This window comes from Danio rerio, chromosome 21 (genome assembly GCF_049306965.1).
Source record: "Danio rerio strain Tuebingen ecotype United States chromosome 21, GRCz12tu, whole genome shotgun sequence".
In the NCBI taxonomy this organism is placed as follows: Eukaryota; Metazoa; Chordata; class Actinopteri; order Cypriniformes; family Danionidae; genus Danio; species Danio rerio.
In genome coordinates this window covers 8,926,619-8,998,707 of record NC_133196.1, presented here as the reverse complement: position 1 = coordinate 8,998,707, position 72,089 = coordinate 8,926,619, and the positions used below count along the sequence as shown (strand labels likewise).

The following is a 72,089-nucleotide window of genomic DNA, read 5'->3' as shown; positions in this document are numbered from 1 at the left end:
AAAATTATTAAAAATTATTATTTTAAATGATATTAATGATATGACCTACAGTACTTCAGGAAACTTTCCACTTCTCTGTTTATCCGTCTGATTTTACCGTCTGTTTCTTTTGACCGCCCCCTGTCATTTAAAAGAACATCTCATTGGTGAATGTGTCAAGCCTCAAAGCCTCGTCAGTTTCTTGAGGTGCCTGATGCGCTGCCAGGCGAAAGTATAAATCAGCCTTAAGATGTTTGTTTGTTTTTTTGTTTTTGTACTATTTGTAGTTCAATGGTGCATCTAACCTGTATTTAGTACTGTTCAATTTGAATACATTTATCTTACCTCAAATTTTGTGATTTTTTTTTATTTTTTGCATTTTCTCTTTGTGCATGCATGTTTTTGATATTGCGATATAGATATTTATGTGGTCTTAAATTAAATTCTTAATGGTCTTAAAAAGTCTTAAATTTGACATTATGATATCTGCAGAAACCCAGGCTAAAGAGACTCTTAAACATTATAAATAAAATATTACAATGTGTGTGCAATGGTAAAGGCTAAAAACATGAATAATCAAAGTGTGATTAATAACGATAGTGTTAACCTCAAACTCTGTTACCAAAACAAATTATTATAATCAAATCTGAGCTTTCCATTAAAGGAACTGACCATCAAAATTCAAATACATACTGCAACATTAAAAATTGTGAATTTGAATGACCATTTCACCCCCTATGCTAAACAATCTTTCAGGGGTGCGATTCCAAAAACCATCGTTAGTCAATTAAGGTCGCAAGTTCCGTCGTTACAAACATAGTTTGTTGACTTGGTGTTTCCCAAAGCCATTGTTTCCAAAAATTCCTTGCTCTGTTAAACACCAAAAAAAATAAATAAATAAAAAAATCACAGGAGGGTGAATCATTTTGACATCAACTGTACATGCTGTATATCAAGTTTATTTTTTAGATTAATTTCTCTCTGTTTCTCTTTCTCAGCCTTTGCCAGTTTGCCAGGTCTGATGGAGCATTTGGCAGAGAACTACAAATACTGGAAGAACTTGGATGAGATGAAATGTAAAAGCCTTCGGCCTCCACCTCCTCCATGACCCTTTCGACGCCCTTACCCCTGAGGTCAAAGGTCAGAGGTTACGCCGTGAATGTAGCATCTCTGTCAGGCCTCCAGGTTTCCGTCCACTGAACACAGATCAGCAGCCCTGTTTCCACATCTAGCGACAATCGCCCGGTAACAAGGGTAAAACACAAACAAATGACAAAACGAATGCACTTTATCAGCATACAGTCCTCTTCCAGCATCTTTCACTTACGTCTCTTCTCTTTTAAAAAAATACTCAGCTGTTTTTAATGATTTATGGACAATTATTTTTGTAATGTCTGACATGAGAAGATAAAGACTGATCTTTGACCGGTAGAGGACTGTATATGTTTTACACGCTCAACTATGGGATTTAGAGTGGGACTGACATGTGAGCTATACATGTGTATACATTAACAGATACGTGGATCACAGATCCAAATGCCAAAGGGCTTTATTTGGACTTTGAAGCAGATATAAGGAGGACAAAAAACTTTGGAAACCACAAAGGAGCCAATAGTGAGCCCTGAGGCACTCCCTTCAGTCTCGCCTTTATTCATTTGATAAGATTCAAATTTTGTGGACAGACTCAAATGTCAAGTTGCCAAACTGAAAGAACTGAAGATGCATTTGCATTCGGATGATGAATCGGTGTTGACCAGCACCGAGCGCAATTCAGTGTGCGAGAATGTAAAAACGACGGATCAGCCTGCTGCGGGCCGTCATTATTCCGGCACTTTCTGTATCAGAACGACTCAAGCCTTTCTCAGACTCCAAGGACTGGTAAATAATGATCAATAATTTTGATATAAATAGCCAATAATAACAAAGAATATATTTCTCTGAAACACTGTATATCCCGACACATACTGTAATAACGTGAATCGTGATAATGCGTGTCTGTGTAAGGGTAGAGCGGGTGTGTGTGTGTGCTTAGTGATGAATGTATACACATTTTACACATTAACATTCCTACTTCACGCAAAAGTCCGTATGGATGCAACATTCCCTTAAAAAAGAAACAAAGATAAGAGTTATCCTCTGTGTGAAACCAAACTCCAGCACAGCCTCATGAAGAGACCACTGAAACTGATGGTGGACTCGCACGTATTACAAGTGTTACATAGGTTTTTTTTTAAGTATTATTTATTTACAAATGAAATCGGCTGTATATCTCGGGTCTAGACACACATCGCAGACAACCTTCGGATGTTTCTGCAAGCCAAAAGCTATCAGGCTCCAAAGGTGCGTTTATAATCAAGCACAATGATGAGTTTTAAACAGATGTTTGGCTGAAGCTATTTCGACTGGAAACTAGTTTAGTATTCTTGAAATCTGTCACTCTGACCGATTGGTGAGACAAAAGATGTTTTTGTTAGGCAAAACTGCAGGAGTCATTTGTTATTTGTGCACCTCATTACAGTTGGACACGCAGCTGAACTGCACTGGCTCGCAGACAGGCTTAGTGGGAATTTATGAAATGTTTGTATTCAGTTGACATTCAGCCTCTTACTCTTTATGTTGTATAGACGCGATCGGAAAGAAGCTCTTGAGGACTTTTAAGATGACGGTTCTAGAACACACCAGCACAATAAAGCAGAGGGTTTTAGCATGTTATACACTGTTCCAAACATTGATATGTATACATAGATGCCACATTCAGCTACTCGTGTTAGACCTTGAGTGTCCACAGACGGATGGGTTACACTTGACAGCATACTGTATGCATATATATGCATACAGTTGAAGTCAGAATTATTAGCCCCCCTGTTTATTTTTCCCCAATTTCTGTTTAACGGAGAGCAGATATTTATTCAACACATTTCTAAACATAATAGTTTTAATAACTCATCTCTAATAACTGATTTATTTTATCTTTGTCATGATGACAGTAAATAATATTTGACAAGACACAGCAAAACTTTTCAAGACACTTCTATACAGCTTATAGTGACATTTAAAGGCTTAACTAGGTTAATTAGGTTAACTAGGCAAGTTATGGTAGTTAGGCAAGTCATTGTATAACGATGGTTTGTTCTGTAGACTATCGAAAAAAATATATAGCTTAAAGGGGCTAATAATTTTAAACTAAAATGGTTCATAAAAAATTTAAAACTGCTTTTATTCTAGCCAAATTAAAACAAATAAGACTTTTTCCAGAAGAAAAAAATATTAACAGACACACTGTGAACATTTTCTTGCTCTGTTAAACATCATTTCAGAAACATTTAAAAAAGAAAAAAAAAATTAAAAGAAGGGCTAATAATTCTGACTTCAACAATATATATATATATAAGAGTGATAAATAAATATTTATTAAAGAAATATTTAACAGTTTAAGTTTTTTTTTTTACATTTATTAAATATCTCCTTGATAAACAGAAGAAAAAAAAAGACAAAAAAAACGACCCCAATCTTTTGACCGGTAATATATATATATATATATTACCGGTCAAAAGATTGGGGTCGTTTTTTTTGTCATGGTTTTTTTTTTTTTCTTAATTATTCTGTTTATCAAGGAGATATTTATTAAATGTAAAAAAAAAAAAATTAACTGTTAAATATTTCTTTAATAAATATTTATTTATTACTCTTTTTATATGTAGTTTTAAATGAAATTATTACTCCAGTCATTATTCCTTTTATTACTATTACCATTAATAATAATAATTGATATTAGAGTGATTTCTGAAGGATCATGTGATTCTGAAGACTGGAGTAATGAAGCTGAAAATTCATCTTTAAAATCACTGGAATAAATGATTAAATTAATTGATAAACTACTTTTGAACAGTTATTTTATAGTGCAATAAATTTTCACAATTTTACAAATTGTACTGTATTTTTGATGAAATAAATGCAGCTTTGGCGAGCAGGAGAAGCTTATTTTAAAACTTTTTAAAAATCCTACGGAACCCAAAATTTTGACTGGTAATGTATAATATACACATATATACTTTCAGTTGCAATGACATCATGACATAGATGGGCTTTTCACATTTGTTATTTTTAGGTTATTCTAAATAGAATCCTGGTTTAGTTTTATAGTTTTCTTACATTTCACATAGTTAGTAATTTACACTGTAATTACAATTAATCATGGAAAATATGAACATGTCACATTATGCATTTCAATGTAAACAAAAACAATGTTTTACAGTTTTAATTTCTATAGCTTCTGAGAATCCAAAAAGAGCCATATATTGATAAAAAATGTCATGAGAGCTTTTTACATGGTTTTAACATAAAGATATGATTGAATTGCCTCTTGTTGCAGTTATAAAATAGAATAATAAAAAGCAGGAAATGTTCATGGGTCTATCACATCACCACATTGAAATGGTGCATAAAAGATAGCGTTTCTCATATTATGCTTATACAGTGCTCATTTGCTGTTAATCTTTGCCTAAATGGATCTTTTGCACTGTAAACAGTCACTGTAATTGATGTCCCACCGATATGTTCAATTTTACCAATAACTGGTATCTGGAATCTGATAACCTTCACTTATACATATTTATTTTCTGAGCCTGATTGCAAAAACAAAAACCAGGAATGATATGATTGCTAATATAGCATGAAGCATAACCACGATGGTTGCTCAGTGGTTAGCACTGTCGCCTAGGCCAGTTGTCATTTCTGTGTGGAGTTTGTATGCTCTTCCTGTGTTGGTGTGGGTTTCCTTCGGGTGCTCCGGTTTACCCCACAGTCCAGAGACATGCGATACAGGTGAATTGGATGAACTAAATTGCCCGTAGTGTATGAGTGTGTGTGTGTGATGGTGTTTCCCAGAACTGGGTTGCAGCTGGGAGAGCATCCGCTGCGTAAAATAGTTGGTAGTTTATTCCGCTGTGGCAAGTCCTGTTTTATTTTTTTCCTTCTCCGCTGTCGCCTCTAACTTGCATGGTTTGGCATCGGTAGAGCTACACATCGATGGAAGTGCTCTTCAGTGTTTGAACCACACTGAACTGAGCTAAACTGAACTGAACTTAAACACTTAAAAAAACTGACTGACACTGTTCCAATCTACTATGACCTTTTATGTGAAGCTACTTTGACACAATCTACATTGTAAAAGTGCTGTACAAATAAAGCTGAATTGAATTGAATAAGGGACTAAGCTGAAGGAAAATGAATGAATGAATGAATGAATGCAATTATGTTTGTCATAAGCACATTATTAGACCCCCCCCCCCCCCCCCCCCACGAAATGATGCAATTTTTTTACTGAGGTCAGAAAATTTAGCCCCCTTTGATTTTTTTTCTTCTTTTTAAAATATTTTCCAAATAATGTTCAGCAGAGCAAGGGAATTTTCCCAGTAATGTCTGACAATATTTTTTTCTTCTGGAGAAAGTCTTTTTTGTTTTATTTCGTCTAGAATAAAAGCAGTTTTTAATTTTTTTTAATCACCATTTTAGGGACAAAATTATTAGCCCCTTTACGCTAATTTTTTCTTCGATAGTCTTCAGAACAAACCATCATTATACATCATACATAACTTGCCTAATTACCCTAACCTGCCTAGTTGACCTAATATACCTAGTTAAGCCTTTAAAAGTCACTAAAAGCTGTAGAAGTGTCTTGAAAAATATCTAGTCAAATATTATTTACTGTTATCATGGCAAAGATAAAATAAATCAAGTTATTAGAAATGAGTTATTAAAACTATTTTGTTCAGAAATGTGTTAAACAAATCTGCTCTACGTTAAACAGTAATTTGGGAAAAAAATAAAATGAAATTGTGAATAAGGAAGATCGGCGATTCATAGAAAGATTACAAATATGGGAAAAATAGCGGGATAGAATGGTAATATATGGTAGAACCTCTGGAAAAAAATGGTTGGTGTGATGTATATACACACCTACAAATATTTAAAGCGATAGTTCCCCCCCAAAAATCGAAATTTACATTCATTTACTTTACTCTCCATCAAGTGCTTCCAAGCATGTTTGAGTTTTTATTTCGTTGAACACAAAGGAAGATATTTAATACATTCTCATATAAGAGAAAGCTTGTAACCATTGACTTCAATAGAAAAAACTAATACTATGGAAGTCAATGGTTACAGCCTTTTCTGCATTCTTCAAAATATCTACTTTAGTGCTCAACAGAAAAAAGAAAATCTAACAGGTTTGGAAGAAGTAAAGTGTGAGTAAACGATGTCAGAATTTTCATTTCTAGGTGAACTGTCCCCTTTAAGTAACACAAAAAATATGCACCTAAACACGGTCATACACATTTCGACACGATTAGACTCCACACATTTCTTTTTAAATCTTTTGGGCCTTTTGGCATTCCATATACAACACACTTCAGTCAATATTTAGAATATGTCTAACATTTTAACACCGTATTGCAATGGTGTACTATGTATACCAAACCTGTCAACATTGAGATGTATGAATAGAAAGAGGGTGGAATCGCAAATAGGGAATATTAGAGTTTCATAGAAAGATAAAAAATATGGGAAAATTCTTTAGCGTTATAAAATGGTAAAATATGGCAGAATCTCTGGGAAAAAAAAGCTTGTAACCATTGACTTTGATAGTAGAAAAATACAAATACTATGGAAGTCAATGGTTACAGCTTTTCAGCATTCTTCAAAATATCTACTCAGAAAAAGAAACTCAAACTGATTTGGAACAAGTAAATGGGAAGTAAACGATGACAGAATTTTCATTTTTGGGTGAACTGTCAGCCAAAAATTAACATACAAAAGTCGCACCTTAACACGGTCATACATTTTAACATGATTAGACTCCACTTGTATCTTATAAAACCTTTTGGCCTTCCATATTCTTATTCAACACTGTATTGTTTTTGAATTAAAATCGTGAAACGATCCTCTACGAGAGTGTTTGGACCGAGGATATAGCCTTGAGATGGAACAGTGTGAAAGTCCTGCAGTTGTGTTGAAGGCAGTGCCCTTGTAGGCTGGCAGTGTGTGTGTGTGTGTGTGTGTGTGTGTGTGTTTTTCTGTTGTTTTGACTGTGTTTTGAAGCGCTCCAGACGGCATTGTGCAGGCGAAAGGCATGCGGTGCACATTCAGCAGCTTGCAGAGTTGAGATTTTTTTTTTCCTCTTTCCTGTTCTCTCATCCTTCCTGATTCTATCTGTTTCCCTCCCTTTTTTCTTTAATGTGGTCACAAGGGTAAAACAGTGGTATTTGGTAGCACTTCTAAAGCCTGTATATGTTGTGTATTTTATAAAGCATTCCTGAATCTGCAGCTTTTGGAGAATATGAACACTTTTGATCATCTATAGTTTTAAATCAGACTATATTTAAAGCAGGGACTATAAGACACACTGATATACACTATGATTGGATACAAATGATGTATTTTTAAAGGCATTATACCTCTGGTATAATGTTAATGTTTTGTATTGTAACACATTAATAATGATTACATGCATGCATTAAAGCGATAGTTCACCCAAACATTTTAATTGTCTTCGTTTACTCGTGCATGTTTTAAATCTTTAAGATTTTCATTTGCTTCTTGAACAGAACAGAAAAGAAGATATTTCGAAAAATGTTGAGTAAATTGAAAAACCTCCACAGTATTTGTTTTTCCTTCTCCACAAGTCAATGGTTACATGTTTCAAACATTCTTCAAAATATCTTCTTTTGTGTTCAACAGAATAAAGTAGGCTTAAAACCTCTTGAGAGCGAGTAAATTGTGAATAAATGTTCATTTTTAGGTGAACTATCCCTTTAAGAATATCTTCATAGTACATAACGTCTACATGCTTTTATTTTCGCCCCTTTCTTTCGAGCAGATAGAAATGCTTCAGGATAAATTGTATTAGATTATGCTTTTGTCTCCCTCTAGTGTTAAATCAGAGAACTGCACATTATCAAACTGCACTGATGCTGTTATGTGCTGAAGCTGCGTTTTACACAAGTATGAACAGGTATCACAGAGCTAATGGTTGTTTGTTTGATGTGGAAAGTGTGTTCATTCTTTATTTCCAAAGCAAAATAATGATGTTACCTTAGCTTCTTGTGACACTTAGGCATGATCTTAAACACACATACAGATCTACAGCTTTATGCTTTTAATGGGACTTCATTTACATCGATTACAATGTAATTCAATTTTTACAAAATTTGTTCAGGTCTTGTAATATCTCCAGTGCACTCCAGTTTTATAGAGTCCAATAATTATTAACCCATTCACTCCCACTCTTTTCGATTCAATTCACTTTATTTATTTATTTTTTTATGTAGACAGCATCATATTAATTTTAATAAAAAAACGTTGTATTTACATTCCCAAATCTACTTTATACCTGCTACACAAATAGTTACAGTCAGAAATGTTTGATCCCAGTGTGATTCATGCATAAAACCCTTTATGCATCATACTTTAATATACTGAACTTCTTTAATATTAATATGCTATCTTTAATAGAAAACAAAATAATTTCAAATGATGTCATAATAATTATTATACAGGTGTGTTTTGATGTAGATATTTATATACTGGGACGTTTGTGATATCTAGTTTTTAATCGGACCCTGCAGAAAAATAAGAAAACACTCAAAACGAATGTTGCATTTGGTTTCTTGCTGCATTTTTTCTTGTTAATACATTTCGGAAAACACTATTGGGGTCAGAGACGAAATGCATTTATAAAAAGTGAACTTGTTTTTTTTTACATTCCTGTGCAATAGTTATGTTGTTGTTGTTTTTGTCACGTTTGTCACTCCATAACTTCCATTTGCTTTATTTGATAGTTTTGATAACGTCACTACTATTATACAATATAAAACTAATCCATATCTACTAAGAGAAGCCATAAGCCAGCGCGTTTACTGTAAAACTCTTCATATTTGTGGTGAAAAGTGGACCCTGCACGAAAATAACCAAATTCATTCATTCATTTTCCTTGGGCTTAGTCCCTTTATTCATCAGGGGCCCGCACAGCAGAATGAGAATGTATTTTGGTTTGTTGCAGCATTTTTTCTCGTTAATACATTTGGGAAAACACTATTGGGGTCAGAGACGAAATGCATTTTAAAAATTACAACTTCTTTTATTTCTACATTTTGGTGCAATAGTTTTGGCACCTTTGTCTCTCCATAACTTCCATTCGTCTTGTTTTATAGTTTTGATAACATCATTACTATTCTAAAATATGAAAACTAGTCATAATCAACAACAAGTCTGAGTGTTTGACGGGTAGATTTTTCTCTGTGATCTGTTGTGTAAATATTTTTTCTGTACGTCACTGCCAGCTTTGTCTTTCTCCACTGCTAAAATCATCACTTTTTTCATTCTGTAATAATTTATACCTCCATACAGACTGAGAGAAGACAAGTCAGCGCGTTTACTGTAAAACTCTTAATTTTTGTGGTCAAATGATGCACAAAAATAATAAAATTCAGTCATTCATTTTCCTTCGGCTTAGTCCTTTTATTCATCAGGGGCCGCCACAGCAGAATGAGCAGCCAAAAAAACATTATTACACAAAATTAATGTTTCTAAATGTATTTGGTTTCTTACAGATTTTTTAACAGCATTTTTTACACCCCAAACACTATTGGGGTCTGAGAACAAATCCAATAATCCATTATTTTTATATTTCAGTGCAATAATTAAGTTTTTTTTTAGTCACATTTGTCACTCCATAACTTTCTTTTGTGTTATTTTATAGTATGTGATAACGTCACTACTATTCTTATCCATTAAATCTAGTCATAATTACCAACAAGTCAGAATGTCTGGGTGCTTGACGGGTAGATTTTCCTTAAGTGTGTAAATATTAGTGGTTTTCTCTACGTCGCTGCCAGCTTTGTCTTTCTTCACTGCTAAAATGATCACTTTCTGCATTGTGTAACATTTATACATCATATAGACTGAGAGAAGCCATACGCCAGCGCGTTTACTGTAAAACTTGGGATTTGTTACTGTAGATTTAAAACACAAAACCCTTTTTTTTTTTTCTTTTTTTTTTTAAGCTGACTGAATTTCTAGGAACTCTTTTTGCAGATCTTCATATAAATGTTTTAAAAGCGAGTGTTTATTCAGGTTCATGCCTTAAATCTCTACTGTAGACTCACTGCTGTAAACCTTCATTTACCACTCAATGAAATGCTGAGCGATTCAGTGAGGATTTTGTTTTTTATTCATTCCAAAGATGTAATATTGAGATGCTATTTTGTTTTTTTTCTGCTGATGGTGCTTTAGTTACTGCTGGTTTTTGTCTGTTGTTGATGGTTTACTGCTTAAAGGAAATGCCTGGCTTTATATATACATACATAAATACAAATAAATATTTATTTTGTTTTATAAAGTATTATCAGAAGTATTTGGTGAATGGTAAATTTGCATACTGTTTGATTATTTATATACAGTTGAAGTCAGAATTATTACAACCCCCCCCCCTCCCTTCTGTTTAACGGAGAGCAGATTTATTTCAACACATTTCTAATCATAATAGTTTTAATAACTCATTTCTAATAACTGATTTATTTTTATCTTTGCCATGATGACAGTAAATAATATTTGACTAGATATTTTTCAAGACATTTCTATACAGCTTAAAGTGACATTTAAAGGCTTAACTAGGTTAATTAGATTAACTAGGCAGGTTAGGGTAATTAGGCAAGTTATTGTATAATGATGGTTTGTTCTGTAGACTATCAAGAAAAAAAATATAGCTTAAAGGGGCTAATAATAATGACCCTGAATGGCATTTTAAAAAATTAAAAACTGCTTTTATTCTAGCCAAAATAAAACAAATAAGACTTTCTCCAAAAGAAAAAATATTATCAGACACTGTGAAAATTTCTTTGCTCTGTTAAACATCATTTAGGAAATTTAAAAAAAAAATAAATAAATAATCAAACGGGGGCTAATAATTCTGACTATATATATATATATATATATATATATATATATATATATATATATATATATATATATATATATATATATATATATATATATAGTGTATGTGTGTGCATGTATAAATTTAGTTTTAAAAATGTGGGTTATTCCCAACAGTATTCGATGCATTATTTTCATTACCATAGATTATAATTTTGACTTTTATTTATTTTTATTTTAAAACAAAAGTTAGAAATATTTAATTTCAAAAACAAATTTCACTTTAAATTCAGACAGTGTAAATTCAGAAAAATCGTATTTACCATGATTTTAAACTGTTAATACATGTACTATAATTTGTAAAAAAAAAATGTTAAGCTTTTTTAGCAGGAACTGCCATTTAGCTGAATAAACTTCTTTAATCTTTATAGTTTTAAAACAGGAAGTCACAATTCTTTTCGATTGAATTCCTCTGATGATCATAGCCACCCATAAGCTTTAGCATCTTCAGGATTGACACTGATTTTCAGAAGCGAATCTGTGTATACTCAGGCTCATAACAAGCACTCGTCCTGTCTATCATCACTGTCAGTTCACTATCAGCTCTGCGACTACCTAAAGAAGTGTTAAACATGTCATCAGTGTAATAATTCACCTGTTATTGTGAAGCTTCAAAAGCCTCATCATGTGTCACGATCAAAGGGCTCCTCATTGGCTCACCATCATGACCTCACTATGACATCACAGCCCGATCGACCAATGGGTGCAGAGTGTGTGCCAATTACTGTATTTCTGAAGTGCAGATGTATATAAACGGTTTTTTAATGAACAAATGGCATCACTGAAAGTACAACTGGTCACATGCCGTTCAGCGGGTTTGTTTGTTTGTTTGTTGAAGGATTTTATGTTATTGTATTGTTCAAAATGAATAGATGTACGTTGCATTAAAATGTCTGTTGGCTTTGTTTACTTCTGTCTTTACATCTGCTGTTTCAGAGATTAAACCCAGACTCTGAAAGCGTTGTGTTTGTGCCACACACACGCACGCACCCACGCACGCGCACACACACACACACACACAAATAAATATTTGCAATGAAGTGTGTTTGATCTGAATGTCCACAAATATAAAGGTTTAATCAAGAGTTCAGAATTACGGAAACATAAGCTGAAGAATCACATCGATAACATGTCACTATTATGGTTTCATTTGTTAGCATTAGCTGTTTATTAGCATTAACATTTGCAAAAAAAAATTAAATGATAAAAAAATACCCACTTACGCAGTTGATTGCAAAAATTTGATTTAAGATGGTAAAAAAAAAAAAATCACAGTTTTAATATGCAAATGATTCATCTGTATGTGAATTTGCATACTATAGCACAATTATCTGAGCATCACATACATTTTTGACATTGAATGTTTTTGATTTTGGGAAATGTAAAAAGAATATGTATGTATATATATATTTATATATATATATATATATATATATATATATATATATATATATATATATATATATATATATATATATATATATATATTACCACACAACAGTTCTGTCTGGTTTTTAAATCTGATTGGCTGATAGCTATGTGATATGCTGCCAGTAACAGCACTCGTCCAGCCTCTACCCCTCACATCAGCTGCAGATGTGAATGAATGGCGGAAGAAAGTAGTTTCTAATACAAAATGGTTTTGAGACTCTCTGTGTTTTATTTTCTTTTTTATATACATGATTGTGCTGTTGAATTTTTGTATAAACGCAAAAGCACATCATCACTGGTGAGACACTATAGCACTTGGTCTGTGGCCTTGTATGCCTCTCACCAGTGCTGATATGAAGCCATATCGCATTACTACTCGTTTGATATATATATATATATATATATATATATATATATATATATATATATATATATATATATATATATATATATATATATATATATATATATATATATAAATGCATATATAAATATATATGATTTTATATGTACACAAATCGTCACCCTAGAATTATAATAATTATATATAGAGTTATATAATTATCTGACATTTTTGTCTAAATTGAGTTATTGACATATTCTTATTAAATTACAACTTATTTACAATATGGGATGTTTTTTTATAAGTTGATTACATTTTAGGACTTTGTATTTAAAAACAATTGTTGCACACACTGTTTGAAATGCAAAAACTTTGAAGCTCAATATCTCAAAATCATTCAGAACGCAGATAGAACCTTATAATTTTAAGGTGACGATATATATATACATTATTAATATCTCTATAACTGTTATGGAAAGAAAATAAAACTCTTGTTCATAATTGTTTGGCTGTAAGATGAGACATAATTTTTTGTTTTGTTTTTTTGTATTCATATTAAGAGCATATTGATGCGTGTCTAATATTTCAAATACATCTTGCAAAGCTATGGCAAAATGTAGATGAAATAATGTTCTGATATATTGAACTAATTGTAAGTGGTATATTTTTTTTTGTAAAATAAAAGCTTTTAATAAAAACTTGCCGACAAAGGGGTAAAACAAAGTTTTGAAGGACATTATGCAAGGATTTAAAATAGTAATTATTGTGTATTTTAGCACTGCACTGTGATTCCTAAATAGAGTATATTAATAAATCATCAAATGATTCAAATAGACCTGACAAGATAAAAGCTGTTACACCAGATGACATGTTATGCCTGTTTTCTGTGATTCAGCATGTATTATAGGCTCAAAATAAAGCAGACAGGAAAAAATGATTAAAATGCTTTACACTTTTTAATGTCTTTACCCAACAAATGAACTTATAATAACAAACGAGACTTTAAACGTGAAGTGTTACCATTAAAAACGTCATCGATCACACAATATATACACATATCAAATATAAAACAGTCATAAAAGCATCACATTAAAACCACACAACTAAAAATCACAGTGAATGATGTGACGTTAAAAACACTGCTGCTGCTGTGCAGGCTTTGCAGATGTTAGTAAGGCAGATTTACCACATGAGCTGAGTCCACGCATGAAGATGAAGATGATGAAGGTTTGCTCAGAGCTGCTGGTTTTCCTCCAGTTTCTGGAAGACGGCGAGGCTGCGCAGCTGAGACTGAAGCTCTCCATCCTTCCAGACGATCAGCAGATGATCAGTGGAGCAGGTGACCAGAGCCTTCTGCTCAAAACTCACAAACATCTCAAACACAAAAACACACACACAGTTTTCATTAGATTAAGGTAAATTTGGTTTTTGAGTCTTTCCTGAATAATATAATTTCTGAAAAGTATATTCATTGTAAATTCCAAACAGTGAAATCATATTGGACATCAGTGTTCAAAACACTGACGGCATTCTGTCAGTAATAGTCAAGTTTGCTTTCATTTTCATGAGTGGATGAGTGGTAAATGTGCATGCATGACCATTTAGCCACACCTGTTATCACCTCTGTTAATTTTAGAACTGTGAAATACTTGAGGATGTAAAGTGCCACATTCTAAAGAGATAAAACATTAATAATCATCATCTGTCATCATCTTCTTGCTGGGGTTCCATAGTGGACTAGCACTCCACCCAGATAAAAAGAGTATTACAATCCCTTACACACTAACACAATGTAGTTGAAATGAAACAAACAACAAAGATGTGCTTTAACTGCAGACTGTTGTCTTTAATTTGAGGGTATTTACATCCAAATCAGGTGAACAGTGTAGGAATTACAGCAGTTTGCATTTGTGCCTCCCACTTGTTAAGGGTCCAAAAGTAATAAGACAATTGGGTGGGACGAGAAGAGTATGGAGAAGGAACGGAACTGCTCATGATCCTAAGCAGTGAAGCATAGTGGTTGTAGTGACATGGCGTGGTTGTATTTATGGATGATGTGACTGCTGACAGAAGCTGGATGAATTCTGAAGTGTTATATATTATCTGCTCAATATTCAGCCAAATACTTCAGAACTCATTAGACGGTGCTTTCCAGTCCAGATGGAGAATGACCCAAAGCATACAGCAGAAGCAACCAAGGAGTTTTTGAAGAGAAAGAAGTGGAATGTTATGCAATGGCCAAGTCAATCTCCTAACCTAAATCCGATTGAGCACTGAAGGGAAAGTTCCCCAAGAACAAACAGGAACTGAAGACAGCAGCTGTAGAGGCCTGGCAGAGCACCACCAGGAATGAAACCCAGCGTCTGGTGATGTCTAAACGTTCCAGACTTCAGTCTGTAATTGACTGCAAAGGATTTGCAACCAAGTATTAAAAACGTGAAAATTTAAATTATGATTATTATTCTGGCGAAGCAGTGGCACAGTAGGTAGTGCTGTCACCTCACAGCAAGAAGGTCGCTGGTTTGAGCCTCGGCTCAGTTGGCGTTTCTGAGTTTGCATGTTCTCTCTGCATTCGCGTGGGTTTGCTCCGGGTGCTCCGGTTTCCCCCACAGTCCAAAGACATGCGGTACAGGCAAGGCAAGGCAAACTTTATTTATAGAGCACAATTTAACAAAACCGTAGTTGATCCAAAGTGCTTTACAATAAAATAAACTAGACAATAAAACTAAAAATAACTGGTATTAAAATACAATGAAATATATTTAAAAGTAATACTAAAATATAAATAATAAAAAATAACATGCATGCATCAGTCAAAGGCAAGAGAGTAAAAATATGTCTTATACAGGTGAATTGGGTAGGCTAAATTGTCCGTAGTGTATGAGTGTGTGTATGAATGAGTGTGTGGATGGGTTGCGGCTGGAAGGGCATAAGCGGCGTAAAAACTTGCTGGATAAGTTGGCGGTTTATTCCGCTGTGGCGACCCCGGATTAATAAAGGGACTAAGCCAACAAGAAAATGAATGAATGAATGATTATTATTCTGTTCAATTACTTTTGGACCCTTAACAAGTGGGAGGCACATTTGCAAACTGCTATAATTCCTACGCTGTTCACCTGATTTGAATGAAAATACCCTCAAATTAAAGCTGAGAGTCTGCAGTTACAGCACATCTTTGTTTCATTTCACATGCATTGTGTTGGTGTATAAAGCCAAAAATGTTAGAATTGTGTAGCCCCTTTCACACATACAGACCTTTCCGGAAAATTACCGGCAATTTTCCGGAAAGGTTGTATGTGTGAACAGGCCCTTTTTGAAAATACCGGTAAATTCGTTCTGGCTATTTTCCGGAAAGAGAAGTTGTAACATTACCGGTAATTTGCCGGAATGCTGAGCTGTGTGAATGCAGAAGGAAGATTGCCGTAAAGACCGCGTCCACGTCTAGAACGTGCTGACGTGAAACACCTGCTTTAAATAAAAGCCTTTGAATATTTTCCACACACCTTTAACTGCTAGATGTTAGTCAGATAATGTTTCTATGTTCCTTCTTAATGCTAACTGTGTAAATAATCATCGATAAAATGTTTATGATAATCCGTTGTTTGTTTACCTTCAAGCTTTGCGTGTGCCCGCGAGCACCCATAGCGCCAGCACACACACATATCATGAACATCTCGACATGCGAAAGTGTTCCTCTATATGTTTTCATTGGAGTTGTACTCAATACTGATCCATCCGAAGAGTTTGTAATGCAGTCAAATGTTTACAAACACAAGCACAGCCGTTTAAAGCTCATTTCTGGTTAATGATGTCAGAATTTACCGGCATTTTGCGATGGATGTGTGAATGCTCTTTTCCGGAAAATTTCCGTAACGTCCTCGCCTGTGTGAACAGCGCTTTTTTGAATTTACCGGGAAAGTCGTTCCGGAAATTTTCCGGATATTTACCGGTATCACTGTGTGAAAGGGCCTATAATGTCCAAATATTTATGGACCTAACTGTATATATTTACAAAATACAGAAATCTACCAAATACTACACTGAACACTTATTTTTTTACCTAAACTTCTAATGAGGTATTGAATAAAAGAAACCAATGTTTTTACTCCTCGGTGTATTGTTTGGTTATTCCTTCAAGTGCAACAGAAGGAAGGTGTTGTGGTCCAGGGTCACATTTCTAAGACAGACAGGCCGAGCCCTTGGTTGGGACTTCCAGTAGTGTTTTTAACCCTGAACGTCAGAAGCGCAGGAAGAGAGAGGCTGAGCGGGTGGAGGACAGGAAAACATCTCTGAATGAGCTGCTCTTCTATTATTAGCTGTGTGTGTGTACAGTTGAAGAATGCTGGAGTTCCTGGAGCTGCTAAAGACCACTCTTCAATACAGCAGAGAAATGATCATGTGTTTGCCTTCAGCATATCACTGCGCCGTCATATGAATGCAGACACTTTGAGTTACACTATATATACAGCAGAAGTCAGAATTATCAGCCCTCCTGTGAATTTCTTTTTCAAATATTTCACAAATGATGTTTGATAGAGCAAGGAATTTTTCACAGTGATTCCTATATTATTTTTTTCTTCTAGAGAAAGTCCTATTTGTTATTTTTTCGGCTAGAATAAAAGTAGTTTTTAATTTTTTTTTTAAGTATTTTAAAATGTCATGAAACACCAAAACACAAAGTGTGAGATGTTTACAGACATATATATGTCCCATGTTGCTAAAAACACTATTTGGACATGTATATTTCATTTAAAAAAAAAATGAAAATGGATTGTTTTTGCGTTATTTTGAGCAAATTCGTTCTTTGGGTTTGAAAAGACATTTTGAAGCTGTGTCTTTTCGCATCTGCAAATGCTGAAATCCGGATTTACCACTCATCTTCTTTTAAAAAAAAGACACAACTCCAGTGGGTGTTTTTTGTTCTGTCTGTACAGTTTTGCTAAGTGTGTGATCAATGTTCTTTCTTTAATATTTATTTTATGTTTATCGTCAGCAGTACTCTTTCAGTGTTCAAAGACATACCTTAGTAAAACTGATTTAGTTACTATGTTTACAGTCCATTAATATCGCTACAACATTATGGACTGAAAGATCTGCTGTAAATGCTGCTCTCCCAATATAAACATGTAAACACCTTAATCAAACTATTAATGTCGTGTAAGATTTTCACTGCATTTTGTGACAAATTAGTCTATACGCAAACAGCTGTTTGACATTTTTTCTCTGCACCTACCAGGTGCATCCAAGTTACAGAGAAATATGGAGGGTATTTTTCTCCCATATGGCATGCGGTATCAAACATTCCATTAAAACAACACTCTTCCAGCAGTTCCTCCATTATCTCGTTCCTGAATGATAGTGCCAAACTGCAGTTAAAGTCGGCTAATTAAAAATGAAAGACCCAAAATCACATGAAACTGGAGGAAATGTGGATAGCGCGGTGACGCAATGACGTTAATCCAATTATGTGCTATAACATGTAAAACGGAATCGTGAAAGAAACATTCAAAAAGCAACTCATGTAAACACCCAAATCATATTATTGTTTTATTCAGATTAAGGCAAATAATTTAACTACTGATGTCCGCAGTCACTGTCTATCTCCCCTACGTCTGTGTTATTGTTGCCTCTGTGAAAATCAGCACATACACATATGGAAACTCCCTTTTCATGCAAACCCTTCCCTCTTTCGCCACTCAACACCTAAACAAAGCTGGACTCACCCACTTTCCTGACTTTTTTTTAAATTAGAGGTGTTAAAACACCCTGCGGAGACAGGGGGGGGGGAGGGGGGGGGGGTTTCATGGCCCTTAAAGGGCACCTAGGTTACCCCTTTTTTCAGATTTAATATAAGTCTTTTGCGTCTCTAGAATGTGTATATAAAGTTTCAGATAAAAATACCCATCAGATTTTTCATTATACCTTTTACAAGATGCTGTTTTATACTGATTTCCAGCAGGGGGTGGTTTTGTCGTACTGCGCCTTTAAGACGAGTCTTTCCCGCCTACTGTTTCTACATGCCTCCTCCCTCAGCTGCGTCAGACAACAGACAGACTTAAAGGAAGAAGGTCTCACGTAGCGTTTGTGAGATACTACACTAAGAACTAACCTTTACTAATCAGTATTGTGAAGTTGCATTGATGAGTCACACACAATATCGTTACAAAGTAAACGCGCGCGCGCACACACACACACACGCACGCACGCACGCACGCACACCGCAGATGACACACACACACACACACACACACACACAGGCAGGCAGGCAGGCAGACAGACAGACAGACAGACAGAGCGCGCTTAGCTTAGTTAAGGCTAACCTCAAGTACTGTGTGGATATCTGTTATGCTAATGTACAAAATAAACCTGATTTAACTTCCACAAACCGGGATTGAAGCGTCTTCTTTTATAATTGTTCTGACACGCGGCTGTGCTGATGAAGTAAAGCTGAAGTAAAACGCTGTAATTAATTACACACATACTCTGTTTTAAAACACTTTAAACATGTGAAACTCACTCTTAATCACATTTGATGATGATTGCTGATCCTAGCGAACAGAACAGACCTTTTATTCCCGGTTGCTTTGCGTATGTCTGTCTGGTCTCGTTGACATATACACGCGACTACCGGAACATGTTAATGCGCGCAGCTGTCAATCAATTCGGTGGGCGGGGGGATCGCACACCTACGTAATGGTGCGATCGATTTGAAAACAGCTCCAATTGGCCGACCCTTTTTTTGTAGTTAAATTGAAAAAAAAGGACTGGGTGTGTTCATATCCCCCCAGTATGACGGTCTATACACTATACCAACACACAGATCTGTCCAAACAGCTTGAAAAGTAGATTTTTTACCATAGGTGCCCTTTAAAGGTCAATATTATTTGCCCTCTACAGAACAAACCATCGTTATACAATGACCTAATAAACCTAGTTAAGCCTTTAAATGTCACTTTAAACTGAATATTAGTATCTTATCTAGTCAAGTATAATTTACTGTCATCATGGCAAAGATTTATTAATGAGTTATTAAAACTATTATGTTTAGAAATTTGTTGAAAAAATCTTCGTTAAACAGAAATTTACGATAAAATATGCAGGGAGGGCTAATAACTATGACCTGAAATGAAAATAACATTCTTCACCCCGTCACATACTTTAATTAAACTGCAGGTTAAAACCATGCAAGATCACTGACTTCTAACAAGAAAAAAATGATGGACCCTTTTCACAAGACTGTTATGACACGTTAAACAGTCATCAAAATATTAAATCCTTTAAGCTTTTAATATTTAGATTTTTTTTTAAGTATGAGCATTTATATGCATTTATGTATGTATCATCTTTGCATCAAATTACAAAAAACAACAAATAACCGCATATGCACCGTGTTTCTAAAGCAGCATTATTTAGGGCTGAGAGTAAAGTTGACGTAGTTCTCTCTTCTGACTGCCGTTATGAGTCTCACACTATTTCTTCCCCTTTTCTGAAAGTCTTAATAACACCTTTGTGGCATTTTTCTTTTATTACTTCAGAAAACAGGATTGTAAAATAAAACAGACTTCCACTGCTGAGAAACCCGGATATGTGAAAAGGGTCTATAAGTGAAAGCTTTCATCATAAAGCAGTTGCTGAAAACATGTCTGTAATCCACATGACTCTTATCATCATACCTGCACGGCTCCAGAGTGGCCAATCAGATCTCCGATGAGCTCCAATGAACGCAGATCTGGGACTTCTGGGAGTTTCTTGGCTGGGGGTCCTGCGTGCTTGCTGGACCTGCCGAAAGTGCCGAACATCCCGAAAAACCCTGACAGAGAAAGACTCAATTACTCACACACACCTTTAAAACACTGTGCAAGTTTACAAGCATCACACCAAGTGTAATACAGACTTTTTTGCACTCTTTTTGATTTATTTTTGTCAAACATATGTATCTTATTTTTTACAGTTATTTAAAATGTCATAAAATGCTTTTTATGCTTAACTTTATCGACACTTAAAGGAATAGTTCACCCCAAAATTACAAATCTGTCATCATTTACTCACGCTTTACTTTATGAGTTTGTTTCTTCTGTTGAACACAAGAGAAGATATTTAGAAGAATGTTGGAAACCTGTAACCATTGACTTCCATAGTATTTGTTTTTTTTTTTCTACTATGGAAGTCAATGGTTACAGGTTTTCGGCTTTCTTCAAGATATTTTCTTTTGTGCTCAGCAGAAGAAAGAAACTCATAAAGGCTTGGAAGCACTTACAAAGTTTTTTTTACTTACAAAGTAAAAAGTGAGTAGATTTAGATTCTTGGGTGAACTATCCTGTTACGTTTCACGTATGTTTTGTGGTGTTGTTTGTTTTGCCTTCTCTTCTCTCTCTCTCGTTGTGTATCCTGTCCTGTTTCAGGTGTGCAACCATTGGTCGAGTAGGCTGTCAATCACCATCGTCACTCAATCGGCGCGTCAATAAAGATTGGGTCCGCGCAGTATAAAAGCCGTGCGCTTGCACTGTTCTTGAGGAGCGCTTGGCTCACAGCCAGTCTCCTCACATTTGTCGGCCTGTTCACTTGTGTTTATTCGCTTAGTTTTATTGCGATGGCTGTGTTCTAGTTTTCTCTTTATTAAGGGATTGATCTTTTAGATAAACCTGTGCAGCTCAGTTTAATGTCTAGTGAGTAGTCGAATGATCTTCATGAGAATTAGACTATATGAGATCTTGTTTTGCTAACGGCTACCAGTGTGTATTTTACGAGAACTCTATTAATGCAGACTCACTGATTGTTCCGTTTCATCCATTTAATATTTTAACAACTTAAACGCGTAACAATCCCTTTAGCATTCCATGATGAAACAAAGACAGCTAATGCGAGTCTGCATAGCAATGCACAAAAACAGCAGGCAGAAAAAACGTGGACTTGTTATTATTTTTGGTTTGATGCATTGTGCTAAAAACACTAGTCAACCAATGAGATTGATGCTTTTATCCGGATGCCATGAGCTGCAGAAGTAACAGTAAAAGTCCACTTGGTGGCGCTCAAGCACAAAATGGTCTAGATTAGCACGCAGGAATCGCAAATCAAATAGGACTTCATTTTTATTTCCCTTCTTTTTTATAGCATAGAACTTTTTCCCACAAAAGTTTGACCGGCTGTAGGTGTGCTGTAGTGGAGGAGGTTAAACTTTATGCTAGTATCTACTGACTGGATTATTTTGCAGGATCTTTATTCTCCTACTCTTTCCTTCGGCTTAGTCTCTGATTTATCAGAGGTCGCCACAGTGGAATGAACCGCCAACTATTCCAGCATATGTTTTACGCAGCGGATGTAATGTGTATTTAAATAGCGCATTTATCGTGTATGGCCATACACCCAAAGCTCTTCACAATCATGAGGAGGGTCTCTCCACACCACCACCAGTGTGCAGCACCCACTTGGATGATGCGACTTGCAGCAAAAGGACAACGGCGCCAGTGCGCTCACCACACATCAGCTATTGGTAGAGTGAAGGGACAGTGGATGGGGATGATTGGGAGGCCATGATCGTAAGGGCTGATTGAGGGACTTTGGCCAGGACACCGGGGTTACGAGAAGTGCCATGGGATTTTAAACAACCACAGAGAGTCAGGACCTCGGTTTAACGTCTCATCCGAAAGGCCGCGCACACAGACAGTATAGTGTCCCCTTAGCTATACTGGGGCATTAGGACTCACACAGACTACAGGTTAAGCGCCCCCTTCTGGCCTCTCTAACACCACTTCCAACAGCAACCTAGCTTTCCCTTGTGGTCTCCCATCCAGGTACTGACCAGGCTCAGCCCTGCTTAGCTTCAGTGAGGAACCGGTCTTGGGCTGCAGGGTGATATGACTGTGGCTTAGCTGTTGGGGATGCACTTCCAGCCGCAATCCAGCACTGGGAAACACCCATACACTCTGACATTTACACACACACACTCAGAGACTATGGGGAATTTTTGTTTACCCATTTCCCCTATAGCGCATGTATTTGAATTGTGGGGGGAAACAGGAGCACTCGGAGGAAAACCTCTGCACTTTTTGTCCTTGAATTATTTCTGTAATTCGGGCTTGTGTGTTGCTATTGAATTCAATTTGTAATTTTTCTTTCTGGTTACCAGACATCCTGTACAGTACTGTACAATCTTTTGTTGTAATCTTTGCAAAATAAAATAAGTAAATAAAAAAGGTGGAAAAAGCTAACCCAGATTACACGTGGAATAATCGTGAGTTTGACTTCTGTGCGACAATCAAGTGTCAGAAGAGCAAAATTGCGCAGCGACACCTTGTGTACTGAGGTTTTTCAGTTTTTCATGAAATGCCATCTAACATGTGGAGTGATTTTGCACGGCTCCACTGCAGTGAAAATGGCTTGAAATGCCAAAAAAACATCTCGAAAAACGTTGGTGTGCACAAACCTTTACAGAAAACTTTCCCATTTTTGAATGAGTGTGCTTTCCTAAAAGCTGCAGGGCCAGACAGAATCTGCGGACATTTTTTGCTATAAAAAATTCTGCAGGTTTAAGCAGAAGTATTTTAAGAGAATAGGAACTGAATACTTTACACATAAAGTAAAACATTTATTTAGATCCATAATCCAACACAGACAGGATTGTACATAAACGATCTCATTATTTGCATATCATTCAATAATAATGCTGAAATTAATATTAAACTGCATCAATTTCTATTTGGACACTTAAATAAATACATAAATAACTGGAAAATTGGGCGGCATGGTGGCTCAGTGGTTAGTTGGCATTTCTGTGTGTAGTTTGCATGTTCTCCCCATGTTGGCTTGGGTTTCCTCCGGGTGCTCCCGTTTTCCCCACAGTCCAAACACATGCGCTATAGGTGAATTAAATAAGCTAATTTGGCTGTGGATTGTGTGTGAATGTGAGTGTTTATGGGTGTTTCCCAGTGCTGGGTTGCGGCTGGAAGGACATCCGCTGTGTAAAACATATGCCGGAATAGTTGGTGGTTCATTCCACTGTGGTGACCCCTGATAAATAAGGGACCAGATCAAAGGAAAATGAATAAATGAACATAGAAAATCTGGATAAATTTACACAATTAATTTACATGAATTGATTAGATTCAGTGTCTATATATATATATATATATATATATATATATATATATATATATATATATATATATATATATATATATATTTACACACATTTGCATAAGTAAATAAATAGATGAAATGATGGGCTGAAAACGCAAAGAAAGAGCAAAGAAAAAAACAGATGAGTGGAAGGTAGACATCAGAGGAGGCGTGCCCTGCTCACCTGAGGAGGCGGGCTCAGCAGGAAGGGGGAGGTCCTGTAATTCCCACATCCTCACGCTGCCGTCCTCAGAACACGACATCAGCCTGAAACAAACACACACACTTCTCAAAACCTCATTTGGACCAGTGCTGGTGTATAACACATGATAGGTAAAGCGAGGGTGGCAACAGGGTGGCGCGGTGGGTAGCACATTTGCCTCAAAGCAAGAAGGTCACTGGTTCGAGCCTCGGCTGGGTCAATTGGCATTCCCGTGTTAGTGTGGGTTTCCTCCGGGTGCTCCGGTTTCCCCCACAGTCCAAACACATGTGGTTCAGGTGAATTGGATATGCTAAAATTGACCGTAGTGTATATGAGTGTGTGTGTGTGTGTGTGAATGAGTGAGTGTGTGGGTATTTCTCGGTGATGGGTTGCGGCTGGAAGGGCATCCGCTGCGTAAAACACATGCCGGATAAGTTGGCGGTTCATTCTGCTGTGGCGACCCCAGATTAATAAAGGGACTAAGCCCCCTTCCCCCACAGTCCAAAGACATGCACTATTGAACTTATTGAAGAAGTGAAGAAGTGCGCTCATTTTTGTAACGTCTTTAAAAGAATGGAAGTAAATGAGACCGGAAGTCTCGAGCGAAAAAGATTCAAATGGCTGTGCCCACTTGTACGCAGAGACTAAGCTGAACAGGTGAATTGGATAAAATGAATTATCTGTAGCGTATGAATGTGTGTGAATGAGTGTGTATGGGCGCTTCCCAGTACTGGGTTACAACTGGAAGAGCATCTGCTGTATAAAACCTATGCTGGATAAGTTGACAGTTCATTATGCTGTGGCAAATGAATAATTAGCTCTTTTTGTTAAAAAAAAAAAAGGCTGAATTAAAATGAACGTGGGGCATCACGGTGGCGCAGCACAATCGCTTCACAGCAAGAAGGTTGCTGGTTCGAGTCTTGGCAGGGTCAGTTGGCGTTTCTGTGTGGAGTTTGCATGTTCTCCACGTGTTTCCTCCGGGTGCTCCGGTTTCCCCTACAAGTCCAAAGACATGCGCTATAGGTGAATTGGGTAAGCTAAATTGTCCATGGTGTATGTGTGTGAATGAGTGTGTATGGATGTTTCCCAGTAATGGGTTGCAGCTGAAAGGGCATCCGCTGCGTAAAACATATGCTGGATAAGTTGGCGGTTCATTCCGCTGTAGCGACCCCAGATTAATAAAGGGACTAAGAAAATGAAAAGAAAATTAATTTATATATATATATATATATATATATATATATATATATATATATATATATATATATATATATATATATATATATAAATTAATTCTCTTTATATATATATATATATATATATATATATATATATATATATATATATATATATATATATATATATATAGTTGAAGTCTAGATATTTTTCAAGTACAGCTTAAAGTGACATTTAAAGGCTTAACTAGGTTAATTAGGGTAACTATGCAGGTTAGGGTAATTAGGCAAGTTATAGCATAACTATGGTTTGTTTTGTAGACTATCAAAACATAATAAAGCTTAAAGGGGCTAATAATAATGACCTTAAATTGGTTTTAGAAAAATGTAAAAACTGCTTTTATTCTAGCCTAAATAAAACAAATAAGACAGAAGAAAAAATATTATCAGACATACTGTGAAAATTCCCTTGCTCTGTTAAACATCATTTGGGAAATTTAAAAAAAAGAAATAAAATCAAAGGGGCTAATAATTTTTGACTTCAACTGTATGTATATTTGTATGTATGTTTTTTTTATTGTTATTTATTTAGTAATTATTAGTAGTAATAGTTGCAGTAGTAGAATTTTATTACTATTAGGTATTTATTTCTGCATGTGTATATATTTTTATGCTCAGTCAGTATGGGGTGGGTGTTCTTTGGTTGGTATTTGGTTAATAATACAGTATGTATCACTTTTTCTTTTGAAACAATAAAATTATTTATAAAAATGTCAGAAAAGGTAGCTTAACAGTAACATAATGCATTGCTTTCCATAAAAAGTAACTAAGCAATACAACTAGTTACTTTTTTAAGAGGAGTAACTCAATATTGCATTGCACTACTTTAAAAACTATCTTTCCACAACACTGTTGACATATTTCTTCAAATATAAAAACGCTCATGCATGTTCATACCCGTCCGTCTGGATCATGGTGTGCAGGACGTTGGAGTCGTGGGCCATTTTTCTGTAGGCCACCACAGTCTTCGTCAGCACATTATAAACATACAGACCACTGCCCACCGCTGCCACTAAAAGCTGAGAGAGATTTGACCACGTAAGGAAACATACAGTGCCTATAGAAAATCCAATATTGCGTTGGTGAACATATTAAAGACTTTTGAAACGTTAAAAAAGGTTCAAACATTTGGCTGATAGAAAAAAGGCCTAATATTTTCTCTTGTAATGTATTATCACTGTGTGATTTCTCATTTACCTCTCCGTCTGAGCTCATGTGTTGAATGGACCTCTCGATTTGCTTCTGCTGAGTCACCTTGACCTCTGAATGGCCGTCTCCCTTTGACTCCTCCCACAATATGAGCTCATAACCCTGGATCGTCCAATCAACTGAATCCCAAATGATGAGCTCACCGATATGAGAGCCACTCGCAAACAAGCCATCTGAAACCAAGAACAGCCGACAACAATACACAATAACATCCAGAAATGAGCATTTTTACATATTTTGTGATTCTTGTTTTTATTTTTACCCCCCCCCCTCATTTATTTACGCTCCTTAATTTCATTATGAAAATTTTATGTCAGTAAAAATCACTTTGTTCAATTGTATTTTCAACATCAAAAGTAAACAGCAGAGATCCCATAATGCAATTCACAACTGTAAATAAACAGAAAACACTTGTGAATCACAAAATATGGAAACTTAATAAGCAGATATTTTTGTCAGTGTAGCTGCTGTAAGATATCCAAACATGAGTGTGGATACACAGGTCTGACCGTTGATGCTGATGAGAGAATGAATGGTGTCCTGATGGTCTGCTAGATGACGGATGGCCATCACTGCAACATCTGAGCCAGACACGTTCAACTTGAAGATCACTGAAACATCAGACAAACACAAATAAATGTTTAAAAAAGTATTTGTTTAAAGTGTTTATATGTGTATATATATACAATCGCCGGCCACTTTATTAGGCACACCTGTCCAACTGCTTGTTAACGCAAATTTCTAATCAGCCAATTACAGGGCAGCAACTCAATGCATTTAGCCATGTAGACATGGTCAAGACAGTCTGCTGCAGTTCGTACCAAGCATCAAAATGGGGGAAGAAAGGTGATTTAGGTGACTTTAAACGTGGCATGGTTGTTGGTGCCAGACGGGCTTATCTGAGTATTTCAGAAACTGATGATCTACAGTGATTTTCACACACAACCATCTTTAGGGTTTACAGAAAATGGTCCAAAAAAGAGAAAATATCCAGTGAGTGGCAGTTCTGTGGGTGCAAATGCTTTGTTGATGCCAGAGGTCAGAGGAGAATGGCCAGACTGGTTTGAGCTGATAGAAAGGCAACAGTAACTCAAATAAGCACTCGTTACAACCGAGGTATACAGAAGAGCATCTCTGAACACACAACACGTCCAACCTTGAGACGGATAGGCTACAGCAGCAGAAGACCACACCGGGTGCCACTCCTATCAGCTATGAACAGGAAACAGAGAATACAATTCACACAGGCTCACCAAAATTGGACAATAGAAGATTGAAGAAACATTCCCTCGTCTGATGAGTCTTGATTTCTGCTGCGACATTCAGATGGTGGGGTCAGAATTTGGCGTCAACATCATGAAAACATGGATCCATCCTGCCTTGCATTGACAGTTCAGGCTGGTGGTGGTGGTGTTATGGTGGTGGGGATATGTTCTTGGCACACGTTTGGCCCATTAGTACCAATTGAGCATTGTGTCAATGCTACATCATGTCAACTGACCACACTGTACCCATTTTCTAATGGCTACTTCCAGCAGGATAACACATTATGTCATGAAGCGTGAATCTCAGACTGGTTTTTTTGAACATGACAATGAGTTCACTTTACTCAAATGGCCTCATCAGTCACCAGAACTCAATCCAAGAGAGCACCTTTGGGATGTGGTGGAATGAGAGACTCGCATCATGCATGTGCAGCCGACAAATCTGCAGCAACTGCGTGATGCTATCATGTCAATATGAAGCAAAATCTCTGAGGAATATTTCCAGTACCTTGTTGAATCTATGCCACAAATGATTAAGGCAGTTCTGATGGCAAAAGGGGGTCAAACCTGGTACTAGTAAGATGTACCTAATAAAATGGCCACTGAGTACACACTTGTGTACACACACACACATTTGTTTTTTTGAAAAGTGGGCACATTACATAGGCTTCCATTGTTTTTATACTGTACAAACTGTTTTGTGTATTGCCCTAATCCCACCCTAAAACAAGACAATAAACTTTGCTTGACTAGAAAAATGCTTCAAGATTTAAGATATTTTAGATTGTGGATTAGAAACAAGACAAAAATATCTAAGTATTTATGAAAAAATCTTTGCGGTGTATGTATTTATGCATGTATGTACAGTATGTGTGTCTGTGTTACCAATCTCTTTATCCATGGCAGCTGCGATGAAGTTCTTCGGTAGCTCCACCATTGCAGAAATTCCTTCCAAATAAATTGACAAAATAAAATACATTACATTATCAGTAAAGATATCAGATACTAGATACAAGTTATTAAAAACTGTAATAACATTTCACAATATTACTGTTTTCACTGTATTTTCACCAAATAAATTCATGCTTGGTGAGCTTCAGAAACCTTCTTATTATAGTTAGAAAATTACTTTGCCAATTTAGTTTAATGAACATAAAAGGCAACAGCAGATTTAAGTTGCACTTTAAGGAACTCCATACTGATGTGTGTATTTGTTTCTGTGTGTTTTGGATTGTGTACCTGTGTCACTGTGATGAACTGTTTTACACTGCAGCTCAAAGTCTTGGTTCCAAACACACAGTTCATTTCCTCCTGAGAGCCACATGTCCAGTAGATTCAACACCAGCAAACACTGAAACACACACACACACATCAGTCTAAACACACTCTAAAAGAGGAACAGACACACACCCCAAACCATCGGCACAATGAAACAGGAACACAACACACACCTTTACAGAGGACTGCAGATCTGATATATTCTGCACTCGGTTTCCTGAATCTGGATCCCACAACTGCTGCTGAGTTAAGGAGGTAAACAGTAACACAAAACACAAACACCTTTGATCAGATGTTTGTTCAGGATACACTGAGTGTTCGATCTGAAGAGGCCGTGATGAGAGCTGTGTGTGTGTTTCCTCCTCTGATGAAGGTGTATGATGTCATCGCTGTGATCTGCTGTGTGTGGCCGCGCAACTCCAACAAACAATCACCAGTCTGAAACACACAAAATAAAAGGCTAAAAAAGGCTGAGAAAACAACAACAGCTAAAACATATTCTTAATCACGACCCGGCCCTGGCCCAAAAGATAGTGGCAGGAAATATCAGCCCAGCCCAGCCCGGTCAGGTCAGGTTGGGTCAAGTCTAGGCTCAGGCAGAGAATCTAAACTCTAACATATTCTTATCAAAAACAAATTAAAGTGTTTATATTTAAAGATGTATGCAAGTTTGACACCCAGTGGTTGAACTAGGTATTGCACTCCTGAATGAAAACACATTTTCACTCGACCCCTTTATCAGACAGCCTTTCTGACTGAATGAATGAAATATGCGGTTTTCTATCAAGGCAACTTGGGGTGCGTGGGCAGGTTAAAAGAACCAAAACAAAGACAGCCGTTCCGACACAGAAAACACATTTTCAGCACTGTTTTTCAGATAAACAAGAATGTTCACCTAGCATGTTTCTTAAATATCTGCAAACATAGGGTATTTTTATGCTTTACAGGAGTCAAAAACGTACATACAGCACCTTTAATACACACAAAACTGTGTTTCCACACTAAAAAAATCTCCTAAAAATAGTCATCAAAGTAATATTAAATATAATTGCTAATACTATTTATTATTCTGTTTGTGCTAAAACACTATTAGTCTGGACCAGGCTGACTTCTGACCCACTTTAAGTACCATGTCATTAAAGGTGCAGTATGTAAATTTGACACCCAGTGGCTGAACTAGATATTGCATTCCTGGACCAAAACAAACGCAAGCACAAGTTGCCAGAAAAGTGACCGACAGCGAGACTGTCGAGCCTAAAGGCTGATTTAAATCGTGTTCTAAATAAAAGCAAAGGCATACGATATAAGGAATATTTTCCATATTAAAAGAAGTTTTTGTTCTAACAAACACCTGAAATTAATATTTTAGAAACAGCGACTCTTTCTCACAGGTGAACAACAGGATAGACTGATCACCTCAGGTACATACTTTATTCAGTGTTAAATGCTAATAATGTGAGTTTGAATGCCATTTTACATGACATTTATTGCCATAATACTGAAAGCAGCAGCAGATGGTTTTCCTCAGATCATGACGACAAAATAAGCCGTGTGAAGCAGAATTTAGAACTCTGAAATAATGCAAACCAACACATATCAGAGATTCAGCATCTACATTTAATAGTGTTTAAGAGGTTTAATAAGTATCAATTAAAATTTAAACCTTACCATCTCGTGAGTGGGTGCATATTCTGTGCTTCTGAATGGCTGTATTTAAATTTCTTTCGTGTTTCGTCTGGTGCAAACAGCCAAATTGCTTATTACTGCAAATCTCATAATGTAGCGTATTGGTAGGACACGGGGTTACAGTGTAACCTATTCACCTAATGTTTACGCTCGTAATATTTTTATTATTTGCTAATTAAAAACCTCATGTGGAACTCTGAATCTGCCTCTCATTTCTGAGTCTGCTACTGTACACCATAGATCGCATTTTGGTCACTGACACATGTTTTGGGAGTCTTTCTGAATGAATGAAATGCACTGTTTTCTACCAAGGCAACCCGGGGTGCTGAAATATAATTGGCTAAAGTGGCAGTGGGCGGGTTAAAGAGGCAAAAACAAAGACAGACGTTCCGTTTTTTCAGACAAAGAATAATGTTTCCTTGCCATGTTTCTTAAATATCTGCAAACATATTGTGGTATGTTTATGCTTTAGAAGAGTCAAAAACGTACATACAGCACCTTTAATACACACAGAACTGTGCTTTCACAATCAAAAGTGTGCCATAAAAACAATAAAAGTAATATTAAATATAGTTCCTAACACTATCTATTATATTATTTGTGCTTAAACCCTACCAGGTTGACCTATTTCAAGTACCATGTCATTAACATGTGATTAGAATATTCATAAACTTTATTCTGCTCACCTCAACATTCCAAATCAGCACGAGGCCGTCATCGCCTGCAGACGCAAACCTGCCGTCACAAACACACTAAATCACACAGAAGAAGCCTGAGGCATTAAATATGAAGCACGCACTCTGACAGCTGGAGTTTAACGTGACGCTCGGGTCACCTTTGACCTCCGGAGCTCAGAAATGAATCATGTGCAGGAAGAACAGCAGAATGAAAGTGTGATAAAGGGATGAAATACAGGATGTTTGAAAGGGATGGAAGAAGAGAAACAGGACTCTGGACTCTAAAAGCAATCAGTGATTTTCTGCACAGTGAGCTCAGCTCAAACTCTCCTACTGCACTGAGATCATCACGAGCAGCCAACCAGAACACACACTCACACACAGTCTCTCTCTCTGTCACACACACACACACACACACACACACACACACACACACACACACACACACACACACACACACACACACACACACACACACACACACACACACACACACACACACACACACACACACACACACACACACACACACACACACACACACACACACACACACACACACACACACACACACACACACACACATGTTTGTTTTTGTGAAAAGTGGGTACCTTACATAGGCTTTCATTGTTTTTATACTGTACAAACTGTTTAGTGTATTGCCCTAACCCCACCCTACCCCTAAACCCAACCATCACACACACACGCACATACTCTTATACACAGACACATTCTTAAAAACACACAGAAAGTGAAGTATGCAAAATATATACACATCACACACACACACACTGTAAAAATACAAATATGTTTACAATACAAACACATGCAAAATACACAAGCAGTCATATAGACATATATTATACACACACAAACACATCACATAATACACACATCACTTACACAAATATTAAAACACACATTCACATGCACACACACTGTCAAACATACACACACATACACATTTTAATACACACACATTACACATCCATAGACACACATACGCACACACAAATATAAACACACTTTATACACACACACTTTGTCAAACACACACACACTAGACATACATGCAAACACACGAACACATGTGCACGTACACACATGCACAAACAGAAATGAACGCACATTCACACAAGTTAATACACACGCGCACGCACGCTTACACATGCACACATACTGTATGCACAAACAAATATAAACACACACACACGCACGCACGTACGCGCACACACGCACACGCACACACACACACACACACACACACACAGTCAAATACACACACAAACATTAACACACACAAACATTTGCCCAAACAGATATAAGCACATACACACACGTTGTCAAATACACACACATATACATTTCACACATTTGAAAGTAACACACACACATATATTACACATATATGTGCTCACACGGATAGATATAAACACACACACACACACACACACATATTATATATATATATATATATATATATATATATATATATATATATATATATATATATATATATATATATATATATATATATATATATATATATATATATATATATATAAGCACAGACAGATATAAACATACATATATACACACACACCACACAATTTAATACACACACACACAGATATAAACACATATACACAATATACACACACTCATTGTAAAATACGCACACATACAAATTTCACACAATTTAATACACCCACATTAGACACACACACACACACACACACACACACACACACATATTAATTTAAATACGACACACTAGTCGGCTGTCATGATGTTTTGGTAGAGGAGTGATCAAAACTGGCCCAAGCAAGTATATCTTAACCATAACACGCACACATACACAGACGAAAATAAATCCCTCTACTCTTTAATGTGTGTTTGTACAGACATGAGTTTTTCAGAAGCATCCATGCCGTCTCTGTTCATGCGGATGAGTGAGGTAAAGCTGCTTTATACTCGCACATTCACAGTTTCTCCTTAACAATGTTATTTCAGAGAAGAATTCTTTGTTAATTCATACATTTTCCTTCAGCTTAGTCCCTTTATTTTTCAGGAGTCGCCAAAGCAGAACGAACCAAAAACTTATTCAGCACGTTTTACACAGGGGATGCAACCCAGCTGCAACTCATCACTGGGAAACATCCATACACTCCCATTCACACACATACACTACGGACAATTTAGCTTTAACAATCCAACTATAGGGGCGATGCAGTGGCGCAGTAGGTAGTGCTGTTGCCTCAGAGCAAGAAGTTTGCTGGTTCAAGCCTCGGCTGGGTCAGTTGGCATTTCTGTGCGGAGTTTGCATGTTCTCCCCGTGTTGGCTCTGGTTTCCCCCACAGTCCAAAGACATGCGTAATTGGATAAGCTAATATTATCCATAGTGTATGAGTGTGAATGAGTGTGTATGGATGTTTCCCAGAGATGGGTTGCAGCTGGAAGGGCATCCGCTGGGTGAAACATATGCTGGATAAGTTGGCGGTTCATTCCGCTGTGGCGACCCCAGATTAATAAAGGGAACATGCTAAAAAGAAAATGAATGAATTAATCCACCTATAGCTCATGTGTTTGGACTGTGGGGGAAACCGGAGCATCCAGAGGAAACCCACGCGAACACAGGGAGAACATGCAAACTCCACACAGAAATCCAACTGGCTCAGCCGGGACTCGAACCAGCGACCTTCTCTTTGCAAATTCTAAATAGTTAAAACATATTGGTAGCCAATGACTGTCAAAGTAAAACACTTTTCACAGTCAGTTAAATAGTGCTAATGTTGTTTTGAAGTCACACTTGCATGCGATTTCAGACCAAATATTCAAAGTAGCATGGGTAAAAATATAGAGAGTGTGTCACATGTGACCAATGTGCGAATATAAAACCAACTTTACCTCAATATGCGGACGAGTCCAGATCAGATGGACACTATCAAGAGAGCACACACACACACTCACACACACACACCCTCCAGCTGTGATGATTAAGCTCTTGTCACGCTCTGTAAGTCTGCTTTTGGAGAGGATCTGGCTCGGTCGGAGCTGTCAATCACTGGTCAGAGGAGAAGAGGATTGCTTACCTTAAGTCATCAATCTGCACCAGAAATCGAACAATGTCAAAGTGTCCTTTCAGCACCTGCATCTCCGTGAAGCAGTTTTTGGGCTGTTCCTCCCCAATGAACAGCGCCGCGCTCTTCTGCCCACGGAGGGAATATAATAGACAAACGAATCATTGCTTCAATCTAGCTCCGAATGTGCTGAAATGACTGCTGTTTGCTGGACTGCGTCGGCCTGTCTCTCTGATACATGTACTCCAAGATTCGTCTTTAAGACAACTGGACACTCAAACTCGTTTCTCGTCTGCTGCTTATTGGTAAATAATGGCAGTAAAATGGATGCGGGTCATGCTACAAAACTCTGGAGTTTCGGGAAGTTGGAGAATGCATGGCTCAAACGTATGGCTGATAGCAGCTTTTCTGTAGAATAATAGGTTCCTTCATTTTCCTTCAGATTAGTCCCTTATTTTTTAGGGGTCGCCACAGCGGAATGAACCGCCAACTATTGTGGCATATGTTTTACATAGTGGACTCCCTTCCAGTCACAACCCAGTACTGGGAAACACTCATACACACTTTCACAGACCAATTTTGTTAAACCAATTTATTTATAGCGCATGTCTTGACTGTGGGAAAACCAGAGCACCCGGAGGAAACCCACGTCAACACAAGGAGAACATGCAAACTCCACACAGAAATACCAGAATTATAAGCTTTTATCTGAAATTGTTAATAAAAATATTCAGCTATTTATTTATTTTAAAGCCTGTGCTTTTTTCTGTTTATAAAAATGCCTTTTTATTGGTTGTGTTTAGTTTAAGGTTGATTTGTTAACTAAAGCTAGACTGTAAAAAGCCATTAGTTATTTTTAAAAAAAGTGAGCAAAGCTGTTGGCCTTAAAATTAAGTATCTAAACTGTGCATAATTATAAAAATTAAGTTAAAGGTGCAGTATGTAAGTTTGAGACCCAGTGGTTGAACAAGATAATCCTGGATTAAAACAAGCGCATGTTGCCAGATTGAGGAGCGACAGGAGAGAGTTCGACCATTCAGCCTAAAGCCGAATTGTGTTCTAACTAAAAGCAGCAGCATGTGATAGAGGGAATATTTTCCATATTAAAAGAAGTTTTTGTCTTAACCAATGCCTGCAATTTAGATTTTAGAAACGTCTATTTCTCACAGGTGAACAACTGGATAGACTGATCACCTCAGGTGCTTTATTCAGTGTTAAATGCTAATAATGTGAGTTTGAATGCCATTTTACATGACACTTATTGTCATAACACTGAAAACAGCAGCAGATAGTTCACCTCAGACCTTGACAATAAAATAAACAGTATGAAACTGAATTTTAGAACTGTGAAATAATACACACCAACACATATCAGAGATTCAGCATCTACATTTAATAGTGTTTAAGAGGTTTAATAAGTATCAATTAAATTTTAAACCTTACTATTTTGTGAGTGAGTGCATATTCTGTGCTTCTGAATGGCTGTATTTAAATTTCTGTTGCGTTTCGTCTGGTGCAAACAGCCCAAATTGCTTATCACCACAAATCTTGTCACGCAGAGTGTTGTGAGGACACTGGGTTAAAATATAACCTGCTCAACAAATGTTTATGCTTGTAATATTTGAGAGTTTAGAGAGCCTTTCTGAATGAATGAATGAATGAATGAATGAATGAAATGTACTGTTTTCCAACAAGGCAACCCGGGGTGCTGAAATATAATTGGCTAAACTATCATTGGGTGGGTTAAAGGGACCAAAACAAAGACAGACGTTCCAGCACGTAACTCATATTTTCATAGCGGAATATCTGACTTCAGCATTATTTTTCAGACAAACAAGAAGGTTTCCTTGGCCTGTTTCTTATATATCTGCAAATATATTATGGTATCTTTAAGCTTTGGAAGAGTTAAAAACGTTCATACAGCACCTTTAAATCAATTTAACAGTTCCAAGATACAACAAATTTACTCACTTTTTTAAGTTAAGTAAATTATCGCTGTTACAGTATACTGAAATATATTATCACTTGTTACATAACAAAATGAATTATCATTAATGTTTTGCTCAAATAAATATGAAAAATAAATATATTCTAGCTAGCTGCCATAAGCCACATTCCTGATTTTCATTTAGTTTAAAATTTAAATATTTTTTTAAATAATTATAAACTATACAGAAAGAACATATTTTATTAAATTAAATTTACCATAAACAAAATATAACATTACAAAAACTTTTATTAAAATTATACACACAACTGAAAATGTATATTTTAAATTTTATAAAAATTTATATATTTATCAATAACAAAATAAACTGCAACTGAAATTTCAATATCCACTTTTTTTGCTTTACTTGTTCAAACTACTACCCTTAAAATGAGCTGAATCTAAACAATTCTTGAGTTTTTTTTTACACTACTTAATTGTTTATGATCAACCCATTTAAATTTGTAAAATCAAGTTACCTTAATCGATTTGTGTTTAGAAAACTTGAAGGAATTTTTACAGTGCATTTAAATTTATATTTCTAGTTTTAATGAAGAAATTTGATATAAAAAATTTAAAATAAAACATATATAATAAAATAATAATAAAACATATTTTGTTATTAATAAATGTGTATTTTAGATCATTTAAAACAATTCTGTTGTATAGTGTTTGTTATATTGCATTTTTAATGTATAGTAAATGATATATAATTATATATATATATATATATATATATATATATATATATATATATATATATATATATATATATATATATATATATCTTATGTTTAATAAATGCAATATTAACAAAATTATTAGATATTTATTCATAATTCATTACATAAAGATAAATAAATAAATAAATAAATAAATAAATAAATAAATAAATAAATAAATAAATAAACAAACAAACAGTCAGTCCTCTGGCCTGCCAGTTTTGAAATTAAATGATAGGGTACAGTATAATTTGAGAAAATATTTTCTGTTATATCCCATAATGTTTCATATGATCTATGTTTTTAAAATAAAGACAGCAGTTTGATACACTATAATGACCCATATGAGCTCCAGCTTTGGTTTACAGTGGTTTTACTCACCTCCACTGCTCCCTGCGCCTCTCGACCGCCCAGAATCCATCGCAGCATGTTGGTATTTTAAAAAGGCAGCAGATTTACATGCAAATCAACAGCAAGATAAATCAGTGTATCTGCATGTTGCAAAACCGGTGCCTTCTGCTGATGTTCCAGTTTAGGAGCCTTTATTAAAACTCTATATCAGTCTCGTCAGTTGAATATCTATATTTACATCTGTGACACATCGAAACATTGTAGCGCGGTTTGACTGACAGGACGCGTCACGCGCGCGTCTGATACAATGTATCAGTTTAGAGCCGGCGTTCTAAATTCCATCCAAAACGCTACAAAGTTATCAGCAGAATGACTTCCGCTTTAGGGAAGCCTTAATATAAAATCATCTTTTATCACTCGGGGTGTTTTATCAGACAAATTTGACAGCGTTTGACATTTCAGCTGCTGACTACAAACAATCCGCGAGCTCATGTGACCAGCTACGGAAGCTGCAAGAGGACACTCATGACCAACAGTGTTTTCGAAGTGAATAACAAAACAAAAATAAAGGTTCAACAGTTAATGTATTCACTCTGGGCAGTCAATAATACATTTATTACAGTTATAATATTTTTAAAAAAGAGAGTCTCCATAAGCTGCAGGTTGCAAAAAATGACTGTATGAATATTCTTCCGCAAAAAAACATAGATGATGTAGTGCAAGTGAATTATTCTGTGAGGTAAGAGGTCGATCATGTTTTGCTTTGATGAGAAATTTGATCTATAAGTTTATCTGTCGATTGGAGAATTCTCAGAATAGCATTTTAATGTTGTTGATAAACTCTAGGCTTACTTAGGTGCGTCATCAGTCACCTTTGATGAAATACTGGCATAACTCATTCATTTTCATAAAATATTCATTCATTTTATTTCGGCTTAGTACCTTTATTCATTAGGGGTCATCACAGCTGAATGAACCGCCAACTTGTTCAGCAAATGTTTTACACAGCGGATGCCCTTACAGCTACAACCTAGTACTGCGAAATATACACACACTCATAAAACACTACAGTCAATTTACTTCATCCAATTCACCTATAGGCTATAGCACGTCTTTGGACTGGGGGAAACCAGAGAAACCAGTCCAGAGAAACCTCTTGCTGTGAGGTGACAGTGCTAACCACTGGGCCACCTTGTTGCCCCTATGTCGACATAGCTGTTTTTTATGTATATTGTGTGCTTTGAATTGTTTTGTCTGTCTTTTGTACTATTGGACCTTGTGTCTGGAATAATATTACAGTATTTGTTTATCTTCTTAATGTTAGATAATGAGATTTAAGTTGTTCATTGTTAGTTCATGTTACTCACAGTGATTTTACTCATGCATTAGTAAATGCTGAACGATGATTAATAAATGCAGTACATTGTTGATAATACTCAGTTAAATACATAGGCCTAACTACATTAAGGTTTGGACCATAATTATAAGGCCTTTCCAAAAAATCTTTCTATATATATATATATAGAAAGATGAAAGATTTTTTGGAAACCAAGTCTGACATATTTATACACATTTGAAGTTTAATTAAATTAATAAAATGAAAGATTAATAAAATTATTAGCCCCCTTTGAAGTTTTTTTCTTTTTTAAAATATTTTTAACAGAGCAAGGAAATTTTCACAGTATGTCTGACAATATTTTTTCTTCTGGAGAAAGTCTTTTTTTTTATTTCGGCTTGAATAAAAGCAGTTTTAAAATTTAAAAAAACATTTTAAGGTCAAAAATTATTACCCTCCTTAAGCTATATATTTTTTTCAATAGTCTACAAAACAAACTATCGATATACAATGACTTGCCCTAACCTGCCTAGTTAACCTAATTAACCTAGTTAAGCCTTTAAATGTCACTTTAAGCTGTATAGAAGTGTTTTGAAAAATATCTAGTAAAATATTATTTACTGTCATCATGGCAAAGATAAAATAAATCAGTTATTAGAAATGAGTTATTAAAATAATTAGGTTGAGAAATGTGTTGACAAAAACCTCTCCGTTAAACAGTAATTGGGGGAAAATATAAACAGGGGAGACTAATAATTCTGACTTCAAATGTATATATATATATATATATATATATATATATATATATATATATATATATATATATATATATATATATATATATATATATATATATATATATAATTTATTATTTATTTATTGATTATTATTTCATATGATTATACAAGCAGATTATTTTTCTTAGTTTCTTATTTGTATTATTATATTTATAATGATAAAAAGTATAATTATTAATAAAATAATTAATAAAAAATATAACAATAATTATTTTTTGTATTAATATTATCATCGTGATTATTATTACTATTATTAGACATTGTTTTGGCTTGTTATCATGAAGCAATGACCTTTTTATGTTGTTTTTTTTAATTTCTTAGTATTTTGGTCCATTATAAATATATATATATATATATATATATATATATATATATATATATATATATATATATATATATATATATATATATACACACACACACACACACACACACACACACATAAACTAATCCGTGTCACCAAATGATTTATTTATTTTATTTAGTTTTTTGCATAAATATCCTTTTAACTACCTGCTCTACCAAATGGTTGACCATATTTTGACTGTGTCAAATGATGACTGTTAAAGTAGATAATGGTTTACACACAGCATTGCTAGTTTACAAAAAATTAAACAAACATAATCCTGTTGCACTACTATGATGTTGGTTTTATTGTAAAAAATAATAATAATAATAATAATAATAATAATAAAAAGGAAAACATGTTAAATGAGAATCTGAAATATTTTATGACATACTTCAAAAAATAAAGATGATTTGTTATTCAAAAATGTTTTATTTTGATTTTATTTTTTTAAATAAATTGGTCTTACACTTCATATTTTCAGATTTTTCATTTCGGTACTTTTACCATTAACCAACATATTAACCATTGTGTTAACTAGCAACATTAGGAGTTAAGAAATGCTGTCCAAAATGTTTTTCTTGGTGGGGCAGTTAAAGGGACATACCAAAACAAACCATAATCTGTAACACTATGTATTTTTATAAAAATAAATCTGTAAGCACATTTTGTAGCTTATATGCCTAACGATGTTATTTTAAATTCAATTATATTATTATTTATATAAATATCATTTTGTTTGATTGTATTGTTTGTAATTGTATCACGTTACCACCAGATGGCAGTATGCACCAATTGAAAAACCCAACTGAGGCCCTGAACAGAGGCTCAACACGAGTTTCTCCACAGCTTCATGGATTAACTTCAGTATATTCAATCCCAAATGTCTGTGATCTGCTCCAGAATGTATTATTCACACATATAAAGGCAACAGTGTGGCGTTTGGCTACAGTATGGTCTATAATGAACAATCAAGTAAACAGATTAAAGGATTACTTTGAGGCTTTTCTCTTTGCCTTCATTGTCCCTCAGGTCTTCAAGAGTGAGAGTGATGGTCTCTGTGTGTAAACTGAGTAATTATTGGAGGATTACCATCACCTCACCTTACAGAGATGCGGCCCTTCTCACAATCCCACAGGGCCCTTGTGACCCTCACACACACACACACACACACACACACAGAGATGATGGCGTGTGTTCTCAGATAGAGACGAGTGTGTGAGCGAGTGTGACCTTCATGCTGAGCTCTAGCGTTGATTTCTGATTTAGTGTCAATCCGCTGCGCTTGTCATGCCAGGCGAGGTGCTTTCCACAAGGTAATAGAAAAACTCAAGGGCAGAGAGAGAGAAAGAGAGAGAGAGATAGGGAGGGCAGGAGAGATGGAGGGAGATGTAACTGTGTTGGTTTTCAGAACAAACAGCAAAGAAACAGCACAAATGTACAAATGCATTAAATTGGGGGACCAGAAACATGTTGGCAATTAAAAGTTAATTCCCATTGGCTGGATTAAAGGAAGAATTTACAAATTAACTACAATATTTAGCAATATGCAGCTGTACTGATTAATAAAAAGATCACTAATTATTTAGTATGCACAAATATTAACTCACTTAATTAGTTTAGCGGCCGATTAATTAGACACACCTTACTAGTACTTGGACCCCCCTTTGCCTTCAGAACTGCCTCAATCCTTCATAGATAGCAATCCGTGGCATAGATAAAACAAGGTACTGAAAATATTCCTGAGATTTTGCTCCATATTGAAATGATAGCGTCACACAGTTGCTGCAGATATGTCGGCTGCACATCCATGATGCGAGTCTCCCATTCCACCACATCCCAAAAGTGCTCTATTGGATTGAGCTATGGTGACTGTGGAGGCCATTTGAGTACAGTGAACTCATTGTCATGTTCAAGAAACCAGTCTGAGATGATTCACGCTTTATGAAATGGTGTGTTATCCTGCTGGAAGCAGCCATCAAAAGATGGATAAACAGTGGTTGTGAAGGGATGGACATGATCAGCAACAATACTCAGGTGGGCTGTTGTAATACCTGCCAACACTCCCGGGAGTCTCCCGTATTTCAGACCCATCTCTTGTATTGTTCTGTCTCATACACTATTACACCACCATCAGCAGCCTGAGCTGTTGATACAAGGCAGGATATGGATTCATGCTTACATGTTGTTTACGCCAAGTTCTGACCCTACCATCCAAATGTTGCAGCAGAAATTGAGATTCATCAGACCAGGCAACGTTTTTCAAATCTTCTATTGTCCAGTTTTGGTGAGCCTGTGCTGTGCGAATTGTAGCCTCCTCTTCCTAGCTGACAGGAGTGGCACCGGTGTGATCTTCTGCTGCTGTAGCCCATCCGCCTCAAGATTGCAAACTCCACACAGAAATGCCCACTGACCCAGCCGAGGCTCGAACCACCAACCATCTTGCAGTGAGGCAATCGTGCTACCCACTGCGTCACCGTACAGCCACAAATGAAGATATTTTGAACAAAATAACAACAATAAAGCTGTAAACATGTAGTCATTGACTTTCATAGTATTTATTTTTCGTACTACGGAAGAGGTTACAGCTTTCTACATCGTCTTTAAGAGAATAAAGAAATTCATAAAGGTGTGAAACCACTCGAGGATGAGTAAATTGGGAGCTAACTTTCATGTTTGGATACACTATCATTTAAAAAAAAAACCTTTGTTATTAGCGACACCGGTGGCCGTTAAGTGAACTGCAGCTGTTACGCAATTAAGATTTTACTTCATTGGATGCGGTGAAGTCTATAACAGGGATGCCCAAACTCGGTCCTGGAGGGCTGGTGTCCTGCAAAGTTCAGGTCCAACCCGTAGCCATATCAGCCTGCAGCCTGAGACCGGTTACTCACTGAAGCTAAGCAGGGCGGAGCCTGGTCAGTACCTAGATGGGAGACCACTTAGGAAAACTAGGTTGCTGTTGGAATTGGTGTTAGTGAGGCCAGCAGGGAGCGCTCAACCTGTGGTCTGCGTTAGTCCAAATGCCCCAGTAATAGTGAAGGGGACACTATACTGTCAGTGGGCGTCGTCTTTCGGATAAGAGGTTAAACCGAGGTCCTGACTCTCTGTGGTCATTAAAAGACCAGGGATGTAGGGGTGTATCCCCGGTGTCCTGGCCTTTATCGGCCCTTATGATCATGGCCTCCCAATCATCCCCATCCACTGAATTGGCTCTATCACTGTCTCTCCACTCCACTGTCAGCCAATCAAGCTCTTACTAGGCTTGAAACATGCTTGCGCATGTGTTGAGGCAAGTTGGAGCTAAAATCTACAGAACCGGCCCTCCAGGACCAAGTTTGGGCACCCCTGGTCTAGAAGGTATACAGCTGCAGATACTCATGTCAGTATACTGTAGCATAATGTTTGTGACGCTGTACAGCAAAAATTATTTTTGTATTACCGCCAGGGTAGGGGTAGACCTTAATAAAATACTATTTGTTGGGTAACTTAATAAATAATATAAACATTTCACATTAGTTACTGTTTTTACATGACTTTGAGTGTTGCGGTGGGGTAGACGTTAATAGAATAGTATTTATTGTGTAACTTAATAAATGTAAACAATAGTCGTTAGAGTTACTGTTTTTACATGACATTTGAGTGTTGGGTTTGGGCTTAGGGTAGGGGTAGACGTTAATAAAATACAATAAATGAGTAATTTAATGAATAATTTAAATAATTCTCGTTAACTTTAAGCCGCAGCTGTATACCTTCTAACAACAACAGAGGCTCTTTCATCAGCGACGTGGAAGTTTGCACAAAAACTGCTATTGACAAGTATCACGTGAAAAGATGGGGTAGGACAACTAAAATTCCACCCTTATGATAGGTCTAGTTACACTCCAAAATAATGGTAGCCTACTAAATGTTTCCCTACCACTTTTAGTGCTACATAGCTATGTTTTTATAGATGGTGATACTGTATGTAGCACCTTAACCACCCCCAACGAACCACTGGTGTTATGTTATCGGTTCTCTTATGAACAAAGAACAACTTAGCAGAGTTCAGTAGCAGCTCCACTACCACAAATACCTGCTGAAGAACATTTGTGTTTGTGTTATAAATAGTTACAGCTGAAGACTAGACATGTAAGGTTTGCATTAATGCAGTATCTCTGCATGAATCTACGTCATTGATGTTACAGTACAAAATGTCTCTTTTTGGCGTTGTGTTGAACATTGTGAGCGTTCCTATTGTGATATGGCACAAAGCGTGACCTGTCAGGTTTGTGGATTTCTTTCTACACCCTTCATGTTTAATAGAACAGAACAAAAGTTCTGAAAGCGCACAAATGTCACTTTCTTTTGATTTTCTGGATAAAAAAAAAGTCTTCTGGGTAAAAAAAAAAAGTTCCAGGCATTCATACACAAATAGGTCACAAAAACGTCTGGAGATTTTTTCACCAGTTTCATTACACGCAATTGACTTTTAAAAGGCATCCTAACACTGCACACTGTTAGAATCACTTCTGGGATGAATGTTTAGAATCCATTTTTAGCATTTAAAGTGACAGACCACAAAATCTGGCATGGTTTGGATGTTAATGCAGTTCATCATTATCTTTATCTTGGTGTGAGATTTAATTCAGTATGGAAATGTAACAATTCATGACCGCCCATTAGATTCATTTATTCATTTTCTTTTCAGCCTAGTCCCTTAATTAATCTGTGTTTGCCGCAGCGGAATGAACCAACAACTTATCCAGCATATGTTTTACTCAGTGGACGCCCTTCCAGCTACAACCCATCACTGGGAAACACCCATACACACTCATTCACACACATACACTATCCGGAGGAAACACACATGAACACGAGTAGAACATGCAAACAACACACAGAAATGTTAACTGGCCCAGCCGAGGCTTGAACTAGTGACCTTGTTGTGAGGCGACAGCGCTACCCACTGTGCCAGCCTAAAGCTATATATATATATATATATATATATATATATATATATATATATATATATTACAAACGCACAATATGGTTATAAAGGTTGTTTATTTGCCTTGATTGTGTCATAAAGAGCCTTTAACCTTCTTATAACCCATTTTCTTATGAAGGGCAATAAACAAACTTGATTGAGGCTAGTGGGCTGAATGTAAATATAACATGGATAATTTCTTAATTTATTTAATAATATTTAAAAATGATCTGTATTAAAAATCTTTTTATTATCTAATAAAGTATTTTAACCATTTTATTTTATTCATTTTATTTTAATCAAGTTAGTTTTGTTTTTTCTGTAAAAAGTTCATTATACAAACTCATTTATAACAGAATTACAGTATTTTTGCCTTGATTTGCTTGCCGATGTCATGTCATAATTTCAGTTTGCTTTTTTGTAGCTCAGCAATGAAACAAAAGAGATTATGTAAAAAAAAAAAAAAGTTTACATTAAATTAGAAATGACGATCACTGTGTTAAAGGCATTCGCCCCAACACTCTCCATCATTCTAACTCTCCTCTTAGGTGGGATGGTCAGCCAAATCAAAGCTTACAATGAGCCAACTTTGGCCCATGGGCCATACTTTGTGCATCTCTGCTCTAAAGAACTCTGGGTTGTCGTAAACCAGGGGTGTCCAAATTTGCTCATGGAGGGCCCATGTCCTGCATATTTTAGTTCCAACCCCAATTAAGCTTACCTGAACCAGCTAATCAAGCTCTTTCTAGGTTTAATAGAAACTTCCAGGCAGGTGTTGTTGTAGGAAGTTTAAGCTAAACTATGCTGGACACTGGCCCTCCAGGACCGAGTTTGAACTAGGCATGAGCTGGTATACGATTTTGACGATATGATAACCTTGGATAAAAATATCACTGTTTCACGGTATTGTGATTACTGCTCTAAAATATATTCTTTTTAAGTGTCTGGGCAACAAACAACTATTTTCCCTATTGAACACAATATATTTTATTTTGAGAAACATTTAAAATATTTTGGAGCAGTAAACATGTCAGGCTAAATAATTCAAATAAATCATTGCCTTCTGCTGTCCTCATCAGTTTAAAAACCTTTTTTTTACCACTTGAAAAGGGATGTTTGGAGATCTGTCTTTTCTTTGGATATAAATGAAGCCACTGCACTGCTCAGGTCTACAGCATGCTTGGATGTTGGTTTAAAAGCGATTTGTTTTTCAGATGTTTGCTGAATTGTAGGCTGACCAGTTGCTTTTGATGTGTATTTCCTCATGCTGTAATTAACTGTAAAATTAACTGTATTTTATACAGTATAGTACTGTAGTTTAAACTTGCATTGTGGGAAATATCCTCCTGACGCCATTAAAATACAGTATTTTTTTATTTGCTGTAAATGGAAATACAGTAAAACAAATGAGCGAACGCATGACCAATCGCAGAAAGGGATTTTTTTTTCTGCCTGGAGAAAGAAGAATATGCAAGAAGCAGACAGCTACAAGATGTGTGCAAATGCTCTTATCTTTCTAAAAATTGTTTATATTTTTAGTTTAATTAATAAAAATAAATACAAAAAAGTAAATAAAACTACTAAAACTGTGTCTGTGCATCACTTAATGATGTGCGGTTAAAAGATTACAAAAATAAATGAAGTACTAGTTAAAAAAACAAAAAGCTTACATATAGCGTAGAGAAAACACATATATTACATATATTACATATATTACATATATTCTGTCAAAAAGTATGACAGAAAATTTTATTAGCTTTAAAACCTTGACTTTTCCAAACTGCTGTAGACCTTAAAACCGGTTATCATCCCATGTCTAGTTTGGACACCCATGTCATAAACCAGGGATGTCCAGACTCGGTCCTGGAGGGTCGGTGTCCTGCAAAGTTTAGTTCCAACTCCAATCAGACACACCTGGCCTAGCTAATCAAGCTCTTAGGCAGTCTAGAAACATCCTTGCAGGTGTATTGAAGCGAGTTGGTGCTAAAATCTGCAGGACACTCGCCCTCCAGGAGTTTGAACACCCCTGTCGTAAACCAGTGTTGGTCAAATATGGACTAACCAGTAGTGGAAAGAGTACTGAAAATCATACTTAGGTAAAAGTACCATTACTTGCCCAAAAAATTTGCACAAGTAGAGTAAAATAGTCTGTTGTAAATATTACTCAAAGTACCTTTCAAAAGTACTCAAGAGAAGCTAGTGAGTATTACGCTGTGAAAGCTGATGCATTTACATGTAATTTGTGGATATGTGTAAATGTAACATTCTGTAGAGCATTTCGTTATTGCCTAGCTGGCACACAACCTGATAGGATTAATAAGATAAAATTAGGTTAGATTTAGGTTGTGATGTCAGGTGACCAAAATTCAATGTCTAGTCAGCGCCTAAGGACAACATTATTTTGATGTATAATAACAAATGATGTTAATATTTGGTTGATTTTAGGTTGTGTTGGAAAGTGACCAAAATACAACGTCGAGCCAACAACTTAAGCCAACATCATATTGACCATTGACTACAAATACTGACATTAATTCCTCAGGTATGACAACCAAAATCCAACATCTGATAGACGTTATAGTGGTAACGTTCACAAAACGTCAAGCTGTTACATCATTAAATGTTGATATTTGGTTGATTTTAGGTTAGGTTAGGACGTTGGACTTCTGACATCAACCCGATTTTCATTTCCAAACAAAATGCAACGTCCCCACAATGTCGGGGTCCAACATCAATTTGATGTCATGTTGACGTCTTCTGCCTGCTGAGTGTTTAAGGCCATTTCAGCCATCATACAGTAAACATCTGTCATCTTCTCATCAGTGACATGCATGTATCCAGTCTCTGGGTGATTGCGTGTAAAGATTTTGGACATCTTCCTGAAAACTTTTAATACTTCCTAACAGTTTGCTGCAATTATAAAGCGCATATGTCTTGAGGTAGTTCATTATAATGGGATTTACCTTCTATGTGTGATTTGATTGGACAGGGCTTATTTTTCTAATCCCCAAAGACAAGAAAAATTAAGTATTGACTGCAGGTTGAAGGAAAGTTGCGGAGTAAAATTACCAATACAGCACTAAAAATGTACTCAAGGAAGAGTAAAAGTTCAAATTTTAAAACGACTTATTAAAGTAGAATTCCTGAGAAAAACTACTCAATTACAGTAATTTGAGTATTTGTAACCTGCTTCTTTACACCACTGGGACTAACCCAACTATTTTGTCAAAAAGTGTGGGTTTGTCCACCTTGATCCATACAACAACCCAGCATTTTTAGAATGTAGTCAACAATGAATCCTAAGATTATTAAAATGTTGTTAAGCAAAAAAAATTAAAAAAAATAAATAAATAAATAAATAAAATAAAAATTAACAAACAAACAAACAAACAAATAAACAAATAAATAAACAAATAAATAAATAAACAAATAAATAAATAAATAAAAGAGCTTTTCACTGACAGTTTTTTTGTAGGGAATCAAAAATGTTTCCTCAATGGCAATGGTCACCAAACTTGTTCCTGGACCTGCAGATTTTAGCTCCAACCCTAATCAAACACACCTGAACAAGCTAATCAAGGTCTTGTATACTAGAAACACCCAGGCAGGTATGTTGAGGAAAGTTGGAGCTAAACCCTGCAGGGACACCGGCCCTCCAGGACCGAGATTGGTGACCCCTGCGCTATGGCATCACTGCAAAGTCTACCATTTGGAGCTTTTATTTTAAAGAGCATAGTGGAATCGTGTGGACATGCTCTCTATTCACAGACTCAAAGAAATCCAATCACTGTTCTCAATTCAGAGAGAGAGAAGTGAATACAATAAGATCCTCCAGCTCTCTCCCTCATTCTCCTCTCATCTCTCTGGGTCTGTCCATCCGGCGAGAGCAGAATAGATGGTTATTCTAAAAGGTGCTGATTTCAGCTATAAACTGTAGGGGGAATGCGTGTGATGTTCAATAAGGCTTTCCCATACAGAGACAGAGTAGAGAAGACAAACTCGTTTATGAGCAACACACAACCCTGTCCTCCTGTATTACCCGCACACTAAATTCTGCTCCATACACACTCACACACACACAGCAACACTACTGGAGATTTGAGTGTAGTATGTTTTCGCCAAGCAAGCAAATACTGGTGCAAATGCAGCCACTGAATCACAGCTGCACAGGGGTGAAAATAGCCACAAGCGATGCCCTAGCAACAAGGAATACAATAGCAGATGCATAGCAACGCCCTGGCAATCATCTACGTTCTGGCATCATGAAGTTGAATCATTTATAATATTCTGCAATCATAATTCGCATGAATAACAAATCTTCAGGAAGCAGATGACACAAGAAATGGAGGTAAAGTCTAGAAGGGATACAGCTGAGGATGCTCACATTTATATAGCATCATTTTTGTGACACTGTACAACAATAGGCTTATTAAAATTACTTGTGAGACTTGGGTTTAGAGTTGAGGTAGGAGTAGACATTAATAAAATACAGTTAATGGGTCATTTATTAAATAATATGAATAATACTTGGTATGATTGGTGTTTTTACATTACTGTGAGTGTTGGGTTTAGGGTTGGACTAGAGGTAGACATTAATAAAATACAATTAATGGGTAATTTAATAAATAATATGAATAATACTGGATATAACTGGTGTTTTTACTTCAATTGTTGGGTTTAGAATATTTCCTCATTAGAGGCAGCAATAGGACACTGTTATGATAAAGGTTTGATCTCCGCTTTGTACGGATTGTTCGTATCTGGCTCTAACGAATCCTCAGAATCAAAACTAAAGTTATGGAAAGAAGATAAAGAAGATGAGATATCTCTAGAGGATTGGAATGAGGCATGTAAGAAAGCTCAGATACAAACAATTAATAATAGCCTGAAACTGGTACAGTACAAATGGTTTACAGCAAAGAAAACTCAGTGTACATTTAACTCAATTTGAGTTTAACTTAACACTCCTTGGGTGTACATATAACTCCCTCCATTTTGGAGTTAAAATAACAATGAAATTTGTAACATTTGTGTGAATTTGTACATTACTCTTAGAGTTCATTTTAACACAGTAAGAGTTTAATCTTACATCGAACTGAAGTGTGTTACCCTTCAAAGTGTTAATATATTACCTTCTTTCCTGTATTATCAATTGGTGTGCGTGTGTGTGTGTGTGTGACGAATAACAGTGATCAAATATGTTGAAAATTGTTTTAATTTATTAAATGGTCATTAATATTTTCAGAAATAGTTTCAATAGATTTGAATTTTAACATCCAACAGGACATATTTCAAGTTTATGTAAAACATACTGGTTTGATCTCTGTTTGTCTGAAAGGACTGGTTCGAGTAAAAAAAAACTGGACTTCCCATCACTAGTGGGAAATACACTGCATATTGGGTTAAAAGTTTAACACTGAAAAAAAACCTCTTAAATATATGCTCTTTCACACTCATGGATTGAAATGTACTTCAGATTTAACACTGAACAACACCAAAAAAATCACACTGTATATTTAACTCTGGAATTACATTAATTCCACAAGTTTAACGATAATATTCCAGATACCTGCATAAGGAGTAATGAGGTAAGATTTACACTTTATCACTGTATATGGGGAAAGTGTGAAAGTGAAACTCTTTTGGCAAGGTGTTATTGAAATAATTAACCAAATTTTAACAAAGAAATTACCATTAGATCCTAAGATTTTTATCCTGGGTATGTATGTCAGCCCTCTCTTACAAAGCAAAGAGGTCAGATTCATAAACGTGTATTTTACAAGCTAAACCTATTATTGCTCTTAATTGGAAAAATAGAAATGAACCTAGAATAGGAAAGTGGATAAAAAGAAATGGCATCACATATGTCAATGGAAATGATCACATACATTTTCAAAAAGAAACAAAATGTGTTTGAAGATGTCTGGAGAACTTTTAATAACTTCCTGATGTAAATGTTGGCAGTCTACTACAACAAGAACAAGCTTAGGAGTGTGGGAAGTATCATGGTCTAAACATAGACTCAGGAAACACTCTCTACCTGATTTAAACATATCATTGGGTTGATTGGAGAAGAATGGGAGGTAAAAAGTTTGCTGTGTCTTCATGATTATTATTCTGTAACAGTGTAATCTGTTTTGATATGCAAACTGAAAAAAGTAATAAATATATTGTACAAAAAAGTGTTGGGTTTAGGGTAGGGGTAGACATTATTATTACAATTGGGTATTAAATAATATGACGATTTTTGGTATAATAACTGTTTTTACATTAATGTGAGGGTTGAATTTAGAGTTTAGGTAAGGGGAAATGTTAATAAAATACAATTAATGGGTAATTTAATAAATAATATGAGTAATACTGGGTATAATTATGGTTTTTGCATTACTGTGAGTGTTGGGTTAGGGGTTTGAGGTAGCGGTAGACATTAATGAAATACAGCTAATAGGTAATTTAATAAATAATATGAATAATACTTGGTATTACTGTTTTCACATTAAGTGTTGGGTTTAGGGTAGGGGCAGACGTTAATAAAATACAATTTAATGGTTGATTTAATAAATAATATGAATAACACTGGGTATAATTGGTGTTTTTACATTACTGTTAGTGTTGGGTTTAGGATTGAGGTAGGGGTAGACATTAATGAAATGCAATTAATGGGTAATTTAATAGATAGTATGAATAATACTGGGTATATTTATTGTTTTACAATAAGTGTTTAGTTTAGGGTTGGAGTAGATGTTAATAAAATACAATTATCGGGTAATTTAATTAAATTTTTTAATTCAATTTACCTTTATTTGTATAGCGCTTTTAAAATGTAGATTGTGTCAAAGCAGCTTTACATAGAAGATCATAGTAAATAAAAACAGTGTAGGTGAGTTTTTAGGGATTAAGTTCAGTTCAGTTTAGCTCAGTTCAGTGTGGTTTAATAATCACTGCTGAGAATACAACCACTGAAGAGCACATTTATCGATGCACAGCTCTACAGATCCCAAACCATGCAAGCCAGTGGCGACAGCAGCTAGGAAAAAACTTCACCATTTGGCGAAAGTAAAGAATTAAAATACCTCGAGAGAAAGCAGGCCCAATTGGGCACAACCATTTCTCCTGTTGCCGAACGTCTTGTGCAGAGCTGCAGTCTAGACGCCGGAGACTGGAGATTGCTGGACCTTGTCGAAGACTCGTCTGTCCCTGGAGCATCACAGGAATCAGTCTCATGCTCTCCACTCCTCCATGACCACCACAGCAGCTGCTCAGGATACGGCCTGGTCCAGGATTATGGAAATCTTGGGATCACCTCGTTGCTGGTCTTGGATCGAATCAGTGACGCTGAATAGTCTGAGAGCCTCAGGATGAGTATCCCCAGGTGGAAATAGAGAATAGAGAGAATAATTAGCGTAGCTGCTGTTCAAAGTCTATATAAATGAGATGCAGAAACCTGCGTGGAGCACATTTATGTATCATACCGCTAAGTGATGCATTAAATGTATGCTTTACCAAACAGATAGGTCTTTAATCTAGTTTTGAACTGTGAAAGTGTGTCTGAGCATTGAACATTATCAGGAAGGCTATTCCAGAGTTTAGAAGCCATAAATGAGAAGGCTTGACCTCCTTTACTCGACTTTGCTATTCTAGGTACTACCAGAAGCCCTGAGTTTTGAGGTCCTAAAGAGCGAGTTGGATTGTAGCGAGACAGAAGGTTGATTAGATAAACAGGAGTTAGATTATTTAAAGCTTTATAGGTAAAAAGCAGTATCTTAAATTCAATACGAAACTCAACAGGCAGCCAGTGTAAGGAGGATAAAATTGGGGTGATAGGATCATATTTTATAAACCTGGTAAGAACTCTGACAGCTGCATTTTGTACAAGCTGAAGTTTGTTAATAGAGGACGCTGGGGAGCCAGCAAACAGAGCATTGCAGTAATCCAGCCTAGAAGTCATAAAAGCATGGACTAGCTTTTCTGCATCTGAGATGGATAGCATACTTCGTAATTTAGCAAGGTTTCTCAGATGAAAGAAGGCAGTTTTTGTGACGGGATATATGATTTTCAAAAGTTAAATTGCTGTCCTATATGACACACAAATCCTTTTATAGTAAAGCTAACGCTAACTTTGTATCCCTCTAATGGTATAATTACTGTTTTTACATTACTGTGAGGGGGTTTAGGGTGGGGGTATATGTTAACAAAATACAATTATTGGGTAATTTAATAAATAATTTTTATAATACTTGATATGTTTACTGTTTTTACACTACCATGAACGCTGTATTTAGGGTAGGGGCATACATTAATAAAATACAATTAATGAGTTATTTAATAAATAATATGACTAATAATGGGTATAATTGCTGTTTTTACATTACTGTAAGGGTTGGGGTACATGTTAATAAAATAAAATAAATGGATAATTTATTATAAAATCCTGATTAACTTCCGGACCCAGCTGTATCCTTTTAAGCAACAACCAATATGGTCATTTAAGATCTCTCTCATTTCCAAATAGTAAAAAAATAATTTTTTTACTTTTTTTTTTTTTTTTTTTTTTACCAATAATATTCAATACTATGCATACTTTTTCAGTATTTTCTTTTTGTATGAAATATCCAGCCAAGCAAACTGCATCTGTATACTGGTTTATATATGAAATTTCCCAATCTGAAATTCCATTTTCAGTGTGATGAATAATTATAAATAATATCAGCATGGTTTTTGTTTATTCTTTCGTGTCTTATTATCTGACTTGAATACAGAATCTCTACTTATTTTTTTAGCTAAAGATTCATTTCAATGTGCTCATTTATGGAGGATGATATTAATTTTCTGAATCAAGGTAACATTAAGCATAGGAAGAGGTGCAAATTAATTAAGAATGTTTACTTTTTTGCTTCATAAGTGCACTGCATATGTACAAATCTTTGCTTTCTATAATATGTAATAGAATATGTTAGAGAATCTGCAGGAACAGCTCGAAACATTCAATATAACGACAATTCATTATAATCATGCGTGATCTGTTTTACAGAATGTTTGCTGCTGCGTGTTTTTATTTATGTCTTAATGTTGTAATTCAAACACATGACCCTGAAACTTTATCTGTATATTCTCTTAACTGTATGCCTCTAGTTTCTCTCTCTGTTTCTCACAAGTTCACGTGCGCGCACACACATTTTAGGCGCGGAAAATTAATGAGTTCTCATTCATAACCCAGACAGAGAGAGCTATATTCACCCTCCGATGCTTTATTGACTGATTTCATTTATTTGCAGGAGATGGATTGGGGGTAAGCAGGCGGCCGCGCGCTTTCTCTCGCGCAGTGCATTGTGGAGGGTCAGTGTTCGCCTCTCTCGTCAGCGTGTGACAAATTAGCTAACGAGGAACGGCCTTCGCATTTCCACAAACTAATTAACCCGGCAGGTACTGAGACAAATTATAATATTTATGTAATATCACCGCGCATCTGTTTGCAAGGAGCACATCCGTATACGTATCACCTGATCTCTCTTTTAGACGCGCGCGCTCGCGGATACACGCAGACGAGCTGGAAAACATTTATATATTTGTTATCATCACGATTCCTGATTTTCAAACACCAACATAGCAGGTTAGTTGAGCTCGGGGAGTGTTGATGATAATCTGTAATTTAGACAGCCTCGTTGTTTTGTGTCATTGCATTTAACCTCATTATTTGGGCCACAAGGTATAAATGAAGATTTGACATTTTTTATCTAGACACGAAGTGACCAAATTAATCAGTTAAATTAATGCAGATAATTCCAACATGCATAAAATTGCCTTCATTATATATATTTGTCATATATATATATATATATATATATATATATATATATATATATATATATATATATATATATATATATATATTTGTCATATATATATATATATATATATATATATATATATATATATATATATATATATATATATATATATATATATATATATATCATACAAAATACTTGCTTACTCCCAGGACCATTTTATATCGAAGTTATATGCAAATATAACAAGTAATAAAAATTAAGGGGTGTTTACTGCATTTATGTTCTACAGAGAATGTTCTGGTATCCACAAAGCACGTTCAGCCTACTTACTCGCTTACTCCCACAGCCATTTTATATTGAAGTTGATATTTAGTCGCACCATGTAAGTGGTTCAACATCTAGTTTTATGAGCTGGGTTGTTAGCTCAATGCTCAACCCCCAACCTGAAGGACCAAGACATACTCACATAGACCACGGACAATTTAGTGCACGCAATTCACCTACAGCACATTGGACTGTGAGGGAAACCGCAGCACCCGGAGGAAACCCACATGAACAAGGGGAGAACATGCAAACTGACCTAATCGGGGCTATAACTGCGCCACTGTTTCGCCTAATATACAAACCAACAATTGTATATATACCTAAATATTGCATATTGTCTTGATATATAGGCTACTGTAATAAAATGCTGGATTCCACATAATTCCCTCAAGTTGCCTTAACCCAAATCGATTAAATTAACTTAATCGTTTTTACAAATTTAAGTTGATTGAACATAAAACAATTAAGTTGCCCCCCCCCCCCCCCCCCCCAAAAAAAAAAAAACTTAAGACAGCTGATTTTAAATAAGTAGTTTAAACTAAAAGTTTTTTTTATAAAACAATATGCAATAGCCATAACACAGCCCGTAGCAAGGGGGAGTTGGAGTGGTTCAAAAAAACACCCCACACTGACAAAGGTCAAGAACTTCTTTCATACATGAGCTTATTTGTCCTATTTTGAATGCTATGCCATCATAAATAGTGAAAATAGACCAATTGGAATCCTCTTGCCTGTCGCTTCACTGTGACTGCAGCTAATCAGTTTTGGTCAGTGCACACAACTCAACATCCAGCTGTGCAAGAAAACATACAATCTGATGAAGTGAAGTCAACTTTCGCTACTGTATTGCTTTTAAATAGAGAAAAGCATTTTACAAGTAACTTTTGTTCTAAATCTTACAACAACAAAAAATACAAATGAAAAGCTGCGAATCACCCGATATTGAAATTAATTTGAATGCTGTTTTGGTATTGCTGTTTTCCATGAATTTTCAAATGTACTTTTTTTTGGTTATGATGACTATCCAACAATCTATTTCAACTAAAATATTGCTTAAAATGTCACGAAAATGAATCATTTAAATCTTATAATTAAATAGTAGCCTAAATAAGTCGTATAACCGCAAAAATGTCCACTTTTTTGAGGAAAATAGAACCACCCCTTTGACCAGGCCTGTAACATAACTTAAAATTACATTATACTGAGCCTACTTAATTATGAAATGTCTTAATTGTGTTGTTCGTTATTGATCTGATTATGTCGTACAGCAGTATACATGATAGTGATTGTATTATGGCAGAAGGTCTAGAAGACGGACAGTGATGGCGCGCTCGCTATATTGTGTTTGGCTGAGTCCTGATTCCTCATCTGTGAGGTCATAATGCCAAGGGCCAAAGAGCCAATCAGAAAGCCAGTTAATGTCAACCTCTGCAACATCTCCAAACGAGAAGGGGGGAAAAAAGCAGTGTTGTGAGAGATAATGACTCGATTTGGTAACGCTTAATAATAATTTCCGATAATAAGCCATTAGGAGACATTGAATAAGGCAGATCAGTCATTCGTGTACATGCCAATATTATTATAAATAAAAAATAAGGTTATTTACTGCATGTATAGTTCCACAATGATCTTTATAGCAGAAAGAGCTCCGTAGGGAAGTCAAATGCTCTAATATTTGAAGAAAAACTGTTTAAATGGCTCTTTTTGTGAAGCAAAAATGATTCTTGTATAAATGGCATCACTGCGCGAATGCACTGTATTGTTTTAAAACGTACGCCTGTTATTGCAATATAATAAAATATTTGTATTATATTAAATGTATTGGTAAAACTATATTGTGATGGTACCTATTGCACATTTTGTTGACTAAAAGTTGCATTGCGACTACATGCCAATTACTTTTCTTTTGAGCATTAGTAGACTTTCTGCTTAATATCTGCTGATACTGCTCCTTCAGCAGACATTTAACTGACTATAAGTACATGTCAACTTACACTAACCCCAACCTGTCTGCTTATAATATAATGAGAATTCGTTGGCATGTAGATGCAATGTAACTTGAATTCAAAAAAATGCGTTAAAGGGACCATCAAAATAATAACCAAATGCATGAAAAGGTTACAAGGTCAAAAACAACCTTTCCAAAAACAAAACAAAATTTTATTTTTTTTTAAAAACAATTAATTTTCCTAAAATCTCACCAAGAACAACAAGCGGTGCGGTGTGTCAATAATGACATATTGAAAATGATTTTATTCGTTAATTTACATTCAATCGTTATAAACATGTTCAGGAAACAAAACAGCCGTTAAGAAGAAGAAGAAGATCAAACATTTAAGAAATTTATATTGGTATAAGCACGTACATTAACTGAGAACATATCACAAACTGACCGAATGGGAACAAGTTAAGAATGCTTTATCTACACAAAACATCCTATATAACAGTATATAACAAATTCATACTTTTCTTTTTAAATGACATTTCCCCCGATGTTGTTGTTGTTGGTGTTGACCTTAGTCGGCACATGCAGTCAAGTTTCTTAATTCTTTTTGGAGATATTTTCCCTCCATCCTTTCTTTCTTTCTTCCATCGTTTCATAAAACAGTCATAAGATGTGAACGACTTCTCCTGTGGTGATAATAATAATAATGCTAAAAACGAGTGCACCTTGTTTCTCTGATCCGCAAACAAATACGTTGCGAATGTGCAAACTTGAATTCTGTCCAGGGTGTTGACATTCGCGCACAAATAAAATTCGAACGAATAAATAAAAACAATAAGTTACCAAATAAATAGGACATAATAAATAAGTAATAAATATTTTTTAATCGAAAAGACATCAGCCTATGATGCTTTAGGTTTTTATTTCCATCATGTGCGCACTGTTCGTATCCTTTAGGCTTCCTCGTGCGTCACTGGGCCAGAAATGATGGGTGGACGAGAAACAGGAGGTGAAACGGCACGTCAAAATATTAGGTGAAGCTCATGGACACTGTGTGCTCGAGCGCTTTGCGGCGCAGGGACGCGATGCTCGTCCCTCTCCAGACGTCCGTGTCCGGGGAGCTACACAGCTGCGGTGAGCCGGTCACATTGGTGGGGCCGGAGAGCGACGCGGGCACCATTCCGGGGAAGGTGGGTTGGTAGAGGTGGGACTGGAGGCCGGAGCCGTTGGAGGACATGTTAGACAGGCTCATGGAGTTGGGAGGCGGTCCGGCGCCCAGGCTGCACTGAGACAGAGACTGTGCCATGGCTTGTTGTCGGCCTAGGGCGGGCGGTAACTGCAGCTGAGAGACTCCCGGCATTCCGGCCGCCGCCCAGCGCGTGTCGTTCGCGTGGAAAGAGCATAGGCTATCGCCCATGGCTGCTGCGGCCGCCGCAGCGGAGGGGAACTGCGGCAGGCCGTGGTGAGTGGGCAACAGAGTGCCCGGAGCGCGGAACACGTTGGTGGTCTTCTTGCGCTTCTTCCATTTGGCGCGTCGGTTCTGAAACCAAACCTGTGAGTGGAGGGAATGAAAATATCTCTCAGAATGTGCTCATAACGCCACAGATATTTTCTTTCTTTTAAAACAGTATGGAAGCACGGTTAAATAAGAAGTAACATGGCCTTTAAGCAATGAGGAATGAGGCGTTTTTATTACTGTTAAGTCTTATGTTCACCAAGCTGAATATGAATTATATTATATATACAAATTATAATATAAATTGTATTATATATTTATTTCATAAATTATACAATTGCTTATTCTAAATTCAGAAACTATTGTAATTTTAAGTACATTATGGAGCCACATTGTTCTAAAATATCTGTTTTGGTTTCTGACTTTAAGATAAAATAATATTTTTATCATGTAAAATATAGATGCACAAAAAAACTACATTTAGCACACAAATACAATCATAATGATATAAATTTTATCTTGGCATATTCGTTTGTATGCTGTTATAATAACGACATAAAAACATGGCAAACAATTATTTATTCTCAATACAATTTTTGTTAGTTTGGCGTTTGCTTATCTCCTTGATAAATGTCTCGACAAGCTAATAATGTTGACATAAATGATATGAAATCATAATATTTAGACTCTCCATTATTATGTGCTCGACTTTACAACGCCGGGGCGTTAAAAGGCCCACCCTGGGCCGTAAATGGCTCACACGGTGTTTATTTCCCGAGGTCCTTCAGGTTTATAGAGATCTCAGGCGCGCTCACAATGATTAACGAGCAGATTTTGACCCAACGAAAAGGGGAGAAAAATGTGAAGAGGTTCATATTAGATCCCCGAATCCCACTCCACGCAGCCAGCCGTGAAATCCGGCCTCAAATGCATTACACTTCAGAGGATAAAAGAAAATGCAATTTCTCATACCATTAAAAAAAGACAGAGCACCATCCGCGCGCTGGCCATTAAGACGTGCACGATGACAGACCTATTTCACGAGAATCGCAAAACATGCACGAGACCAACCTAGAAGATCACCGCGCGGTCATCATGCCACTGATTTATTATTTATGCAAAATAAAATAAGTCTGCATTCGAGCTCAGGCCTGCTAATTATGATGATTATTATTTTACGGAGAACATACTTAATATGCTTGAGCTTAATAAGCCAGCTAAGTTATAAATAATTCTGAAATTGGTTGATAATAATAGTCTCGGTTTTATTGCACTATCAACTCAAAAAGCTATACATATATAATGAGCCTCTGCACATCAGAGAAAGTGAGCGCGCACAGGAATGCCGGGCACGCTCCTTGCATTTATATGGCAGTTTCATTTACCGCTGCATTTGCGACTGACCACCAATCACTGCAGCAGCAGCACGAGTCATAATCTTATAAAAGTAATTATCGGTCTGCTCCGATGGCTGAGCTAACAATAATGGTATTGTAAAAGGAAGATTGCCTGAACAATAAAATAATCACGAGACGCGGCCCGTGCTTTAAATGATTGCACTTTCATAAGCCAAGAAAATGTAACCCGAATAAAGCAGAAATAATTCTAGATATCTGTAATAGCAATACTAATAATTATCATAGCATATTAACTAAAATTAAATAAAAGCTTTATGATTGTGGTTTCTAAAACTGCAGATGTAGTTAACACAATAACAGCAAATACGCGCGATTTGGATGTTCGTTATTTTAAAACAAAACCAATTGTGAATAATGATACGATTTTCCGTCTCATTTGAAAACGGCGAAGCACATGAATGTTTACACTGAATACTATTATAAATCTGACAATTATGACATTTCATCCGATTTGTATAGATTTTTAAATTGTTTTTATTTTTAGAGGTAGCTGGATAAATATGTTCATTATATAATGTTCATTTTTTATTTAATTGTTTAGATTTTTCCTGCAATGTTCTGATAAAGCTCAAAACATCATTTAATTATAATTTTACAAATCTATATATAAAACAGCCTATACATTATTTGGCAGATATTGTTTTTAACAAATGCTCAATCTCGGCACATCACAGCTTAACAGAAATTTGACTGGTCTTTTTTATTTAATTATTACGCAATATAATTTCCAGTTATTTTAAAAAAAAACTATCATCGTTATTTTTTATTAATAAACCAGATAAAAAAAAAACAATAAGATAAATGCTTAGCTAAATTTTCTACAGAATAATATTTGATGCAATTCATTTATAGCCTACAAAATATTAATACTATATTATTTTGCTTTAGATTTATTTGTTTCAAACTAATTGCATATAATCCACTTTTTCTGTTTGTATACTTTTTCGAAACATCATTGACAGTGTAAAAAATAAAGTAAATAATAAACCCCATCCGAAACCTGTGACAATCAGACTGCACCGCACTCACCTGCACGCGTGATTCCGTCAAGCCGATCCGGAGTGCGAGCTCCTCGCGCATGAAGATGTCCGGATAGTGGGTTTTGGCGAAGCTGCGTTCCAGCTCGTTAAGCTGAGCCGGAGTAAAGCGAGTCCGGTGCCGTTTTTGTTTCTGACTCTGCTGGCTGGAGGACTGGGTGGGGTTCTGTTGCTGCTGCTGTTGCTTCTCTTGATCCTTACTGTTGACCGCTACACCCGGCGGATTGGATCCAGCACTGTTGATATCGTCTCCGGGGAGAAGGGTGGCCCCTTCCACCGCATCGGAGACCGGGGCTAGATCTCCGGGGTGGACCGGGTCAGTCCCACCGCCACCCAGCCTGCATTTTAATGCCTCCCTGTGACCCAGAAGCTCGGCCGCGGCATCCTTCATCCCTGAAACACAAAACTGGTCAAACTGAGCGGGCTCAAAAATAACAGCGAGCGTTGCTGCAAATAAGGAAAGAGTTAGTGCAGAACATAACAGCAAGTACAGTTCTCATGCAAAAACTATTTATCTTAACATGCATGCATAAAGTGCAAATAATGCTTAACATGTTAGCTTACAGAAAAAACAACACATGCCATCTTTTAAAGTAGCTAATTCCATCTGATTCCCTTCAATATCTTGAAAAACGACTAAATCAAATTACTGCGTAATATAATAATAATGATTACTTTTCCAATGAATTAGTTCGCTTAAATCGAATTAAGATAAAATAAGAGACAAATTGTCAATTTTCTCTGCTTGATTTAGATGAGAAGAGTCCTCCAGCTTACAGTAGAGTTGCAGACCGGAGTTTGGCGTTGATAACTCACCGAGGCGAGCATCCAGCAGGTCGGCATGCGAAAGCATCGCGCACCGCTCCAGGGCGAAATGCTTTTCCAAAAAAATCTCTATGACTTTAAACTATTTAAAAAATATATATGGCCTAAATGAAAGCAAATTCGGTTTGTGGTTAAAAAGGAGGTTCCTTGCATTATAATGTCCTTTAGAGGAACTGGGAGGCGCTTAATAGTTGAATGAACCCATGAGCTCCTTCAAATAAGAGCCAATCAGCGTTGAAGCCTGGAGGTGTCAGATGCGCGAAGCCTCTCTCGCTGCCCTCCCAAGTTCATTTCTCCTCGTTTTTGATCCCAAATTATAACCTTTAAAATGACCTCTTTCAGAGAAACTCCCTCAAAATTGGTTTAATTGAGCGTGATGCCAGAATCATTGAGGGGCGCCCGATTATTTGAGAATTAAACTATTGTTATATAAACGTGTCGTTCTTATCAAAGCCATATGGTTTAGTAATAGCTTCCCAAACTTTTATTACAGGGCTAAACGATTAAAGCTCGCTCTCGTTATTACACTACGAACTCGTTCATTTGCTACGCGATCAAAAAAAGCACGCAACGCGAGCAGCTTTCTAAATGAAGTAGGCTAATAAAGTTCCGAGATTTTTCCACGTTTGTCACTTAATCGTTAGTGATAATTCCACGTTTCCTCATATAGAAAAAAAAGACCCTCGTGTCATGTGCCATGTCCAGCTCTCGCCATTTGGAGACGAAGTGAACCTCTTCTAATGCTTCTAGTAGTCCGGGGCAGCCAACAACAAAGTTTAGATTAACCATATATCTCAAACCGGGGTAATTTTCAACATCATTAGGCTTTTATGTAATTAGTGCCAAATCTATAAGCTTTTTATTACGATTATTAGCGAGATCAGTATAAATTAGGGCTGATTTAGTAGTGTTTAGGCCTGACTGTCACGGCGGGAGGAACTCGGAGTAAATGATATGTGAGCAAATTAGGTGCATAATTCGGTGGAAAAGTCAGAGTCAGAAATGTGCTTCCAGACACGGGGAAACCCCGACGACAGCAAAGGGGGAGTCGCACCAAAATAGATACATTCAGACTTTAAACAGTCCACACTTGACAAATTGTGTTTGTTGCATTGATTTTTCATCCAATTGGCCCAAATTAACTTGATTTATTTCATGCAAAGAACAGTGAAGCCCACCAATAAACGAACCTGCATTTACACCAATTAACACAATAGCTTTTGTCACACACGGAGCCGGTAAAAAATGTCAGACAACCAGCGCAAACAGGCTCTAAGCAGATGTCAGTGGGATGGTTTAAAGAACTCCTTTATTTGGGAGACTGAATAGTATCTTTTCACTGCGGACAAAGGACGCGTCCGAGCGAGAAAACTTTCGACTTTTTTTTTTTTTTTTTTGGACAAGCCACCAATCTGGTGGAAAGAACAAGAGCTCTCGCCTCCAGACGCCGGGTCAGAAGCGACTCTTGACTCGCCGGGGAGATGTATATGCCTCGCTGAAAATGAGGAAAGGAAGAGAGTGCGGATTCAATTTGGAAACAATTGTTCTTGCGCTGCGTTTTGATATCCGAAATGTCAGAGAAGGCGAACGAGGCACCGGGCGCGTAATGGAAGATCTCGGGTTTGTGTTCATCTCACACTTTCCTTTTGGCCGGGAAATAGACTGTTCTTGTGTACGATGCTTTTTTGAATTGGGATGTGGCTTTATACCAGAGACGTAAATATAAATCGAACACGCTTGTTATTTTACCTTGCTCGAGTTGTAATAATTTTATTCTACATTCTTAAAAATAAAGGTTCCTCCGCGGGGTTTCTATTCAAAGAACTATCTTACACTTCCAACATTCTGTTCTTTGAAGGTTTGGAACGTTTGACGGTCAAATTCGATCAGGGATTCTAAAAGTTCTAAATGGAACCTTTATTTTTAAACAGTGTAAGATTGATGTTTAAGGTGTATCTGTGTAAAGATGCAGGTGCATAAACCAATACTTCTGTTCTCACACGCCTTTCATAGCCAGAAAAAAACAACAAATGCATTGCCTCAACAATAACAATGATTTGAAATCATTACATTGTTTGGTCTGAAACACGGTTACAGCGTGATTGATAGCGCGCTTCATTTTACGACTTTTCAATAGCTCGATCCTTTTATAGCTGTACAAACAGAAGTGAATCACTCTTCTGCAGGCGCACGGTCATATTTAACGGGCTAAAAGTGCGACAGACGCCTAACGATGCTTTCAGGGGACACGTGAATGAATGAATGAAGGCTTGCCCTGCACTTCATAAAATATGAACACATACAGTGTGCAAGCTGTGACCCTCAATTAAAATTCTTACATCGTCTTACTGCTTGGTCTTTTTGTGCCTCGGATCAAGTGTTTTTTCCCCTCTTAATAAATAAATTTAGATTGTTGCACACAAGCGGAGCAAGGGCTGAAAACTGGCTGGCTGAAAAATACATTGGCTTGCTCTAATGCAATTCATTCCGTCTGTTTACCTCGTACAAAACGTACAGATTGAATTTCTGTACACCAATACCCGGCCTGCAGCCAGCAAGGGGATTTCAAGCTTTATTTGTGAAACGCGAAGCGAAGCAAAACATTTTATTAAATGAATTTGAGGGGGATACACAACTGTTTCCTGACCTCACTAGTAATGAAAAAAGGGGAAAAAAAATCTCGAGGTCCTCTGAGCTGAAGGAAAGGTGGTGATCAGAAGTAAAGTTCATCTCTATAGAAACATAAAAGAAGGTAGGCCAATAGTACCACTAATTATTACTACAATAATTTAGCAATACCAAAACTTGTGCGCACGCTATAACCTATATAATAATATTATAATTTCTATATGCTTATTTTAACGAGGTAAAAAGACTAAAATATTCAAATGATAACACAATTCTTATGCCTACCGAACACATTAATACACGTAAATATATACTATTAACCCCTAATAAAAATAACTATAATATATAATGACAAACGAATTGGCCAACAGACCGATTTTTTAACTTCTCGATTTAGTTTAAAATTATTATTAAATGTTATGATTATTTAAACATAAATTATATTAGGCTAAGTAAAAATATATAATATACAATATTTAAAATTAATATAAACATTTATAAGTACTCAACAGTTTAACCAATATACCCATACAATGAAAATAAGTTTCTAGATGTCCATCTGATTTTGTATAAATATGCACAAAACACGATATTACTTTAAATATATAGTACAAAACCATTAATTAAAATACATAAAATATATGATACTCAACAATTAGGCCAACACCCCTAAAATGAAAACTTCTACACGCCCCAAAATAACTATTTACATAAATGTTACCACATGAACGTAGTAATGTGAATATATAATGCATAATCACTAGTAAAATATTTTTAAATGATAAAATCCAATAGTTAGCCAGACAACAACGCCAAAATAATTTTAAATAATTAATAATTATATAACAATAATTGTCTATAAACTAAATATCTGATATGCCGCCCAATAAATAAACAAATGACATTGTAAATTTAAAGACGTTCAAAACATTTCATAAATGTTACGAAGCACTAACTTCGTAAAAATGCATTATTAATATTAATATTTATTATAATTATTATTATTAGTAATATTACTATTAAGGTATGTGGAAATACATTTTAAGCAATACAAAATATAAAATATGAATATAATAAATTAGCAAATTTCGCAAAATAAAGAGTCCTTTGTGTGCTGGGATTGCACTAGTTATGCATCAGAGATACCGTGTCTCTGAGAGAGAGAGAGAGAGAGAGAGAGAGAGAGAGAGAGAGAGAGAGAGAGAGAGAGAGTAATTTGGGAGGTGATTCAGAAGCAAAGCAGAGTTGCATCTCTCTCTCTCCCAGCAGATAGCGATAACAAGCTCGCATCAATCTTACACTGCATATAAATAAAAATAGACAAACAAACAAACTCGCGCCCTGCAAGTTAATGCGGCGCATCTGAGTGGAAAGTAGACATTTTCACGCGCTCTGGAGATGAGGAGTGACTTTTAATAAAATCACAAGAAAAACAAATGTAATTCTGAACGCGGTCTGGAGCTGAGAGATTTCAGTTCCCTCACTCCTCATTGTGCGAGGCTTTTGTTTGACTGTCACCATCTCATGGCCTTTATATATCCAGCATCACATCTGTCCCACAGACACACACACACATCATCATCATGCAGAAGTTCTCCTCATCACAAACACGCACAGAATTACAATCACTAACACTAATCAACCGCGCAAAAAGGAAAATAAACTAGATATTTTCATGGATTATGCGACGAATACTGAAATAATTCACGTTATTTATGATAACTAAAATAAAATAACCTTAAAAGCACTAGAAGCCAAATCAACCTTTTGTGTGGCGTAAGAAAGTTATGCGCATTTTCCCTTTAAAAAGGTTTTGCCAGACTTATATGCAGCTTCCGAATACATAGCTCTTTTTCTTTCAAAGAAGGGCGCAATCTGAAATGTGGTATGAAAAAAGTACCTGTACAATAGTATTCTTACGACGTATAATTATAAAATTGTCTGAAATAAATAAATAAAACATATACATTACGAAGCCAAAAAAACTAATAAATAGAAATACATTATGTAGCCTTTCTATCAATCACTTTCCCCAAAGCTACTGAGGCTAAACTTTCTTTGACTCTAATTATTAAATTAGAAAATACAAAGAAATTTAGCCTATTTAGTCATAAAATATATTGTTTTATTATTAATAATAATAGGCGGTTCATTCCAGTGTGGTGACCCCAGATTAATAAAGGGACTATAAGCCGAAAATAAAGTGAATGAATAAATTAATAATAATAATAATAATACTATACCACGACTACTACTACTACTACTACTACTAATTATACTATATTAATATTAATAATATAATAATTCCAATAATGCAATCAAAACAATAATTGTCTAATAAAAAATAAAGGAGTCAACTATAAATGCAAACCAAAACATTTAACCACCATTATCGCATAACTACTATGATACATTTTTTATAATTCATATTATTGCATAATATTCGTAATAGTGATAATAATCACCATAGTAAATGTAAAATGCAAAAAAATCATGAAACACAATAAACATACATAATAAAAATATATTAAACAATTAGAATAAACAAAATAATTGACTTTATTAATCATATCGGATATTCCATTGCATTGAATGCTATACGTTAAAAAAGAATATTTGGTGTAATTAAGCCATATAAATAAATTGACTAATGACATCGACTATGATATCATACATTAGGCTATTTTACGTTAGAAAAAGGCTGTTTGGTGTAATTTAGCCAAATAAATAAATTCACTATCGCTGTGTAATCATGTTTTATAATATTTTACCTTCAAAAATTATGTTTGGTGTAATTTAGCCAAATAAATAAATTGACTATCAGTGATATAGGCTATTGTTTTTATGCATTGTTGGCTACTTTACTTCCAAAAAAAAAAAAAAAAAAACATGTTTGGTGTAAATTAGCCAAATAAATAAATTGACTATTAATTATATCGGCTATTTAATCATGCATTATAGGCTATTTTACCCTCAAATAAGGATTTTTTGGAGTGACTGAGCCAAATAAATAAATGGACCATTAATTATATCAGCTATTTAATCATGCATTGTAGGCTATTTTACCTTCAAATAAGGATGTTTGGTGTAATTTAGCCAAACAAAAAAAATACTATATCGGCTATTATTATCATGCATTATACGCTACTTTACTTTTAATAAAGAATGTTTAGTGTAATTTAGCGAAATACATTAATTGACTATTAATTATATCGGCAATTACAATAATGTATTGTAGGCTACTTAGTTCAAAAAACGGTTTGGTGTAATTTAGCCAACTTGGTACAGATTTTACTCCAATTGACGCAAAAATACACTTTAATCTATCATAGAGAGGAACAGTTTCTTGTTATACTGATCCATTTCAGTATTAAAAATAAGCTACTTAACATCAGTGTCATGCCGTACCTGTGAGGACTTTCCATTCACGCAAAATAGACAATAAAACTACTCCACACCCTTATATAAACGCAGCATAAAGGCCAGTTTCTCCGCGCATGCAGGAATGTGATTCACGGGGCGTCTATATTCACTCAATTAGAGAATTCTAAAGAGAAAATCGATCGTCCATCTGCAGAAATGCCAGTTTAACAAATTAGATTCTTGTTTCGCGCAGGTGATGCGGTGACAGTCGGGGGGATTAAAGGTAATAAGTTGTTGTGTTTTAGCTGGAGGAGGAGGAGGAGGTGATGAAGAACACACTCCTCCTCCATCTCCATCAGGTGCTCGGTTCCTCCGGGCGCGCGCTATACCTGAATCTGCTCGCGCGCCGCCGCATCTCATGCTCCAATTAGAGGCGCTGCCCTCCGAACGGACTCGATTAGACCGTGATTTATCCGAAAGAAATATAATTATGGCTCCAAATAAAATAATCAGCATTGAAGAGCGATTTCCTTAACGAGATGGAGCGGTTGGGTGTCACGGAGTGGCGGCGCCTCATTAGCGCTATAATGAGGCTTCGGGGTGAACCCGATAATTATCGAAATCTGTAGAATGAAGACCAAGCCAAATGGAACCCGAATTCATCTGCTGCTTTGGCTTTCAGATGTAAAAAAAACCTCAAACACATTTTAAAACACACCGAATTAGACTGAACTATATGGCTTTAAGAGGAAACGTGACTGTGGGATGGACCCGACATAAATCTATTTGATTATATGTTTGCCAGCGAGGAAACAGCCCTGATAAAAACAGGAGGACAACATTAAAACAACGACTTATCATAATTGTGCAGTATTACTGGGAAATGGGGGGTAATAGATATTTGTTTTAGGCCATAAAAAAATGAGGACATGAGATTCCTCTAATGCCAACACTGAAGAAATCTTTGGGGTAGAATCTAAAATATACACGGCTAGGTCTATTTTATCAGTGATATAAATGTATTGTAGCTGTTAATAAACATTTTCAATATGCTTAGTTATTGCAGAGCCGAACGCATGGCCGACAAAAAATCTTTTCATTATAAGGGCTAAAATGCAAAAATCAGTTCAACCACACCCAAATAAAGTCCCACCAACTTGCATCAGTCAAACTAACTAAAAATAAGTAAAACATTTTTAAAAGGTTATAAAATATCAATAAAATAAATATTAATAAATTAAGTTAAAAACATATTTAAATCATAAGTACGCAACAAAAATGGCAGAATTTTTAGTTGAATAAAGTGATCTTTGCTAGTCATCCCAACTTGCATCAGGCAAACTGAATAAAAATAAGTAAAAAAAAAAATTCACAGAATATAAAATATCTTATAAAATATTAATACATTAAAACAAAAACAAAATAAAGCATATTTTTCAACAAAAATGCTACAAAAAAGGCTGAATTAATTAAAGTTGAATTTAGTGAATTCTGCTAGTCACCCCAACTAGCATCAGTCAAACTGACTAAAATTAGTAAAAAAAAAATCTTATAAAATATCAATAAATTAAAACAAAGTTCATATTTGTAAATCAAAAACACACTACAAAATGGCTGGATTTTTAGTTTAGTTAGCTGAACTTTGCTAGTCATCCCAACTTGCATCAGTCAAGCAGACCAAAAATAAGTAAAATTTGAAAAGAAAAAATTATATATATAAAATAAATATTAATAAATTAAAATAAAAAGTCATTCCAACTTCAATCAAATCAAACTGACTAAAAATAAGTATAAAAAACAACAACAAAAACAAAAAAACTAATTTTATAAAATAAATATCAATAAATTAAAATATGAGGCATATTTTAAATAAAAAAGGACACTACAAAACTGTCTGGAATTTTAGTTGAATTAACTGAACTTCACTATAGTCATTCCAACTTGCATCACTCAAACTGACTAAAAAGAAGTAAAAATACAAAACATTAAATATCTTATAAAATATATTTTAATAAATTAAAATAAAAACAAAACATAAAGCATATTTCTAAATCAAAAGCCTGCTAAAAATGGTTTTAGTTGAAAAAAGGAACCTTTCCAAATTGCATCAGTAAAACTGACTTAAAATAAGCAAAACATTACAAAAATAAAAAATCGTAAAAAATAATTATTAATACATTAAAACAAAACAAAATATAAAGCATAGTTTAAAGCAAAAATGCACTATAAAAATATATTTTTTACTTTTAGTTGAATAAACTAAACTTTGTTAGTCACCCCAACTTGCATCACTCAAACTGACTAAAATTAAGTTTAAAAAAAAATGTATCCAAAGCCTGATTAAATATAAATTAGCATAAAAAGAGACGTTTTTATATTGTCATACGTCAATAAAATAACATTAACCAAAATTTCAAATTCTGAAATATTTCTGGTCATTACTTATATTTATTGTGCATCATTTTAGTCTATAGCAGCATTTATCCATATTTGGCAACCACAAAGTGTCTCAATCTTTCTGCCAACATCAGTGCATTAATGATGCACTACATAAATATTTGACAAATCTATGCTGTACATATAAGATTAATAAAAGGATTGTCCAATAACTATGGACAAAACCCCCAAAAGCTTTTTAAAACGCAATATAAAAACCACTGCAAATAAAATCTCAGCATTTACCTTGACATTATCTAAAAAAACTTGATGCAATCGCCAAAAAGGCCTGTCATTACTAAATATTCCCAGCTAACACACACAAAACAAAACATATGATTAAGTTGCATTGCATGAATATATAAATGCTTAATGCACTGCACTGAATGCTCCTCCAGCGCTTGCATGAGAGAATGTGGCCAGCGGAGGTCAGTGTCCTTCAGGAGAGCTGGAAATACATTCTCATCATTTATTAGTTTTCATGCTATACCTGTCTCTCTCTCCCTCTCTCTCTCTCTGTCTGTCTGAATGCAAGAAAGCAAAGGCTGTCTGTGTGACTGACGTCCAGCTTCACTCACTACATTAGCTATACTGCAGCCCTAGAAGAAAAGAAATATGCAGCAGCTTATAACTCAGAGTATCACATATTTAAACATGCAAGCCTGAATAAGAAGTAAATGTAAAATGCTTACTTGAAATAAAAATAAGTCACAATATTCCTGTTTCTTGCAAGTGAGGCTCAAATCTAGAAAGGTAAAACATTTAGCTGAAATAGAATCTATAAATCATAACAAATCAAACGAAAAGGTTTATTTATACAGTGCAAGTCAAAAGTATTAGCCGCCACCCCCCCACCCCTGTAAATTTCTAATTCTTTTAAAAAATATTTCCCAAGTGATGTTTAGTGAAGAGATGTTTTTAAACTCATTTTTAAACATATGAATTTTAATGATTGCATATTTACAGTGCACAGCATAATTGAGTACACCCCATTTTGAAAATGAAAATTTGTATTCATTTCTCAGTGAATATAGGTCATGTATTTTTGGTGTATTTAAAAAAAATGATTTATTAAACAAATATATTCATTAAAATAATATTTTTGTCATCAAACATATTACAAAATTGAAAGGTAATACAATTAAATTCAAGATAAATATTGCAAAATTAAAACCTACAAAAATTTCAATGTTTTTGCATCTCTTAGTTTAAATTTTTTTTAAATGTGTATATAATATTTTCATATACATAAAACAAATCAACATACTATTTTTTGGAACACTATCGTACATTTTTTTTTGTTAGATTAGCTCCAGATTTGGCTTCAGTACTGACTAATCTAATGTACAGTTGAAGTCAGAATTATCAGCCCCCTTTTGATTTTTTTATTCTTTTTTAAATATTTCCCAAATATTTAAAAAAGCAAGGAAATCTTCACAGTATGTCTGATAATATTTTTTCTTCTTGAAGAAGTCTTATTTGTTTTATTTCGACTAGAATAAAAGCAGTTTTGAATTTTTAAAAAACTATTTCTGGGACAAAATTATTAGCCCCTTCAAGCTAATTTTTTTTTGATAGTCTACAGAACAAACCATTGTTATACAATAACTTGAATAATTACCCTAACCTGCCCAGTTCACCTTATTAACCTAGTTAAGCCTTTAAATGTCACTTTAAGCTGTATAGAAGTGTCTTGAAAATTATCAAGTAAAATATTATTTACTGTCATCATGGCAAAGATAAAATTATTTAAAATTATTAAGTTATTAGAAATAGTTTTTTAAAACTATTATGCTTAGAAATGTGTTGAAACAATCTTCCCTCTATTAAACAGAAATTGGGGAAAAAATAAACAGGGGTGATAAT

The 72,089-nt window shown here is 35.5% G+C and overlaps 3 protein-coding genes across 8 annotated transcripts in view; 1 reads left to right on the top strand and 2 right to left on the bottom strand.

The window, feature by feature from the left end:
- Positions 1-2,691, top strand: part of pde8b (phosphodiesterase 8B) — a 97,766-nt gene extending 95,075 nt beyond the window's left edge. For all 3 annotated transcript variants that reach the window (XM_021469002.3, XM_009295180.5, XM_009295181.5), the window contains exon 22: positions 978-2,691. In XM_021469002.3, coding sequence (XP_021324677.1) covers positions 978-1,087 — 110 coding nt within the window. In that variant the 3' untranslated portion in view covers positions 1,088-2,691. The remainder of the gene's footprint in view (positions 1-977) is intronic.
- A 10,991-nt stretch (positions 2,692-13,682) lies between these two features.
- On the bottom strand, positions 13,683-38,046 carry wdr41 (WD repeat domain 41). Of its 3 annotated transcripts, none has more exons than XR_012396583.1 (13): positions 37,583-38,046; positions 34,505-34,620; positions 31,422-31,470; positions 29,359-29,487; positions 29,223-29,285; positions 29,011-29,122; positions 28,657-28,719; positions 27,016-27,117; positions 26,495-26,679; positions 26,195-26,316; positions 24,045-24,127; positions 15,935-20,555; positions 13,683-14,575 (listed from the first exon to the last, which is right to left on the bottom strand). XR_012396583.1 is itself a non-coding variant. In NM_001030261.2 (13 exon segments), coding segments are annotated over 13 exon segments (1,350 nt in total). In that variant the 5' UTR covers positions 37,631-38,046; the 3' UTR covers positions 13,683-13,978.
- A 19,304-nt stretch (positions 38,047-57,350) lies between these two features.
- otpa (orthopedia homeobox a) lies at positions 57,351-61,925 on the bottom strand. 2 transcript variants are annotated; one of them, XM_005170249.6, is made up of 3 exons: positions 61,788-61,925; positions 60,964-61,364; positions 57,351-58,612 (listed from the first exon to the last, which is right to left on the bottom strand). In XM_005170249.6, the coding sequence occupies exons 1-3, from the start codon at positions 61,822-61,824 to the stop codon at positions 58,091-58,093; spliced, it is 960 nt and encodes a 319-aa protein (XP_005170306.1). In that variant the 5' UTR covers positions 61,825-61,925; the 3' UTR covers positions 57,351-58,090.
- Positions 61,926-72,089: the final 10,164 nt, after the last annotated feature.

Coding starts and splice junctions, on each gene's coding strand:
- wdr41 (XM_021468895.2), bottom strand. CDS start 29,436: ATGACATCATACACCTTCATCAGAGGAGGAAACACACACACAGCTCTC. Junction 26,317..26,494: donor ACATGAGCTCAGACGGAGAG/GTAAATGAGAAA, acceptor AATCTCTCTCAG/CTTTTAGTGGCAGCGGTGGG. Junction 14,120..20,418: donor GCCACTCTGGAGCCGTGCAG/GTATGATGATAA, acceptor TTTGTGTTTGAG/ATGTTTGTGAGTTTTGAGCA.
- otpa (XM_005170249.6), bottom strand. CDS start 61,824: ATGCTTTCGCATGCCGACCTGCTGGATGCTCGCCTCG. Junction 61,365..61,787: donor CCTGCTGGATGCTCGCCTCG/GTGAGTTATCAA, acceptor TTTGTGTTTCAG/GGATGAAGGATGCCGCGGCC. Junction 58,613..60,963: donor TGACGGAATCACGCGTGCAG/GTGAGTGCGGTG, acceptor CTCCACTCACAG/GTTTGGTTTCAGAACCGACG.